The 72,089-nt window shown below is 37.6% G+C and overlaps 1 protein-coding gene across 3 annotated transcripts; it reads right to left on the reverse strand.

The window, feature by feature from the left end:
- Window positions 1–1,289: 1,289 nt before the first annotated feature.
- htr1d (5-hydroxytryptamine (serotonin) receptor 1D, G protein-coupled) lies at window positions 1,290–33,271 on the reverse strand. Of its 3 annotated transcripts, none has more exons than XM_079632931.1 (2): window positions 31,153–31,536; window positions 1,290–3,599 (listed from the first exon to the last, which is right to left on the reverse strand). In XM_079632931.1, the coding sequence occupies exon 2, from the start codon at window positions 2,960–2,962 to the stop codon at window positions 1,802–1,804; it is 1,161 nt and encodes a 386-aa protein (XP_079489057.1). In that variant the 5' UTR covers window positions 2,963–3,599; window positions 31,153–31,536; the 3' UTR covers window positions 1,290–1,801. The 3 variants fall into 3 exon arrangements, with proteins under 3 accessions (XP_079489057.1, XP_079489059.1, XP_079489058.1); XM_079632933.1 differs by lacking the exon at window positions 31,153–31,536 and adding an exon at window positions 33,186–33,271 and having other exon boundaries at window positions 1,296–3,599; XM_079632932.1 differs by lacking the exon at window positions 31,153–31,536 and adding an exon at window positions 3,764–3,910 and having other exon boundaries at window positions 1,296–3,599.
- Between the last annotated feature and the right edge of the window lie 38,818 nt (window positions 33,272–72,089).

Here is a 72,089-nt window from a genome sequence, read left to right on the forward strand (position 1 = left end):
GAATGATAATGAGCCTAAAAGATCTATTTTATGGGGTGTAACCTAATCCTTGCTGTGTGGATGAGTGAGAGGGAGCTCTATCTCTTGATATAAAGACTATGAATATACAGACAATCTATCTCAACCAAATAGCCGAGCACAGCTTTACCCCGCACTCTCAAATGCTGTTTGAGAGCCTGCAGACAGCACGTTCCAGGGATATGCCTCATTATTCCTGTCTGACTCAGGTCTAAAGTCTCTCATTGCCGTGTTTTCTTATCAAAAAAACCTTTTGAACCAACACAGCTGACCTTCATCATAAGAAAGAGTGATGGAGGGCAAAGTTTGCCAATTTCCTGGATGCCATTATTCATATACCACTGCAGTCAGAGGTGCTTCACTTTCCACAAGTTGCATTATTAGGATATTTGACAAGATAAGGACCTTCACACCAAATAAATAAATAAAATATATGATGCTGTGATAATGACAGCATGGCGAATGTAGTACGTCCACATTCAGATTCATACTATGGAACATCCTTTTTTTAGAGGCCGTGAAGTAATTACTTATTCAAATTAAGTACTTATACTTAATACGCAGCCAAATATATTGTTCATCCTTTGCTGATGTTAGCAAGGAAGGCCATTATCAAAAAAATGGGTTGGGGATAGCCCTCCATTATATAGGGATTGGCTAGCTATGATAAAGTACCTTATATCTTTAGAAAAAAAATGGATTCTATTTTATGGCCAAACACATGTTATTTAATAAAATGTGGAAAGAACCATTGAAGTCTCTTGGGATAATTGAAGATTCCAGCACGTACCCATAATGGGACAATAGTATAATTTTTTATACCCCTGTTCATTTGGTTATATATACAGTACATACATGATGCATATTGGATATTTGTGTGTTCCTTATTGTTTTCGTCCATTGTGTTATGATAAACATATTGTATCTCCTTTTTATAATCATTATTATAATTTGGTTTGAGTTTGTTTTAAGGCTTGTGTTCAACACACTGGTTCTTGTTTTTTTGATGTGGACATTGTTCAAATATCAATAAAAAAAAAGATTTGCTGCAAAAGTCGCACCTTGTGTCAAAACACATCAAGTATATCCAGAATTTGAACGTTTGATCATTATATGGTTTTCTTCTGCTGCTTCATGTCCTGAAATGAGCCATGCAGCCTGAAGCCTGTTTTTCATCTTCATGATCATCAAACCCCTCAAACTCTGACATCAAAATGGAGGGAAGGAGAGAACTGAAAACAAACTTCTTTCAGACAAAAATACAAAACCACAAAACTTAAAGCTTTTTTAATCTTATATAATGAACATTTTTATTTAGGGAGTCTATGCTAATGTTCATATACTTCTGCACGGTCCTCAGGGGACCCATATATGCGTTCCTATGGGAACAGCAACCATAATTTATTTGTATTCTTTTTAAATAGAATCTTTCATATTAATTTCACTCTGTTTCTGTTAAATAAGGCAGTTTATAGACAGTTATTGGTTACAGAGACAGTAGAACGTTGCTCTCTAGCGAAGGATTTGTAATCTTAGCATGCATTCATAAACTACGAGGAAGCATCAACAATATGGCAAGATATTTTACAAGCTATCTCATGAGAACAGTAATCTACATCGACCAGACACTGTATGCGCGTTTAGGAGCTCACAGAAAAACAAACGGCAGGGTACGCAGGGGTCCTCAACAGCATATGAACAATGAAAGCTCACAGGATTCAGATATTTTCCGCAGAAATCCTCTAATTAAGCCATGAATGTGTCAAAACAGGACAGGAGAACATCAATAGCATTTTTTGAACTTAATGAGTTTGTGGAAGGCTTGCTTGAAGTCATCATTGAAGACAGTGTAGATGACTGGATTGATGAGCGAGTTGAGGTACCCTAGCCAGGTGAACACATCAAAGAGCACAGGATCAAACCAGCAGTCTTTACAGACCCCCATCACCAGCGTAAACACGAAGAACGGGAGCCAGCACACTATAAACGCACCCAGGATAATCCCAAGAGTTTTGGTGGCCTTCTTCTCCCGAGCGGCACAAAGACGCTTTCTTTCCAGTACGCTGTCAGCCAGCTTCACTTTCACACTGTTCGTGAAAAGAGGAGACCCCCCTCCCCCTCCTCCACCACCTCCTCCTCCTCCACCTCCTCCAGGATGAAGATGTCCCTCCTGATTTGATGTGGAATTCAGCGAGCAGAGAGAGGAGCCCGCTGAGTTCTGGATGAGCTGAGCAGCGGTGAACCGCTTTCCACTGGTCGCTGGTGTTTTAAATATCCTGGAGCGAGCCGCCACGTAGATACGCCCGTAGAGTATCATCAAGAGGATCGTGGGCACGTAAAAGGCGCCAAATGTGGAATAAAGTGTGTAGGAGATCTGGTCAGTGTTGACCATGCACTCTGTGAGCTCCTCGTGTGCCTTAGCCTGCCGCCAGAATAGAGGAGGCAACGAGATCGAGACGGAGATCACCCACACTACGCCGATCATCAGCGCCGCTCGTCGCATGGTGCGCCGTTTCGAGTATTCCAGGGCGTCGGTGATGGCCCAGTATCGATCCAACGCGATCACGCACAGGTGCAAGATGGAAGCCGTGCAGAACGTTATGTCAGATGATAGCCAGATATCGCACACGATCTGACCCAGAGTCCAAGTCTTACTGACCGTGTACAAAATGCTGATCGGCATGACTAAAATGGACACCAGGAGGTCAGTCACTGCGAGAGAGCCGATCAGGAAGTTGGCAGGGGTGTGAAGCTTGCGTGTGAGGAAAATGGTTGCGATCACAAAAGCGTTGGACAGAGCAGTGGCCAAAGTGACGATTGCTAGCATGGCAGAGATGGAGATCTGAAGGCCGAGGAGCGTAGCGTCGTCCCCGGACTCCAGGGCTGTGGGACTGACCGTAGCATTGATGAGGAAGGACTCATCTGAGCTGTTGAACAGATCCATGTTGCATGGTTCACCAGCGCTTCATATCATCTATGCATGATTCTTACCATAAATGATCAATTATTCCATGAAAACCTCTTGAGGTGAAAGAGTAATTTAGTTTGCTGGTTTGAGATATTGGTGATGCTTTGCCTTTGTGAAGGTCATGGCTGATAAATGTGAGCAGTAATTCATGGTTGAAGATACTGTGACTGTTTCTAATGCTTTTTTTTGTGGAATATGTTGACACACACAGAAAGTTAAATGCCACAGAACAAACAAGAAACCGGTATTACCCTTTGTGCACAACTTTGAGTTATAAAAAATATTCCTTTAGCCCTTAAATCACTGCTCATTATTTTCTTTATTGTCCCTCATTCTGCCATAAAAACTGGAGATCCAACAATTTCGGCTCTTATGAACTGCTGGAAGACGTTTTAATTTATTCTCCTGTTGGTCTGCAAAAGCTCTGTTGTTTCAGACATACGGATCAGAATATTCCTTCATTCCCTGTATATCCAGTGATGGCTGCAAATGGTTTAGAGAGAGGTGATTTTGCAGTTTCCCAGAACACCAAAAGCTGTAAAGAGTTCTCGTTTTAAATATTGGCCACGTGAAGGTGCCAGTCCAGAAGAAAGGACGTAATCCAGGTGAAGATCTGGAATAGAGAAAAAGAAAAGAGATAATTAAGAGTGAGAACTTTAGAAAACTGTTCATGATTTTAGTCTCTACACACGCAATAGTTGAACGTTTAAGATGCACCTGTGGAACTATACTGAGAAAATTCATTTTAATAATGCAAATTAGGCTCTCATTACTTACATTAGCAGGTAAAACTTCATACAAAATGATTTGGGTAATGTTTTTTCTTGAACCCCAACATTTTCCTGGAAACATGTTTTAAAAAGTGAATTTATTGTCTTAGAGTTTCATTTATAATTAAAATAACTGTATAATTCACAGCTATTATTTGCAAAAATGTCTTTGTTAAACCGTTTTATTTATATATGTGAAAATACATAATGCATGATATTTTAAAATAATGTAAAAATAAAAATTAAATAATACATGCAAATATAATTTATTTAAAATAAGAGAACTGAGAAAGCAGAAAGAGCTCTTGTAGATTAGAGCTGTCGAACATTCATGAATCAGAAGATCAATGTTCTATTTATTGTAGTATTGTTTTTTTGTTTTTTTATTTAGTTATTTATTTAAATTAGTGCAGAGTAGTTAGCTAGCAGCTGGAAGAGCTATTTCGATTTCTAGAGCTCTTAATCTTCCTACACACTATTTTGCAGGATTACAGGATAAAGCCTAAAGTGCTTGAAAATATTAAAACGTTAGATTTTTATTCTTGCAAAGCCAAACTCACATAATAAAATCAATTGTCCGTGCACAAATCAAGATACTTGCTCTCCTGCTTAAGATGCAAATGAAATGCATTATTTTTCCAATATCATCATTAAAAAAAATGTTTTATTTAATTTATGGAGTAAATTTTTTCGCCATTAACATATTTCTTTACCCTGGGCTCTGCTTTTCAGACTCAAGCTTTGATTGATGAGTATCTAGAGTATTGTGCCTCGAGGGGAAACCTGCTGCCAGCATAGAGCTTCCAGAGTTGCTGTGTCTGACTAACAACGTGTCGTGACACCTGGAAGCATTCTGGTTTTGGCCTGGTGAAAAGAGGAAGAAGAAAAAACCCCGCAGAGCTCACACACACATCAGTCACATCACCTGCCAACATCTTCACTTAAACATTAGCGGTCCTCGATCTGCAGCAGAGCACGCTCACATTTCCTGTTCTTCATAGTTAGATGCATGCATATATATATATATATACATACATATCTGAATATTTATAGAAATCCCTCTTGCAAATCATTTCAAAACATGTCATGGCTCCGTACATGTCAAACTAGGTGGAAAAGATAATTGTGGTGCAATTTATATTCTATGTGATGCTGTTTAGGGCCAAGCACTCAGAATTGAAATTGAAATTATGCAAAGAAAACATGTCCACTGCCCCTTATGTATAAAACATGCCATTTCCATACTTTTAATTGAAGGGATAAAGGTCATACATCCCAATAGGACCCGACACTTTTTCTGGTAAAAGGTGTTGGTGTACCTAGTAGCCAGGATGAACACAAAGCATCTCAGCGATGATGCTGCAGGTTGACCCAATAAATAGCACATGTATGAATTCTGGGTTCAGTGCAAACTCAGTCAACAGCATTTGTGGCAAACCGTAAACATTACCGGTATATATACCATTGTTCAAAAGTTTGGGGTTGGTATAGTATTTTTTTTTTTTTTTCGCTTAGGCTCACCAGGGCTGCATTTATTTTATCAAGCATACAGTAAAAGCAGTAATATTGTGAAATATTATTAATTAAAAGGAAAAACTGTGATGTGTACTATGATTCGTATTCAGTGTCACATGTCAACAAAGTCATCACTGTTGAAAACATAGTCAATATTTTTGTGGAAATGCATTTTTCAGGATACTTTGAATAGAAAGGTTGAAAGAACAGAGTTTATGTGGAATAGAAATCTTTTGTAATTTTAAATGTCTTTACGTAACACAAAAGTATTACGGTAACACTTTAGAATACCGTTCCGTCATTAATCAATAACACAGGAACAAATGAGAACAAACAACTAACTAACAAAAAATGTGCTTAATTGAATGAGGTAGTTCACTATTAGCTAATCGATAACTATTTTTTGGACTACGAACTCTTTCCTCTTTTTTCATTTTTTGAAAAAAATGCCAGCCAGTGCCAGCATCATTGTAACCTCAAAGTTTACAATGACTTCAGTCATTACAAGGTAGTTATCGTGCTTTTCACTGATACAAATAATTAGTAATTCCTTTAGAAGGAAAGAGTAACACTTACATGATCTTCTTTTAGAATGAATTAAAGTAGTTCGGTCACACTTTAGTTTAGGGTCCAATCTCTCTATTAACTAACTATTAATTCTGACTTTTGCCTCAATAAACTCCTAATATCTGCTTATTAATAGTTAGCAAGGTAGTTTATGTGTTGGGTAGGATTAAGGGATGTAGAATATGGTCATGCAGTGCTTATAAGGCATTGATTATAATAAACAGCAAATATCCTAGTAATATGCATGCTAATAAGCAACTAGTTAATAGTGAGAATTAAACTCTAAACTAAAGGGTTACAAGTAGTTCTTAGAGTCCTCTGGGAGGAATGAAAAAATTGCAGGTACTGATTAGCTAATGAACTACTTCGTTCAACTAAGCGCTACTTACTAATTTGTTAATCAGAATTTCTTGTTAGTTAATAGCAGTTACTAGAATATTAATACTGCGTTACTCATTTTGTTACTATATTATTCATTAATGATGGAACAGTTTTCTAAAGTGTTACATTCATTTCTTTAAAATGAAATCTTACTGACCCCAAGCTTTTGAAATCTGAAACATGGCCCACATATTGTGAGAATTGTGCAAAGACTAAATGTGAGTTTCAGATGTTAAAGGGGATTTAATATCTACAAACTAAAGAACAGAATGTAGTGTTTTTGTTGTGGCTTGTATCTCTGTAAAACAGTGTCATCATTAGCATATACTTCATGTGAGACGGCAGAAAACAACAGCGGATTATCTCCACACCAGCAGATCCAACGGGCTGCACGCTAATGAGGCCAACCCGAGGGTATTACCATGCTCCAAATGTTGGCCCAACATTTTCTCCACTTTTGCTTGGTTCTGTGTAATTGGTGAAAGTCAGAATAACAAAATTATTTGGGTCCCAGGTCAATATATTTTAGGAAGGAGACTTTGAGACCGTCAGGTTAATTGAAAAAATGCTCAGACAACACAAAATGTGTTGCCACCTATTGTCAGACTCAGTACTGACCGAATGCTCACACAAAATCAAACGCACACAACAGTATAAAATGCCTTTGACAAATACAAGTTGACAATAACAAAATACAATTTTGACTTGACGGCAGAGAAAGGAAGTACAATTAATTACTTGAGGTCTACCTTGGACAAACTTGATAATTCAATCTTACAGTAACATAGAAATAAAACAATATATTGACTTCTTATCACACAATGTGAATTTGTGAAGTTTTTTTCTATATAAATTACAATGGAAGTCAATGGGTGGGGTCCAATGCTGTTTTAAACCACACTTTCACGGTATGAACAAATGTAGTTGAAACTGTTCAAAATATCTTTTGTTTTTGTTCTGCAATAGAACAAAAGTCGTCCTGCCTTGGAACGACATGGGGGTGAGTAAATGGTAACAGAATTTTCATTTTTGGGTGAACTGTCTTTTTAATTGCAAAAATAGGCTAACGAAAGCACACAGTTCAAGAACTATTGAACACTTTATTTCGATTGTACACTTTAGGTATTCTACTAATAACTATAAGTAACTTTGCAACTTGTCAACTAACCCTCAATAGAGTATTAGTAGACCGTCTGCTTAAAGGTATAGTTCACACAAAAATGAAAATAGTCATAATTTACTCACCCTCAAGTTATATAAGCTATATAAATGTGTTTGTTCTGCTGAACACAAAGGAGGATATTCTGGAGAATGTTTGTAACCAAACAGTTGATAAGCCCCATATTTCCCCCCCTACTTTTGAAGTCAATGGTACCCCACAACTGTTTGGTTACCGACATTCTTCAAAATATCGTACTTTGTGTTCAGCAGAACAAACAAATTTATACAGGTCTGGAACAACTTGAGCGTGAGTAAATGATTTCTGAGTAAATGATGAGTAAATTTTCATTTCTGTCAGGACCACTATCGTCAAATACGATTGACAATTAGCATACAGTTAGGATTGGCGGTGTGGTTCTGTTCTGGGCAAGAACTCCCTGCGCATCCATGCAGCCTAGCATGGACAAGAGCAGGGAGAACAGCGATAACCCCCCCTTAGGATAAACAGAACAGAAACAACTTGAATGTATTGCAGATATCATTAATTAATTTTAATGACATCATAATTAGAGAATTTTAGTCTGATTCAGGGGTAATCAGAATGCCAAAATCCTGACTGACGAGAGGAGGAGCTGGGGATGGAGGAGGGTAATGAGCCCCTGAGAAACGTGATAGCTGCTGATAATACTGAAGGAGCTTATATGTGATAGGCGTCGTATTCCTACAGGTAGACGTGGATCAGCTGATGCAAGCTTGACTAACGTGACCTGCCAGAACTGACGCTACGCTTCATTTTTTGGTGAATTATCCCTTTAATATCTGCTAACAGTTTATTTTGTGTTCCCTAACATTCAGTAACTTTGCAAAGTGTCAACTTATTCTACTAACCGAACCCTAACACCTAACCTGGCCTAACCGAACAGTCCACTAACAGTCTACTAATACTATAATGAGAGTTAGTTGACATGTAGTTGCAAAGTTACTTAGTAGAATGTCTAAAGTGGACCACCAAAATAAAGCGTAACCAAGTAAAGTATTAAAGTCTAAAGCCTCGTTTTCCACCGCAGGAACTTTCCCCAGGAACTAGGGACTTTGGGGTGGTATGTTTCCACCACAGGAACCAGGGTCTAAATGAAGTTCCAGGTAAATAGTCCCCCCTCAGAAAGTCCCTGCTTGCGAGGTAGTACTTTTTCAAAGTTTAGGAAATTTCAGAGATGGGACTTGGGCGCTGAATATGCTGATTGGTTGAGTTAATGCCACATTTTGATTGGTTGACTCAACGCAGCATTTTATTTCAACCACCATTTTTTTTAAATCTGTTGTGGTGCGTGCAGTAACAGTTTGCTATTTGAATCAACAATGGAGTTAAAAAAATACGACTGATGGACCGACGATGAGGTTCAGGCCTTATTAAGCTTAAAATTCAGAGGATGAAAAACTGTAAAGTAGCGTCCAGTCCTACGTCACCGGATTCATTTCCCTAATATTCATTGTACTTTAGACCGCAGTGAAAACGCAGCAACAGGGAAAAAAGTTCCTGGGACAAATTGTTCCAGGTAATTTCAGTGTAAACACGGCATAAACTATATGATGCTAATAAAAAGCTCAGAACAAATACAGTTATAGTGCTAGTTAATGGAATAATATAATTGTTTGTCTGTGAGTGGAAAATGTTTCACGGATGTGGGTAAAATTTTATTTCTTTTTTTACACTCAATTTGTCTGCCAGTGGTTATAAAACGAAACAGACTGCAGCCATGGTAACAGAGCAGATCTTGATATTATTGAATTACGTGTTTGTTTGTTTATTTGTGTGTGTGTGTGGCATATCCTTCTGTGTCAGTACTCATGATCCGTGTAACAAATAACTTTAACTCAAACTCCACTGACGGATAACAATCTCTCACTTAAAGTTTTCATGTCCTGAGTTTGGCTGGAGTATAAGTCTTGCTTTCAGCTCCATTTGTAATACGTCAAGTCTTCCAATAACTTTTTTTGTTGTGACAGGCTGATGGACCAGGGACCATTTAGTCAATGTGACATATTACTTCTAACAACTTTTTGTTTTGAAGGTTTAGAAGTAAAGGCCCTTGTCCACCCTTTTCAATTACAGCTGCAGATAGCAATCCAACATGACTCAAATAACAGATTGTCTCTGGAAAAAAAGAGCCAATCCATTCCACAATCTCCAGAAAAAAATGTTTAACAAAACGATCCAAGTTGGAAATTCATTTGATAAAAGAAAAATTAATCATTTTTTTAGCAGCAATTTATGTGCAGCAGAAAACCATGAATATTTAAATAATATATGTTCATTTTAACCTTTACATTTTCTTTAATCAATTACAATGTATTATAATAATAATAAAAAATCGAACTTAATGAAGTGATACATTGCTACAGTTTCTGATCCTTCATAACAGATCATGGCTCCAATTTGAATGACTTAAAAAGACCCATGACCTCAATATCAGCTTTCATAAGTGAGCAGAGCTGAGGTCTTGAAATCTCTTCAACATGCATTTATTCGGAGCATGTTTCATTGGACGCAATGCGACTCTAATGCATATACTATACATGTTTTCTGTCTTCTTAGATGTGTAGGAGGAACACTGGAGTTAACAAAAACCATTGTGCCTCTACCACTCTGGATGATTCATCAGGTAAGTACCATAAGTTCACACTTCTATTAAGAAGCACCTTTTGTGGGCATGTGATAACCGTAGGAGGTTGTGATGTACTTCTGGAAGGTACATTCAAAGTTGCTTTAAAACTTCTGAATTTGGGGACTTTTTCTGTACCCTCTGTTGAGGCAGATGTGATCTGAGGAGATTTAGGATGTACCTTACTGAGTTAAAATTCTAAGGGCCAGATTAACTAGCTTACGCCAACGCAACCGCTCTTTTGGCATTAAAAAACTACTTTCAGGATTTATTAAAGAGACGTGAGTGAAATATTAGCACTGAAAAGCCGTGGACACGCAGGGTTATTTTATCAGCTGACCTTATTACATATGCATTTGTTGGAGTTTCCCTTTCAGACGCAAAATTTATGGGAGGAGAGTATTTAAATGAATCATAGGTGATTTACTAAGGTTTGTGCAAGTCAATTTACTGGTATTTGGTACATTATATAATGGACAAAGAAATGCATGTCTTAAACCAGACACTAATTTGCGCTGCTCTTGGTAGATTGCTTTGGTCATTATGGAAATGATTCGGCTGCGTCTGTGTTCTTTAATTTGCACGTCGTCAGTAGATCACACGCAGACCTTACCACTCACATCTGTGCTTTTATGGGATTGCAGTCTCATGCTAATTTGCCCTGTTTAGTAAATCTGGCCCTAAGACACTTCCTAAACGTCAAAAACACAGTGTTTTTTCTTTTTTCTTTGTAAATCAAGCTGTTGTGGGCACGACTGTGGCCTGAGGGCAGAGGGACTGCCATTGTCAGTTCAATGAGGTGAGTTGGTTGGCAAGTAGTGCAAAGACTGCGTTAAAGGGTAACATGTCAGCAGAACCACATCTGTATGACTTCATTACATACAGTATCAACTGAGAAAACATTAAGAAAGAAAAACATTCTTTGGAGGCAGAACTCAGGCAGAGTCTGCAAGATTTTTTTGTTTTTGAAAGAAGTCTCTTATGCAAGAATTCAAAAATACAGTAAAAACTGTAATATTGTTGAATATTATTACATTTTAAAATAATTGTTTTCTATCTATTCAGCATCATTACTCCAGTTTTCAGTGTCACATGATCCTTCAGAAATCATTCTAATGCCGATTTGGTGCTCAATAAATAGTTCTTATTATTTCAGTGTTATTATATCAATGTTGAAAAAAAGTCATACTGCTTCATATTTTTGTGAATATTCATAATCCGTGAATATTTTTGTCAGGCTTATTTGATGAATAGAAAGTTCAAAAGAACAGCATTGATTTGAAATTGAATTAATTTCTTCAGTCAATTTTTACTGGCCCCAAACTTTTGAAGTGTAAATATGTTTTGTCACACAGAGATGTTCAAGGATGTCTATATAGACATTAAATGCAAAAGCAAGTGTGAGGTCTAAATGTGGCTCATGGGTAAATTGCTACCCAAGACTTTGTCCTGCATCCCCAAGGTGACTATGTCCTAAACTCGTCATTGTAAGTATTTTGTGCTATACTTTTTCATTTCTTACAAGTTATAATCAGGTCAAATCTTCACACTTCTGCAAGGACACACGTCTTTTCTTTCTTCCTTTTTTTGTGAAAAAATCTATTTTAATAGCAGTTGCTTTTGTGTTAAAGCCTTTGCCCAGGACATAATTGTAAATTTGAAATGTAAATGTCTGTCTCAAACAAGTAGGTCAAAAATTGTAATACAAATCTACCCCAACTGAGAGCTTCTCTGACCTTTCTCTTCTCCTGTCAGGTCTGATAAGTGTTACATTTGTACCAAAAAAACACTGGAAAAAAATTGGTGCGAAGTATGCCGCCAGGCTTTACATGTCTCTTTGATACCATTTGACCTCCTCCATTGCTGCCTTTCATCATCTCCTCCCACTCTTGCCCTTGCTGTTGTGTTTGGCTTTGACTTCAAGAAGTTTTGAACAGTGATGAGTGGACAAGTGGCATTATTCAGGACTTTGATGTGGGTAAAAGCCTATTGATGTAGAAAAAAGTACGACTGGAGACTTGAATTAAACAGCCAGAGCTTCTTGTAAGTTACTATAATCCTTAGAGCTGCAAGGCCAATAAAGGCCGCGATACACTCACAGTGAAGTTCTTTTTTGTTTATCTTTTTTACTTCGGAGTAAATAGAAGTTTGAAATATCTGAGCAGCGGTATATTGCTAGTAAACATCTCGAGGCCACCCACGCTGAGAGCGGTTAGAAAACAACAGTTAAGAAAGCATCTGATCATAGAGATGTGGATATGCACTTCGGCACTCCAGTCACATCATGTGTATTTATACAACGGATTGCTTTAAAGCAAGCAGCTTTACAGTAATAAACATAAAAAACTGTGTCAGTGTCACTTTCAATTAGAAGTACAACTTCATTTTTACTATAAAGCAGCTCTCCAATGTGCTCATGTTGTTACTTGCTTCTGACCTTGACAGACTAAACAGAGAAAATGAACCAGAGAAGATTTCCACATCAAAGAAGGCGGAGCCTCAGAGCACACCAACCTATTATGTAATCACCATGGACCAATGGTAGTTTGGCGATATTAAATCTCGCGATATTAAAATGTGACGAGATTTCTCATCGAAGTGAAAAGCTGTCCCGCGATATCGCTATGATGGAGCATGAGGGTGAATTACATTACATTCACCACTGTCGTTTTTGTTTTTATATATGGAAATAGAAAACATTTAATTCAGTTGGATAATGGCCGCTTCAATTGTAAATATTGTAAACGTCTGCTCATCCAGCACATGCTGCAGAGTCGCACACAGTGCAGAAGGAATCACAGTTCACTGATCACGTGACTAAAGTAAGGCGGGATGACTGAAAAGACCATGGCGGAGGAACCATTGCTTAACAGAGCCTAACTGCACCCACACACCGGACGCGAATAGCGCGTCAGGCGCGAGTGATTTCAATGTTAAGTCAATGCAAAGACGCGTTACACGCATTTACTCATCCTCATGTCTTTCCAAACCTGCATGACTTTCTGTCTTCTGTATAACACAAAAGCAGATATTTTGAAAAACGATGGGGTAAAGACAAATTTGACCCAAAAAATAAAGAAGGAAAGAAAAAAACATATTATTTTATTTTATATTTTATTTTGTGTAGACGTAGGGGTAACTAAATTATGACAGAATGTTCTCTTTAAATAAAAATGATATAAAATCACTTTTTTGCACATTATTTGTTGCTGAAAATAAAATAATTTTTACATAAAAAAAAAAAAAACATTAAAAAAATGTATTATTGAAAACATTGGCAGACAAGTGCAAATATAAACTACCAGCAGAAAAAATGACTGTTGATCCCTGTAAGGTAATGAATATGGTGAAAACACAAATCAAAACCAGATGGCAGCAATCAAATTGCGGTCTGGTATTGTAATTGACACACAAGCACAGAGACTACACTGTCAACCTCCATCTCTGCATTTGTGTATGGAGCCATTCAAATGGATTTTTCAGTTCTAGTTGTCTTCGCCGAATGATTATGATTCCAGCAAGCAAAAAGCACCAAGAACCAGTTCAATAGGCAAGGCAAGGCAAGGCAAGGCAAGTTTATTTATATAGCACATTTCATACACAGTGGTAATTCAAAGTGCTTTACATAGAAGAAATAAAAATAAAAATAATTACATAGATAATAAAAGAAATAAGAATAATTAAAACAGTTTAGAAAATAAAATACAGTGCAAACAGTCGGACGAACAGTGGCACAGTGCTCATTCAGTAAATGCAAAGCTAAACAGTGGTAATTCAAAGTGCTTTACATAGAAGAAATTAAAATAATCAAAAGAAATAAGAATAATTAAAACCGTGTCTGAGATGGAAGTGATTGAGCAGGTTTGCGGTGCCACTGGACCTACAATCCAGGGACGTCCTCTGCTGGGGTGGTGTACCACACCAGTAATGCCCCACTGGGCCCCCACAGAGCACGTTTCACTTTTGCTGTTTTAAACAAACAGCGAACCTCTATACTCTCCGTAGTATAGATAATCTTCACTCGCCTCGTCGGAGTGAAGCTCTCCCGTTCCCCTTCAAAATCTCTTCCAATCAGACAGCCCTGATAATTAATAATCACCCCTATCTGAGATGGAAGCGATTGAGCAGGTTTGCGGTGCCACTGGACCTAATCCAGGGACGTCCTCTGCTGGGGTGGTGTACCACACCAGTATTGCCCCACTGGGCCCCCACAGAGCACGTTTCACTTTTGCTGTTTTAAACAAACAGCGAACCTCTATACTCTCCATAGTATAGATAATCTTCACTCGCCTCGTCGGAGTGAAGCTCTCCCGTTCCCCTTCAAAATCTCTTCCAATCAGACAGCCCTAAAAATTAATAAAATCTTCCTGAATCACAGTTTGGAAAATAAAAAAATAAAATAAAATACAGTGCAAACAGTCGGACGTATTTTATATCGACCGGTAGCTATTATAGATCTTTCTTTTAAAAGGATCTTCTTACGACTTACATGCATCAACTTTCTTTTCTCTTTCAATCGTCTTACCATCTATCAACTTTCTATTCTCTTTCAATCTTCTTACGACTTGCCATGTATCAACTTTCTTTTCTCTTTCAATCTTCTTACCATCTATCAACTTTCTATTCTCTTTCAATCTTCTTACGACTTGCCATCTATCAACTTTCTATTCTCTTTCAATCTTCTTACGACTTGCCATCTATCAACTTCCTTTTCTCTTTCAATCTTCTTACGACTTGCCATCTATCAACTTCCTTTTCTCTTTCAATCTTCTTACGACTTCCCTGTATCAACTTTCTATTCTCTTTCAATCTTCTTTAATTCTTTAATTCTTTAATTCTATCAACTTTCTATTCTCTTTCAATCTTCTTACGACTTCCCTGTATCAACTTTCTTTTCTCTTTCATTTACTTGCACATTCTTTTCACTTTCCTTAGCCCAGCATTCACATTCTTAGCTCTTTCTCAGACTAAAACTTTAATATCGAACAGTGGCACAATGCTCATTCAGTAAATGCAAAGCTAAACAGATGTGTTTTGAGTCTGGATTTGAATGTGGCTACTGTAGGAGCACACCTGATCTCTTCTGGAAGCTGGTTCCAGCTGCGGCTGGCATAATAGCTAAAAGCGGACTCTCCTTGCTTTGAGTGAACCCTTGGTATTTCTAGTTGATGTGATCCTAATGATCTGAGTGATCTGTTGGGTTTATATTCAGTGAGCATATCTGCAATGTATTTAGGACCTAGGCCATTAAATGATTTATATACCAGTAATAATACTTTAAAATCAATCCTAAATGTGACTGGAAGCCAGTGTAAAGACCTGAGGACTGGTGTGATGTGTTCAAATTTTCTGGTTCTGCTTAGGATCCTGGCGGCAGCGTTCTGTACGAGCTGCAACTGTCTTATGGTCTTTTTGGGAAGGCCAGTAAGGAGTCCATTACAATAATCCACCCTGCTGGTGATGAAAGCATGCACAAGTTTTTCTAAGTCCTGACTGGAAACAAAGCATCTAATTCTTGCAATATTTTTCAGATGATAGTATGCTGATTTAGTTATTGCTTTGACATGACTACTGAAGCTAAGGTCTGACTCTAGAGCCACACCAAGATTCCTGACTTGATTTTTAGTTGTTTGACCTCTAGAGTGGAGGTATGCGTTCACCTTGAGAACTTCATCTTTGTTTCCAAACGCAATGACTTCAGTTTTGTCTTTGTTTAACTGAAGAAAGTTTTGGCACATCCAGCTGTTTACTTCATCAATGCATTGGAATAGGGAGTCAATGGGGCTGTAATCGTTAGGCGATAGGGCTAAGTAGATCTGTGTGTCGTCTGCATAGCTGTGGTAAGAGATTTGGTTCTTTCTCATTATTTGGCTCATTGGAAGCATGTACAGGTTGAATAGGAGTGGCGCAATAATTGAGCCTTGAGGAACTCCGCATGTCATGGATGTCCACTCAGACTTATGGTCTCCTATACTCACATAGTAACCTCTCTCTTCTAAGTATGACCTTGTGCACCAATATCGGTGCACAAGCGATGACCTTAATCTGTAGAGCACTAAGCAGTCCTACTGAGTTCTTAATGTGCTCTGGTCCAGGGTACATTTTTATTCCTTTGTAAGATGCTTTTATCTTATATGGTCAATTACATGGCAATAAATGCATGATATAATGTAGGCCTAATCAGTAATTGGATATGTTTCTCTACTCTTTAACATAGTGCGGTAGTTTAGTTTTATGCCTGGTAATGCAGGCCGCGGACCCCAGATTGCTCCAGAGGACTGTCGCTGTAATTACTGCACCATAGGTCACTTTGGGATGAAAAGAATCTCATAGATAACAACCGATTGAACTGATAGAACTCTTGCTTAAGAAAAAAACACTTTGACTCTTACTGCAGTGTTATCACGTCCCTATAGTCTCTCCGATTAAAAAAAAGCTCAGGTCTGCAAATATATTTTCATGCCCCTTTGACGTTTTCACTCTTGATGTGAATGTTTCTGTAGATGCAATTCTTTATATCTTCATTAACCCAACCATTAACGGAGGGCAAGAATGATAAGTGTGAAGATGTTTTGTTGAGGCATGACGGCTGTTTGCTTTTGTGAATTAAATATTGAAGACTAGCTGAAGTGTGTGGCTTGAGTTTGAAACCTGGGCTTCGGGCCAAACGGCACAGACTCCAGGCAACGTGCAATGCATTTGAATTATGGATTCGAGAGGCTTTATGAACACGGGTCAAATATCATCAGAGTGACATGCAGAGATCTGTGAATATCAATAAACAGAAAAGTCTAAACACACTTGTTCATTTGTGCTAATCAATGTATCTGGGAACAATCAATATAATTGAGGCTGATTTAACTCTTTAATCTTCCTCATTGAGTAGTTGTGATTAAATGTGATCCACTTGCAAAACTTGCAATTACTGTACCTTAAGAAAAAGCTAATTTGATTAGCTCAGTACTTCAATACAGAGTCAGTATTGTGTTGGAGCATTTAATAAAATACAGTTTCTTTTATAGTTAGAATGAATGTGTCAGATACAACGTAAGAACTCTGCTTTGATCTGTTCATTGGAACGTCCTCAATCACCTCAAAGCAGAAGATGCTTGTCGACTCTCATCGACTGCTCAATCAGTGTCTCTACAACTCCATTGAATCCAACCGTAGAAACAAAGAATGAAGATCCACAAGCATGCAAGGGAAAACACACAGATTTGAGTGCTGCAATGTTTTAAAATGTAGTCTGCGTCTCGTCAGTGATAAACCAGATAAGCCGCAAAAGATCCTAAGCCCCGCAGTGTTCATGTGATTTTCATCTGTTGCCTTCTTAAACCTTCACTAATCATGTAAACCTCTGACTAAATTACATTGCGGAGCTCGGAATCCGAGGCTAAACAGTTAGCACTCCTAAAATAGCTAGCAGATAAGCCTTCATCATTTCAATCAGAAAATGTCTTTAGTCGTTTGAGGGTAGTGTAGTGAAGAAGTTATGGAGTAAAGTTAAAGAACTTAAAGAAAGTTCAAGTTCTGTCATCTTTTACTCACCTGTATGTTGTTCCAAACCTGTATGATTTACTTTCTCTTATGGAACACACCAATGAACTTGTATACTTGAAAATATTTTGCAGCTCATATATGTATAAAATGTCTTCTTTACTTCATGCCAATAAACTACGCTAACAAACTTTCATATTCTGTAAAACAGGTCGCACCGCTTCTGGTTCAAGTCGTGATTTGTACGTGATACGTTAAATACGGAGCTGTTTTACTCAAGATGCCCTCAAAGGAGCTACCAAAGATGAGCATAACCGATGTTAATCACATTTGCAGTGTGACAAATGGTTAACTCTGTTATTATTTATCAGTGTTTTTAAAGACAAGCTTTGAACATTAGTCTATGGCAAAGGTAATCTGAATTTTAAAAAAATCGGTGGAAATGAGCATGAACAATTAATCATCCAATGTCTAATACATTTTTTTTTTTTTTATTGGCCAATAACTAATTTGGTAGAGATATATTGTGCAAAAGCACAGAGAAACAGCCCCTCAGTACATTCTTCAACAGTTTGAGTTCAAAGAAAAGAAAAGATAGTCAGTCTTGAAATTATATAAGGGTGAGTAAATGAAATGATTAAAAAAAGCCATATCATATTTACTATCTGCACTGTTCTTCACCCAAGCACCAAACTCTGTGTGAAATACTACACTACGGACCAATCTAAACACATCAGGCTGAATTCTGACTTGTGATGCAGCCTGAATCATAATCACATTGTGTTTGTCCATTGGCCAGAGGAGAACTGACCCCCGACTGAGCCTTGTTTCTCCCAACGTTTTTTTCTCTATTCTGTCACCTGATGGATTTTAGGTTCCTTACACTTAATATTCAACAATATTATTAATCTGACTGTACTGACGCTGTTGTATGAGAACTGAACAGAGCTGGACGATGACACTTTTGCAGAGCTGCTTTATAGATGACAGACTCATTTAATAATTTATGATCTTTACAACAGAACTAAATCAACACTGAACGTATCCTGTTCTCACTGTAATGCTGCTTTGAAACAATCTGTATTGTATAAAGCGCTATATAAATGAAGGTGACTTGACTTGATAAGGGAAAAAGATAATCTGTGCCATCTGCAGTTGGAAATTCAGAACAGGAATCATAACAAGGTAAGGCTGACTGTATGTGTCTGAGTCAACTCGTAGCATTTGTTTCTTTGAAGCATGTTTCAAAGCCACGTTTCAATCTTTAAAGTACATGTGTAAAAAACCAACAACTGACTTATCTGATTTACAACATTTAAAAAAATAATGGAAAATATTTTTTAGCCAAGGAGCTGTTACACAGAGACACCTCTGGAAGCATGATGAACATGTTGAGTTCCTCCATCTCGTCAGGCTTCACAGACCGCAAAGACTGCAGTGACATGGTGGAACCTGAGAAGTGATGAATTTTTAATAGTTCAGAAGAACAGCGTTCAATCATCTTTTCTGAGAGATTGGCCGGCACTGAACCTGAACCTGCTGAATCATAATAAGATCAATTCGGCTGGGCTTGGGCTGAGTTTACATTAAGCCACTTCTGAAGGTCAAGAGATGTTTTTAAAATTTCCAAGCCTGAACAGAATCAGGGTGGTGTATATACAGTGTTTGTGGGATTTTCTCCTTAAAACTAAAGGCCCGATCACAGCAAAAATTATAACTATATTATAGCGTCCACACCAGCTGATGATATCATTCTGTTTATTATAAGCGTGTGCTGCAGATATGTCGTCTGATGCTTTAAATGCTCAAAGTCTTTAAAGCAAGATGGATTCTGATTGGCTGTCAATGTTTTTATTGTTCATCAGCTGGAAACATTTTTTTTAAAAATGTGATTCCCAACCTTATCATGCCTCTGCTTCGTTATCGATATAGTTGTGGAGTGGACTCAGCTATTCTTTTGTATTTGGAATGATTTTTAAAACTATATCTTTATCATTTTGTTATACCTATCCTTGGTGTGAACAGGCCTTAAAGCCCAATCTCATGAAAGTGCTTATCTATACAACGAATGTTATTTCTCGTGCCATTTATACGCCAAAAATAGTTTTTGCGTGTATATGATACGCAGTTTATGGTGTGTAATACCCTAATCCTACCCAAGGGTTTTCAGTGCGTATATGCACGCAAAAAAAACATTTTTGCCGTATAAATGGTATGAGAAATAACATTCGTGGTATAGATAAGCACTTTCATGAGATCGTGTTGCTTAACTCTAACTGTAAATAACAATCTGGCCCTCAGGGAGAAAAAACTTGTAGCTGTTACTCTAAAAAATATCCTATTTTACCATGCAAGGGAGTGATAGACAGAACCTTTAATTATTTTTTGCCAAACTTTTTCTATAACACACATTCTAAGAAACTTGAAAAAAAAATCCTCAAAGATATCCAACTAATGCAAAGCATCTTCAAGTTGCATCAGATGTGTTGAAAGAGGGCTATTGAGAATTGTTTTTATATTTAATTCATGGGAGTGAACAGTAATGGGCACAATCCTTGATGCTTAACACTACAGTCGTACCATTATGTGTGCGAGCGAGCATGCCTGTGTGCGAGTGTGTAGTTCTGAGTGCTGGCTTGTACGAGTTAAAGAAAATGCAGAGATTGTTTGTAATTCCTCGAAGGGAATGACTTTTGAAAGCACACTGGAAGACTGAGATAAACCCTCAGAAGCCATTCAGCACTGCACACATTATTCACAGAATATTCTTGGTGAAGGGCTTGATCTGATATTGAATTAACTTTGTTTTATTTCACCTAGATTTGTGCACCTAGACATCACATTAATGCATGACTAAATCGTTTTCATACCTGCAACATTTGTTGGAACATCATCTACAAATTAATAGTTTAGTCCCTCGTGTCTATTAAAAAAGTTTTTTTTGGTGAACTACCTCTTTTTAGAGTAGCAAAAAAAGAGTAGCACATTTTTTTTATTGATTGTTCAGTGTTATGCTCCTTTAATTTTCTGTTAAACAAAATGTAATTCTTCATGAACTAAAAAATAACCTCATTATCAAATACATTTACTACCAGTCAAAAGTCTGGACAAACCTACTCATGATAATAAAGCCATCAAATCTATAACACAAATGATAACACAAATAGAAATCCAGCTCTGTAGGCTACACTTGGCATTCTCTCAATTAAATTCACGAGGTGCCACCTGGGCATTTGTTGGCTGCTTCAACTTCACTTTCTGGTCCAACTCATCCATTTAAAAAAAAGCACAAATAAACAGCCAATATCATTGTAATATGCATGCTAATAAGCAGTGAAACTGACATTTTTTACTTTAAGCTACACTGTGTCCTTTTTTTAAGTTGATTCTTAGCAAAAACCACTTTGTTCTTTCAAAATTATATATGCTCATTAATGTATAATTACTTCTACTAAATAATCAAGTATTCTCGTAAGCGTAGAATCTGCCATTTATAATACATATGGGTGAGCTGCTCGAATGGCGGAAGCCATGTTGCGCCTCCATCTTGAAAATACATTAGCCAAAGAAGGACATACCTGGAAATTCATGCTTCGCCTTTCGCGTTTTTACACTCAGTGGCACCGTGACGAATGCGAGGGGGAGATTACTCGCGACTGCCGGCAGATTTGAAATAATATGGCCAACGTAGGAGTTAAAACCAAGGGGGTAATCCATCAGCCGGAAACTGAAGCTTCCCTCGGGGCCGCTATTGGAGCGGACCCCCACCTGCTGTTAGCATTCCATTGACTCCCATTCATTTTGGCGTCACTTTAACAGCAAATAACTTTACATCTGAGGCGTTTAAAGACTCAATTTGTCCATTATTTATTTCTAAAGAAACACGACAATGTATAAAAGGCTCCATTACTTTGTATCTTACGTTATGGCCCCGTAGAAGCCGTTTTTGTAAAAATAGGCTAACGATTGCGCCATAATCACTCGACTCTCTGTTGCACCGTAGAGAAATTACCGCATAGACCGGCGGAGAAGCTCGCAAGCAATCAGGGGGACGTGGAGGCATAAAGTCTGATAAAGTCAAGGGAGTAGCCCATAGAGAGTCATAAAGTTGCTCCTGCTGCTAGCTCATGGACAGCTAATACTCGTGCTCTCTGTCTCTGCGAGATTCGGAAGGGAATGATTTAGATTTCTCTCGGCACAGCTACTAGAAGACCTACATCTGTCAGACAGGTTGCTCACGTCACGTATACGTCGTCAAGCTCAGTTTGAGCCTGCGCATTACGATCAGCCATCAGGAAGTGAGTGCTTCTAATTGACTTCTCTTTTCTCCGTTGAAATCTGTCCATTTCTTTTACTGTCTATGGTTAAAACGCCCTCGGAATGGGAGGGGCTAGAAAGTAATATTCAGTTGGTAGTCATATACAATTTCACCGCTAGATGGGAGTTATTTCTACACAGTGTAGCTTTAAGTAAAAGTATTGCTACTTAAGAAATAATTGACTTGAGTACAAGTAGAGTACAATTACTGAAAAATAATGACTCAAGTAAGAGTAAATAAGTAGTTTGCTGAAAAACTTCTTGAGTTATACCTTACAAAGTACTTTAGTATGTTTTTCTATTTTTATCCAAAATGAGGCGATGTTAGCAATTTGGTAATTTCTTTTTCATTCATACTGGAAGCCAGAGACCCTTATAGGAAATCCCTTATATGGACATCAGTTATCGCTACAGCTGAATAACACAAAGATAGAGACGTTTTGACTGATGATGAAACATGAAGACAATAAACACGATTGCAATGGTCTGTGTTTATCTGTTGTTCTCAAGCTATCTCAAGTATTTTCGTAAGAATGATGTATACCGTAATGCAACGCTAATCGACATTGATTGACATACTTTTTTTTTTTTTATATAGCCTCCTTTCTGTCTCACTCTGTGTTAACATGGACCACAGAAAGCAAGTTATTTCAAACACGACTGACATATAGTGATTTTGCAAAAAACATGATATGAATCTCATAAATTGTCATGTTTGTCACTAAGCTAAGCAAACATATTTGTTATCCCTGTTGCCAAAAGCGATTGTTGTATTGCTAAATTAAAAAAATTAATTCCTTAATTTAAAAAGTAAGTCCACGGTAAGATCATTTGAATGTTTTGTTTTTTAAGAAGGGCAAAAGCAAAGAGACTGAGAGGGCTAAACAAAGAAATGTAGGATTAAAATGGTATGGATGAAAAGGTGCCAGTAAAACAATAAAATAGGGTGCAGGTTAACATGTTAAAGGATAATTCCGGTATTTAACACCTTGAGTCTATATTGTAGTTTGTTTTGGATGAACAAGAGTGGTGGACAACATTTTTTTGACAATGGTTCCTCTCTCGAGTTTTTGACTATAATAGAATTGGCCATGGACCCATTTAACATTGGAGTCAATGGTCATGTCCGAAAATGTAATTAAAACAGCCAATAATGTTCGTTTACAAAACTGTTAAACTCACCGAGTGGTTAGTGGTGTTCGTTGATGATTATAAACAATATATGATTCCAATCCGTTTATATTGCTATAGTGGAACTATTTTTTCAGACACTTCACAACCGTGTAACTTCCGCTCAATATTTGAATCTGAAGCGTTAGCACACTCCCGACCACTTGATGGCGATAACTGATGTTTATGTCTCGCGGGACACTCACGGTCACAGTCGAGTTCAACTTCATATTACAAGTAACAATTAATGAAGGTTTTGTTTGTTTATTTCGCTTACTCTCCCGGAGCACAGTTGCTCTGCTCGCTAGCCTTATGAGAAACGGAAGCGAGCAAAAAGACTACATCGACCAAATGTAAACAGCCCCCTTTCCGTTACCGGTAGCGCATTTATATTAACGAGCACTCAGTCCTTCAACAGAATTCAATGGGATTTTACAAAATGACGAATAAAACACGACAGAAACTGTATTTCGCAACACTTTTTGTTTCTGGAACATCAACTAACATCACTAATCACTCGGTGAGAGGAACCATTGTCAAAAAAAATGTTGACCACCACTCTTGTTCATCCAAAACAAACTACAATATAGACTCAAGGTGTTAAATACCGGAATTATCCTTTAAATAAAATGCAATTTTTCTGGGAGCCCACAGTTGCAATAGCAACGAGCTACACGTTTACGTGCATCTGATTGAACGATAATGCGTGTAATGCAACCCGATCTCACGGCAATTCGTACATATTTTACGAGGTGGCTAATTCGTACCAATTCATACGACCTCACTCGTACGAATTTGTACGTTTTTTGCTAAATCGTACATATTTTACGATTTGCCAAAATCGTATGAATTCATACGAATGACCTACCCCTGACCCTGCCCCTAAACCTACCCATCACGTGGGTTTAGACAAATCGTACAAATTCGTACGAGTGAGGTCGTACAAATTCGTACGAATTAGCCACCTTTTAATCACTCATACAAATTCGTACGAATTGGTCGTGAGATAGCGTTGTGTAATCTTATTTCACTGTTGTTGCTACATATATGTTGAGGTTATTTCAGCTTCTTACAAAATTTGCTTCGTACATTTAGTTTAACTGCATTAAAGAGGGCAAGCTTTGCCATTCATCTGAACTGTGTGCATGCATTAGGCCTACATTGTTCTTGCTTCGTCCATGCAATAACTGCGATGTATGAACAGTTTTTTATTTACTTCAAATGCTCAGTGCTCTGATACAGATTCAAAACACGAGCGCCAGTGATCGACTGGTTTGAACGCCCCGCCCACCAGCTGAACTGGAAGTTTTGATTGGTTTTGCAGCCGAGTCAGACCTGTCTGTTATTGGCTGAAAAGTTTGAAAAGTGTCTATCAAATGCCAGATTGCCAGCTCGCCCTGTTGCTCCGTCGGCAACTTTGTCAAAATAATTTGTAGCCTACTTTTGGTGGAAAATAAATGTAGCGAAGTTAAATACTTTATTTTTATTCAACTCAAGTAAAGGTACCACAATTTATAGAAAAAAAAAAATCTACTCAAGTACTGTAACGAAAGTATTTGTAATTAATTAGTTACTTTCCACCTCTGCAATAAGCAACTAGTTAATAGTAAGAATTGGACCCTAAACTAAAGTGTTACTTTTGTAGTGAAACACCGAAGCTTGTTTTACGCCACAGAATAAAAAAGGTAATTGCTCATTTTTATCTCAAAATTCTGACTTTTTTTTTATCATCACAATTACGAGTTTACATCTCACAATTCTGACTTTTTTTCTCAGAATTGCGTAATGTAGGGTATCAATTGTGTGTTATAAAGTCATAATTGCGTGATATAAACTCGCAATTGTGAGACAAAAAGTCAGAATTGCGAAGTCAGAAATCTTGCAATTCTGACTTTATAACACGCAATTGTGACTTTATAACACGCAATTCTGAGAAATAAAGTCAGAATTGCAAGATGTAAACTCGCAATTGTGAGATTAAAATGGCGCAATTATATTTTAAAATGTTTTATTCTGTGGCGGAAACAAGCTTCCATAGGACACAGATTTAATGTGTCTGCAATAAGGATTTATAATTAATAATAACATCATTCATAATGCACTCAAAACTAATATCAAGTTATTTTCATAACCCATAACCCCAAAATGTAGATTTTTTATTTTTTATTTTATTAGAAAAAGGTTTTTTTAATCGTCAGTAACATAAATTTAGTTAAAGTCGGCATGAAATCAAAATTGACCCTATTTACTTTGTTAGCGGATATTACTAGTCTTGTGGTGAACAATTAATCCGTGCAAGTTAATATACAGAAAAAAATAGTTTGCCGTAGTTATCTTTTAGTCTGAAAAGTTACTTCCGGTCTGCAATGGTTATTTTTCTGATGACGTAGGTTTGACGACTTGGGTTGCTTAAATGCTACCACTCCCCTCAACCCGTTACTCTGCTATGGGCGAGAGATGGAGAGGAGGAGCACTTAAGTAAAACCCTGCCCTCTGTTCAATATTCCGTTTCACTCGGAAATGCGTCACAACACTTGAGAAAAGTCGTTTGCAACTTCCGGTTCACGCGGACTTTAAGCATGTTCAAACTTGGTAGTAGGCTATACATCATATAGCAAGATGTACTGCAGAAAGATATAACTTGCAAAACACATAAGCAGAATTGTGAAGGTGGACTTTAAAAAAACATTTTTATGCCTTGTCTGGTAGAAATTGACTGTAATGATTGACCAGAAATAGAACAGAGAGGCAGTAAATGCTAATGATCTGGAGGTACTTCTAGATATTATGTAATCATCCATTACAGAGTAATGAACTCACACACTGGGGAAAAACAATTATAAAATATGGTTCACAGAGAGAGAACAAATCATATCTGCAAATATTAGTACATTTTTAAATTGTGAAATAATTTAGAGGTTATAGTTTACATAATAATTTCAGTAGTAAGGCAAATGAGAAACAGAAACTTTCAGAGGTTTTGGGTAAAGATTTTCTCTAACGAGAAAAAAGATTGGTGAATAATGAGAGGGGAATATTACGAATGCCTCGTCAGTACGTTTTTCCTCTAGAAAATCCCAGATTAAGATTATCTCAATGGGATTACTTCTTTCTTCTTTTTTTTTGGAAGTGGGTTTAATATGTAGGGCACCAGAATTACCTGAGCTAAGACAAAGACTTCGACTTAAACTGTTGATGAATTACAAAAATGTAATAAATAAATAAAATAAAAAAGATTAGTTTGATTTTGTTTTGTTTTGTTGCTTTAGATACAAAAAAAAAACCACAGTGGCATAAATTAGTCTGGTTGTGCCCTGTGCTGTATGTCTATTATATATCTAGTCTATTACAGTGTATGTATTTGATATGGATATATGCAAATATAATTCACCAAACACACAGACAATTTAGTCAGAGCAAAATCAAAAGCAAATATATTATTTTTATTTGCATGCAAGATGTATACATTTGCTACAAAATTTCTGACTAAACTGGCCATCCCTGCTAAACTGACCAAATCAGTTTAACTGCTGCTAAATACATATACAGTAGTATTGTCATACAAGCATCCACTGAATCTGTCTTGCTAACAATTTAGTTTATTTACAGGGTGAACACAAAAGCTCAACCCATCTTTAATATATGTCCAGAATGAAATGTGTTCTGTGCAGGACTGAAAAGCAAATGTCTGAATAACTTCTTCATGCCCAAGTCAATTTCACAGTCATACATACTGTATGCCTGCATAATGGTTTCAGACGGTCCATACATAAATATGTTTTGAAAGAAAATTACATACAGTGTAACACTGACACCTAACAGTATTCTGAAGTTAACACATTCCTTTATTCTTAATGCATTAATACATCCACTCAGACATTCTTATCTTAGCAAAAGAAAAACGGTGTATAGTCAGAACAAAATCACTAGAATTGACTTTTATGATTCCCCAAAGCAAATTATAAAAAATATGATCACTTAAAAATGCCTAAAAAGAAACTCTAACTATAAACCATAACGATTATGAAATAAACCATTGTATATATGACAATTCACCATGACGTCACAACAGTAATAGACGTTCTTCCGGGTGGCAAAAGCCGAAGCGTTCCTATGGCAACGCTAGTAAATTGCTTGGAAGGGAGACCCACCGTCGGCAGTAAAAATTTAATAAATAAATAAAAAATATTCAATATAATGCGTTTTTTATCATAATAACAACTGTATTTAATGATATAAGTAAAAAATATAATAAATATGTAATATAGTAGGCCTACATTAGCAAAATACTCTCTATAGCTCTTTAGCCAAAATAACGTGCTATATATCATGGTCATTTAATGGCTTTCCTAAGGTAAATGTTATGTGACATACCGGTAATTGTTCTCCAGCTGTTATATTGACCTTGCGCGGTTGAAAAACAGTGATTGGTCGATATTATGTATGAGGAATATACATTTCGGTAAGTTGCGTGAGAAAATGGATGTGTGGCGTGTGAGTCTCACGGTCAATGCGTGAGAGTTGGCAGTCCTCTTTTACTTCAGGCAGTGACTGGCAATGAGTCAAATCTTCAAAAGAGACAAGCTTAATAATGTTAGTCTCAAATTTCCCCGGCTGAAGATAAATGCTCTGCTATGATTTTGTAGATGGACTGTTTTAAGAATACACAAAGCACAGTTGAAGGGCAAGCAGGTTGGCAGCAGAAAGGTAAACGTTGGATGAATCATATAATTTAGGGGATCATTAAGATATCCTACTTTTAGCACTACTTTTGACGACACGACTTCCACTCACTATAACCTCCTCACCCACAGGAAATCGATAAAACCCTACACCCTTTGCTGTATATCTGGCAGCGCAACCCCAAACACAACACGTTTTCCTCATCGTTTCAACTTTGTTCAACAACAATTTTTAACTATGTAACTGTAACAGTAGCCGGCTGGATCTCTTTAGTTAGTCAGTAGAAGCCGCTCGCGTTCTGCCACCCGGAAGTATCTTTGTGCCTATTGTTTACAAACATTCTGAAATGCCGTATAAAATCCCCATCTACCTGACATGACTCTTTATCTGCTAAAGTGAAGACCTGAATACGGGTTATGCGCAACATTCTTCCGGGTTCTACAAAACGGGTATAACTACTTCCGGCTGTCAGCTACTGAGGTAAACACAGCGTAGTAATAGCGACCTTTTATAGCCTGTGTTTACAGGAGCTACTATCATTATCATACTATTTCCGATGTACACCGTATTGCCAAACGGACGTCCAGAGCCCCGAGTACTCTAGACAAAGGATTTAAGTTTTACGGCTTTTTTTTTTTTTTTTTAGTTTTACTCTAAAGTTTGATCAGAAATAAGAATGTTATTATAATAAGCAAAAATTAACAGAAAATTAACAGTTACCTCAGAGATCACCGCACCTCAGAGATAAAATACCGCTGCGGAAGTGAAAAGCGGAAATGCTTAGACCTGTTTTCCGGTTCGAACGCTGGGCGCTCAGCATAACCCCTATTGATTTGATTCTCCAGAGATGTTGCTACGGTTACACAAACGCAACATTCAATTCACTTGTGAGCAGATACAGAGAGACAGATACTCGTGCGTGAGCAAAAAAGGGCCATGTGCTCTCCTCCCTTCCCCAATCCTCTGCTTTCTACCTTCACAAGTATCTTTTCTCTCTTTCATTGATTTCATATAACTTGAGATTGACAGCTCAGATGTGTTAGTGGTGTAAGAGGTTAGTCAGAAATTAAACGGAGCACACTTTGTACGTGTTTATGCCAACTTTTAGCCTACTTTAGATAACAAAATGTTTACGATATTGACATCAAAATGTAATATTTGTAATAGACAACATGTTATGCTGGACTAATTTAAACACTGCCAGCATCATAAAGTGATTATAATACAGTACATCACCATAACGCGTTATTTATGCATGGAAACGCAGTTACCATAGGTATTTTTTTTTTCATTAGCATTCACAACGTATGCTTTGGGGGAAAAAATGAGTGAAATCATAAGTTAACAACTCTTAATGGCAGACATTGATGTTTGTGTACAATTCTGAAATAGTTTTTTTCGAACCTCTTTACTGGCAACACGAAAACTGTGGGCCGTTTTTGCTTGTTTTAAGCTGCAAGTAAAGTGCTTTTACTTGTCCTAAGTGTCGTCTTTTAAAAGAAACCATGGCTAGGACTGGAGTTTAAAGCATTCATGAATTGCAATCATTTAAGTTTAAATATTTAATTTTCAGTGTAGCTATGCTTAAAAATAGGGATGACAGGTAAGAGTCCACTTTATTGCTCTTTTTTGTTGATTTTTAGTTTGATTAATTCTTGTGTGATTCTTTTTATAGCTGTTGTTTATTATCACCATTTATTTACTTCATATTTAACGTTGAGCACTATTCGTGTTATAAGCATTAGCAGTTTGGTTGGGACGATTGTTGGCTTGTGAGGGGAGCTTTCTAAAATCTTCACATAGGGGAAATCTTTGCATATATAGGGCCCCAGAAGAGACTGGGCCGGCCCGAATGTAACTATGTAAAATATTTGTCTGGTTAGACAATGCTTTAATCCAAAAACAATTTGTAAATTGTTTGTAAAAAGCCGTGAGTTGAAATTAATTTCAGAAACAAACAAACTTCATGGTAAATCTTAAAAGAAAAGAGGAGAATATACTCCTCCCACATGCAAAACATGTGCGACCTAAATTGATCTTGACTCAGATTTGTGGTAATTAAAAAGGTTAAAAAAAAGTACTTTAAATGAGTCATCACTGCAAAATAACGTGTCTGTGTATTTCCCACTGGATCAGGCTTACAAATAATCATGTTTCAGAATGCCTATATGCATATGTTAATTTTATACATCAGGTCAACCGTATGCTGGTCATTTGGGCAGAGGATTTACTCGGGAAGGTCATGCAATCTGCTGACGATTCACGCTGAGCATCCAAAGAGCCAGCACATATGCTTCCCTTTCACACCAGCTATCTGTCCATCTCGCACACTGCAGTTGTGTTGTGTGTTTGCAAGAGAGAGACGGATAAGGGAGGGTGACAAAGCAGGTAAAAGGAAGAGAAAGGCAAGAAAAGTGAGAGAGGAGAAAAGAGCAATTATGCAAATGTGATTGAACGGTGTTGCCGTTCTGCCGCACACTGAGCTACAGTGACCGGTAGTGCTCTGCCCTTCATACATTATCACACAGTTTAATCTTGACTGTAAAACTCAAACACACATTCACACTGATCATGGGCATGACATTTAACTACGGTCACCCATGTCAGGCACTATGCTATGCAGACATAACAGTCAAAAACTCTGCCTGACGCATTGAACCTAAAACCGCTATGCTAATTAAGCTTGTTAATTAAACACCACACCTTTTAAAAACTGTGGTGGGGTTGTTTCGAAAGAAAACAGAGGAAAAGAAACAAGGTCAGACCCCTGTGCTATGAGATTTAACTTTTCAAGGCATCTTAAACTAGCTTTAAATTTAATCTGCAAAGATCATCTTTAACCAGCAAACGAATTTATGCTGTGTTTTTTAGAAGGTAATGCATATATAAAGAATCTTATTGATGGTGCATTATCAGTTTCTAGTTATGATGTTTCCAGTATGCCTTTTGTCTCAGGTTTGTATTAACTTGGAGTAGCTATAAATCACTCTACTAACTAGTACATGTTCTGTTACCGGAGCTTTCTGTTGGACAATCAAGCTTAAGCTGATACCTGTGTTTTGGAACATGGTTCCCCTTTGGTCATAAGAGCAAGCTGACAATCTTGGAGCAGCAACAAACCAGCATGGTACTTTTACACCAGCTAGAAATCAGCTAACATGTTCCAAATCACAGCTATTTTTCAACAGGGTAAGGAAGGAGAGAAAACAGACATCATATACTGTTTCAACGTACACATTCAGCTACCCCAAAACAAGATTTATATCATGTGATATTTTTGGTTAACCAAAGTTGATAAACACGAACGTTTTAGTTGATCTACTGACACGCGTAAATGTTGACAGATTCATTTTCTGGACGTTAAAATCTCAAGAGTATAGGCTACACATCGCATCTGATGCAGACTGAGCAGGATATATCGTCAGGTGTTTCAAAAACTTACCAAGCTGAAGTTTTTCATCATTTCATCAGGCGCGAGACTTCAAATCAAAGTCACCAGTCCGTTTCAAGTCGAGTATCCAAAATAACTGTTACTTTTAAGCCGTGACGGTCACTTACGTTTTCATAATGTGCATTGCGCCTTATCCAGCACAGTGGTTTAAAGAGCATGCATAGTTACTACGAGACTGCAAAGCCAGATGAGAAGACGTATATGGTATAATTTCGAAAAGCGCAAAAGCTTTGAATAGCCTAAAGTGCTCATCACATAAGAATAAAATATCTAGGCTATTTTTTGTAGTTAGTGCAAAGCGACGAGTGCGCAAGAGTACACTGTCCCGTTTCATGCTGCTGTCTTCTTTGCTCTCTCTTTCATCCCCCCTCTCTCTCTCTCTCTCTCTCCCTCTCTCTCTCTCTCTCTCTCTCTCTCTCTCTCTCTCTCTCTCTCTCTCTCTCTCTCTCTCTCTCTCTCTCTCTTTCTCTCAGAAGTCCTGCCGCACCGCTGCTTCTACGATCTCTGAGGTTCGTCAGTAAATGTCAACAAGTAGGCTATTTTTGAATTTCCTTGAAAGCGATTCTTTCTAACTATCTAATTGACAAATATAATATTAAACGTTACTTTCGCGCTCTTTTCTCGGAGCCAGTAGAGCGGTCCCGCAGTTCACTTCTCCCTACACACTGAGCAGTGGACATCTTAATTAGTTTACATGATTTAAATTATTTCATTTAACATGCATCGTCATGAAAATCTCCGCGGGGTCCCTATAGGGCGGGGCTTTGTTGGTCTATATATGTCTTAACGAAACCTATACAAATTAATGAAAGAAATAATAACACTCATATGATATCATATGATATAGACCTTATTCAGAGCAGCGCCATGACAGGTATAAAAGTGAGGCTGTGAGGGATACTTTTTAATGGTATCTGCTGTTTTCCCTCTGCAGAACAATCTAAAAACACATAAAATAACAGTACTACAACCCACTGAAGAGATGTATCTATCCCTCACAGCCAGGGCAGGACTTAGGGGGCTGGGGGCCCCTGGGCTTGAGTTTATGTTTGGGCCCTATACGCTACAAACATCATTATGGAGTTGCACAAATTACACAAAAATTAAAATATGCTTTGAGGTTCCTAGAACAATTAATATGCAACATGCCTATAGTCAAAGTTTAGTGGTAAGGTTTAGTTCTGTGAGTCACAGCCTTACTGAAAACTTCTGCTGCAGCCCTTATCAATGGCTGTGCCCATAGCACAGGATTGTTGTGATGTATTTACGTAAAATTCAGCACAGATAGACCAGTTAAGCACCAACCTCAGTTTACAATCATTGAGTATTGTGAAACAAAGATAAAAAGGTGTCATAATATTTAGAGCGAATATATTTCGTGATTTAAAGGCCCACTGAAGTGCCTTGAAACGCAAAGCATTATTCAATGTGTTGACTTAATTTCCACTGAAACAGGAAGACATATAGGCTGGACATATTGATCAGCTTTATTTAAATTTTCATTTATATCACAGCTCAGCTAGAGCCGTTGAGCTCGGTAAAGCCACAGTTTCCTCCCAATGTCCTCCATATTGCTTTAAAATATAGCACTTGGTGCAAAATTCAAATATTTTTTTCCGGCTATGTGATCCGCTTACTTTTTCAACGGAGTAATATGTCCGAATACATAGTATTCGAAAAACAGTAGGCGAAGAGTAAGCGGATCACATACCAGAAAAAAATTTCAACAGTGTTGGCGTACTATGTTGTTCGCATACTATAGCGAAGATTTCGGACACAGTGATGGTATTCGAAAAACAGTGGGCGAAAAGTACCCGGATGACCTAGTCTGCGAGATTCTGAAGTGCGCGTTCGATGGACACTTTTTCCCATGAGGCCACGGAAGATGAATGAAGGTGAAGAGACACAACTGACACTGGTACTGTAGGTCATAATGATAATGACAACATGGCGGATGTAATATGTCCAGATTACATTCTTACTACACACATTCATACCATATAGAACATACTTTTTTAACTTACTTAGGTACGCGATTTCGGGCGCACCGTTGGTCATGGACGCCCGTAATAGCTGCCCAGAGGCATTGCAAATACTTTGGACAAAAGGCTGTTTTTTTTAATGGATATCAATGGAGGAGGCTTCACACTGAATAAACAGCTTTTGTGAGGAAATAGCTTATCATTTAATGAATCGACAGGCTGCTCACTAATCTGCAACATGTTTTTCACTAAACAAACAATACATTCATTGGAAACTGAATACAGGTAGATTTTACTATGCAAAAAGTTTTATTTTTAGACAGGTAGGACTCATTACCAGCAAATGTGTACTAGTAGTATTTAATAGTAGGCGTTAAAAATTATAGGCTATATTGTCTGAAGAAAATAAACAATATCGATGTTTTCTTTCTTGCTTTCAGGTTTTACCAAATATAATAATACTATGACTGCCATCCACTCTAATACTGATATAATGTATTTTAATGAATGAACAGAAAATTTATAATTTAATTATAAATATTACATTATGCCTCACATGATCCAAGTTAGCCGTTACCCTTTTTCCAATGGTAAGAGCTACAGACCCTCTCATCTCCCAATAATAAGACAAAAGTAAAAAAAAAAAGTAAGACCAGTTCAAACCATGAGCAGGTCATTTAATTAAGTTCTCTTATGCAATCATCAGTCAGTTCTATGAATCAGCAACATGAATCAGAATTTGATCAGCTCAGAGAAAAAAAAGAGACTGAACTCTGACAGGCCGTTTTGCTAAAGAATGATGAGCCACCTAAGAGTGGAAACCCACAAATTGGTTTGGGAAGGTGTCATACTGCCAGGAATAATTATCATTCCAACGATAACATTAACCACCCTGCATGATCTTATTTTCATTGTGAGGAAAGGAAAGCTCTATGTGGTTGAACGTGTAACACCAGTCTATAAATCAAACAGAAATGTGTGACAAAAACCCAGAACCGCTGTGTATAATGCCCAGCCTTGAGCAATTTAACACAACTCATTCTGAGGATAAATTGCCATTTAGGTTACTATTGGGTTGTTCATGTGCAGAATACTGCATAGCAAAATCAGCTGAACATCAACAGAGTTAATTTGCGATTTTTGAAGAGGAAAAGAGTAATGTAGCCTATACTCTTCCTGTTGCACATCATAATAATCATATACAGATCCCATTCTGACTTTAATCACATATGCTTTGTGTGCATGTGAAAATGTGAATGAATGGGTGCTTGTATTAAGCTGTTTTGATTGAATTGGACGGAAGATTTGGAATCGTTCCACTCAATCTTTGCTGGCTGTCAGGATCAGATAGATATGTCTATGTCATTCAATCACCACACGATGACTTATTTGCCAATTTTATGGTGGGCCATGATTTAGTCATCTATGGGGTGTAGATTTGGGTATGGAAGTCTACCTGAGTTAAAAGACTACTCAATAATCCCTACCAATAATTCTACAGTACTCTACAGTAGAGCGATTAATTGTAGAATATGTGCTGAATGTTGCTGTGCCATGTTTCATTTAATTTCCCTTTATAAAAACACTTATCCAGACTCAAGTCGCAAGTAAACTGATAGTGGGTTGTTCAGTTAGGTAACGCAGTCCCACTCACACCATGATCCAGGTCTTTTGTGTTGTTTCAAAACAAATACTTTATATAAGTGAGGAATGGTTGCTGCAAGTACTAAAATGGAGATTGTTCATATTCTGGCAGTAGTGGTCTGATGTGACAGCAATTAACAAGAAAAATGAAAAAGTGATGAAGTTAGATGAATCAATCTAAACAAAATAAGTTGTTAGTGAATGTAAATGGTCTAAGCAAAAAAAAAAAAATTTTGACAATGCATACATGCAGCCTAAAATATCTGTATTAACAGAGACAGCTTTAAAGGGATGGTTCGGAGTAATTTCAACATAGGGTCCTTTGCACCATGACCTCGAGCCAAACACCCCACCAGAATCTTTATTTCCCTTGGTCGAACACTATTAAAGTTAGAGCTTATTTAGAGATATCAGCCAAATGGCTTAGTGCAGGCGCTAATGGATCCGAAGGTTGTATCTCGTAAATTACCCCACTAATAATGGCCGGAATGGTACCAAACTTCTACAGTAGTACAAATACAGTAGGTTCTGTACTCATAAAACGAGGCATTGGAAAGATTGTAAGTACATCAGGAGTTTATTTAAATAACATTCCCTGAAGGCTTATGCTACCGCTAACCCGGACGTCGAGGTCACTTCCGTGATTTAGGAAAAGCCCGTACAGAACCTATTTGTGTAAAAGGAGTACAGAACCTATTTGTACTACTGTAGAAATTTGGTACCATTCCGGGCATTATTAGTGGGGTAATTTACGAAATACAACCTTCGGATCCATTAGCGCCTGCACTAAGCCATTTGGCTGATATCTCTAAATAAGCTCTAACTTTAATAGTGTTCGACCAAGGGAAATAAAGATTCTGGTGGGGTGTTTGGCTTGAGGTCATGGTGCAAACGACCCTATGTTGAAATTACTCTGAACCATCCCTTTAATTGTTTTGGGCATATTTTTAATGTGTAATGAGAAAATGCTGTTGGAGTTCTTCTTGTTTTTCATTGTTCTCTGTCTCATGACGCCAAGAAGAAAGCAAGATCATAAAAGCTTTTTTGATTTACGTGTATGTGTATATGTTATCAGTGTATCTATAGTTTGGTTGATTTTAAAATGGATGCAGTTAAATGGAACATTTAATAGGGATGCAGTGATACCAATAAGTTGATGTTATGGAAGATAACCAGAGTGATGGCTCGTGGTACCACCACAGAGAGGCACAAAATCACTCTCCAGAACATTTTCATTCACGGTTCCTTGCTGGTGGAATGATCTTCCGACCTTCAGTCGGAATGCAGAATCCCTGACCACATTCAAAAGACAGTTGAAAACCCACTTCATCCGTGAGCACTTAACCTCTTAATTTTAATTCAATTTTAATTATTTCCCTTTATTCCAATGAATTAATTATACATTTCTAAATAATTCAATATAAATTATATATATTTATAAATATGCTCTGAAGCACAGGTTCCACATTCAAATGAAGCTTTTATTTAGGGTAATCCACAGTCGTAATCCATAAACAGGCACAGGCTCAAAAACAAGGGCAAACAATCCAAACCTAAAACAAGGTCCAAAAAACACAGGTAAACTGGGCAATCAAAAGAACAGGCAAAAGATCACTCAGAATTGCAGTTGTAACACAAATAAGACTTTGCAGCGAATGAGTGGAAACACAGGTCCTACAAAAAACGTTCCTACAATAGACACTAGAATCCGGGAAGGAGGTGGAGCTGAGGAGGAACAGGGGGAGGGATGGAGGGACAGGCTCATGTGGTGGAACAATGACTGGAGACTGAGGCAGATCAGGGAGCCAGGTGGAGCAATCAGAGCATGTGGCCAAGGTGGAGCAGACAGAGCAGTTAGTCAGGGTGGAGCTTACGGAACTGTAAACCATCTCAGTAAAGCTGGAGAAAACCAAGGAGCCGATGACCATCACAGCCGAACAGATGGGACTGAAGACCCCTACAGTGAAGCAGAAGAAACCACGGGAGATCTGACAGTGCTGAAGATCCCCACGGCAGAGCAGAAGACCACCACAGCAGAGTAGACAAAGATCCCCACAGCGAAGCAGAAAACCACCATAGCAGAGCAGACGGGACTGAAGATACCCACAGCAAAGCAGAAGACCACCACATCAGAGCAGACGGGACTGAAGATACCCACAGCAAAGCAGAAGACCACCACATCAGAGCATACGGGACTGAAGATCCGGCGGAATCAGGCGGAACTGGAACAAAGCACACAGAGGTTAAATATGGCCCCTTAAGCCATAACAGGACTGGCACAGAGTTCAGGGATGGCCTTTATGGCTGTGACGTGACAGGCTGAGAGTTCAGAGACAGCCCCCGTGGCCGTGACACGACAGGCAGAGAGCTTGAAGACAACAGGACAGGCTGGACATTCAGGGATGGTTTCCTTGGCCGTAATAGGACAGACAGTAAGTTCAGGAATGACGCCATGATCGTATCTTAGCAGACATAGTTCATGAGCAGATGTCACCGCCTCGGGCAAAACTATATCAGATGCAGTCATCTTGGGAGAAACTGACAAACCCCAGACACACAGAATGGCCATCGTCGTTACAAGGAGTGCAATCGATGGTGGGAGAACCACTGATACCCTCAGACTTGATACCAACGGATTCGGATGCCCTGGTTTTAAAGGCGATGTCTGGACCACTGAGATGCAGCTGCTCGCACCGACATCTGTGGTAGGTCCGCCAAACTGGAAGCCATTCTCAAACGTCAAGCAACTTCCTCAGTAGCTTCAGGTGCAGCGTCCATGACGTCTGAAGACTCTGGCATGATGGCCATGTCGTGCATGGTGGCTGGAGACTCTGGTGAGGTGGCCATATCGTGCATGGCGGCTGGAGGCTCTGGCGTAGTGGTTATGGTGGCTGGAGACTCTGGCATGGCAGCTATGACTGTTGAGGACTGTGGCATGACGGCTGGAGGTTCTGGCGTGTGTGGCGGTCATGGCGGTTGGAGACTCTGGCGTGGCGGCCATGCCGTGAAGAGGCTCTGGACTTGGGACCACAGGGACTTGGAAGTGCTAGAATCTATCGGAGCTTGATGCACAATGTCTTGAGCTTGATGCCGGAGCTTGATGCTCCTCCCCCACAGTGAAGGGAGAACTGCTTAACTGGAGGGCGTAGTCCAGGAACTTATCCAGGGATCCTCGAAGACCATCACGGATCATCGTTGAGTGTAATGGATAGTTGAGTCCATAGCCAAAGATATCAGTAAGAGCAAAGTCTGGTAGATCAGTGAAATTAGCAATGTCCAGAAAGTCCTTGTTGTGGTCCGCGAGCGAGTTCCTTGGCGAAGGCGGGCTAGGGTGATTGCTGGGTCCATACTGGCGAAGTCTTCTGTTACAAAACTGCTCTGAAGCACAGGCTGAAGATCCAAATGCAGCTTTTGTTTAGGGTAATCCACAGTCATAATCCATAAACAGGCACAGGCTCAAAAACAGGCAAACAATCAAAACATAAAACAAGGTCCAAGGTACACAGGCAAACAAGGTAATCCAAAGAACAGGCAAAAGATCAAAACCACAAAACCAGGAAAAAACGCTCAGAATTGCAGTTTTAACACAAACAAAACTTTGCAACAAATGAGCGGAAACCCAGTGAGTCATCGTTAGGGTGGTTTAGGGGTGAGGTCCGGTGAAGGGCATAATTTTCATTGAATGGTTTACAGTATAAACACACACCATTTTGAAAACACCCACAAATTTAGAAACACCCACCTTTGTTTCGCAGTGACCCCACACTCAGAAAGAGTGCCCTCTGGTGGTGATCATGGGCCCTCCAAATGGCATATATATATATATATATATATATATTTAAAAATTAAACTCAGAAAACTAAAATCAATTGTTTTAAATGTTACAAGTGAATTTGGGCGTCACAACAATAAAGTATTCAGTGTGAAATAATAAATATTGATTTTAAGATTTGTTAAAAATGACTTAAAATGATTTAAACTTATTTATGTTATTAAATTCTTAGTGCTTTTAAAGCTTAACTTTCAGGGAGTATTAGTTTATGGCAAATGTAAAAATAGGGGAAACGGGCAGGCACAATTAAGTACCTTTGCGGCCGATAAACACTGACCTTGAATCCTTTGTCTAATCAAATAAGTCACCTTTTTGATGAGTTCTGACTCATAGATAATTGCAGTCTGAACTATTGATTGGATTGGATGTTGAAATAGAATTACTTTTGTTGCAGCACGCAGACACCCCCCCCCCCCACACACACACACACACACACAAACACACACACACACACACACACACACACACACACACACACATACATTAAAGCGGGTTAACAGGACAAGGCTGGACTTGTCTTGAACATTACTGAATGAATATAAGCATGTCCATGTAATGTTCCTAGTGATGTCCCAAAGGCACTGAAGGAAATATCCTCTGTTTATGCTCTGGATGAGTACATCAGCAAAATCACCAAACAGCTCAGCTCGCCCTGTCTCACATTCTCTTGCATCTTACACACACACACACACACACACACACACACACACACACACACACACACACACACACACACACACACACACACACACACACACACACACACACACACACACACACACACACACACACACACACACACACACACCACACACACACACCACACACACACACACACACACACACACACACATCTTCATGCCATGAGTGTATCTCTCAGGAGTTTCAGTATCTACTCAAAGAAAACAAGTCTCAAAGAGGATTCTCACCAGCAGGACTGCAGTGCTGTTAGAAACATTGTATGCATGGAGGTGGGTGGCTGGGTATTGTGAGGTTGCTATAGTGCTACATAATTATTTTGGTCTCAAGTTTGTCTTTCCTGTCCAATATTGCTCGGTTCTACACCCAAAAATTTTCTCGAAAGGTGTAACAGAAAATTATCTCATCAAAGTTATTGAGATGACAAACCATGTTGCTCTTGTCTTTTTAATTACAGCTGTTTTACTGCCTAACAAAAGCCAAATCAACACCTTCTTAGAGCTGAGTGGCCGTTTATCAAGGCATCATTCGCAATGATCCACAAAAGAGAATGTGCTTGCAAGTTAATTATATATCCACCAAGGAACCATCCCAAATCATGTCAGCTTTAATCCAAGGTGTCAGATTTTCTTCAAAAAACCCAACTGGCACAGAACTGAATGGAAATCTCGAAGGTTTTCTAAATGTCTTTGTACAGTGAATCTTATTTAACTCACTAAATCTCACGAGGCGCAGATACAAGGCATCAACGCCCGACCGCATCAGATTATATCCGATTTCAATACCATGGAGTGTTTAACATTCATTTAATGTTAGGCAGTCACTGAGTCACTTACTCTATTTTTGCTCTTTCAAAGGAACCGAAGAACACTGAGAGATTAATGATAGCATCTAAAAGGACAATGGACATCAAGCCTAAACATGACAGGCAGTCCACAGGGTAATCGGACCATCTCTGAGAATATGAAGCCTCATTGATTTCCGTGTGATGTCTGGCTGCTTTATCCACTCATTCATTCCTCTTTCTATTCTCCCATGAGGCACTATTGTGTGGATCTCGCTGACAGAGCTGAAGTATAAGCCCAGTATAAGCTCAGAGTCCCTGCAGTCCACCGCCTTAAGGAACAGCAGCAGAGGTCCACAGGGGTTTGTGTTTACAGTTGTTTCTTGTTGTTTTTTGCTCCACATCACTAAGATAATCATCAGTGGTTTATTTCATTTTGACCTTTAAAGGGCATCTATGAATATGAGTTAAAACACAAGCAGGAAGGAGAAAGTCTGAATTCCTCAGCATACAAAGTGTCATGTATACTGCTGACGTGAAGAAAGAAAGTGAAAGTGAAGGACTAAAGCCAGGGTTATTTTAGTTTTGAATTTCTAATTTAGTTTATATGACAGCCGTGGGGAGCATATAAGAGCACACTTTCAATAGCTCTACCTAATACCTTCATGTGGTTTGCCGTGTCCTTGGGTAATCAACATGTCATCAGTTGTTTTATTGTCCTTTAGTGTGGTTCATAAAATGAAATTGAGTCAATCAATTCAAGTTCAATCAACTGTTGTTTACCGTAGATTAAACAGCGTTTTAGTCTTCAGCAAGGCAGAGAGCTAAATTAGAGATTCTCTGATATTAATTTGAACTTGAAAAATAAATGAATCTGAGTTGTCATCACAAACCTCGTTGCATTTCAAAATGTCCCCAAAACAAAAAAACAAACAGAACTGCCACATCTGTTTATCATCATTTAACTCACAGGCTTAAAATATACAAATATCTGCTGCAAGATGCCTTCTTTTCTTGTAAGATTGCCTTTCGGCTGACACCTTTGGCTTCTTAAACAATGGCTGGCATTTACATCGGGGAAACAAATAGAACCAGTTTATTTTACGAAAGCTTTTATAGATTTTACATTCATGGTAATGGTGCTAGTGGAACATGTTCACGTCTCAGATGAAATTGCCTCTGACCGATATACAGATGAATTGTGGCTCTGATGCCGTAGCTAAGTAAATACTTAGCAAAAAAAACGAAAATGGAAAAAAATGGGTGCAACTCTGACAGTTCATAACCAGTTGCCATGGTTATGCTTGTGGTAATCAGCTGCTTAAATGAAGGGCTCACAAAGCCTGAAATGTTACAGTGGCACGTTATACGAGGACAAAACAAGTACACTCGCTTAAACAAGTACACTCGCATAAACATATGCACGTATACGGAGAGAAATCTCATAGTTTATTTTACTAATCTGTCTTCGGCCTGGTTTGCTTTTATCAGGTTCTGCTTTTTCTAATAATAAGCCCCTTATGATCTGAATGTAAGTACACTGCTGCAGAATCTGATATGGGAGTAAGATGCCACTCACCAAGCTTTTATGCCAAGAACGAGAGCACAAGTGTGTTGTTGATTTGCAACACTTGTGAGGGACAATTTTCTGAAAATTCCCTCACAAATATAATTTAACCTCTTCTTGCGAGTATGGTACCTGGTAGTAAAAAGTTTTATTAATTAACAGAATAACGTATTTTTTTGCTTCCTTTTATATCAAAGGTTTACAATTAGGGCAAGGATATCATGCATTCTGATGTGCGTGTATTTATTAAAACATTTTTAAAGAGTGACAGTCCTGACTAACTTGTCCTAGGCAAGAAAAGACATGACCAACGGAGAAAAAAACAACAACTTTTTTTCTTAGTTATTAAAGATTTGTTGGTATAGTTTCTGTTTAATGTGCATCTTTGTTCAAATCTTAGACTAATAAATATAATAAAACATGTAAAATTTCAACTGAACAGTAATCATCATTTTGTTGTATGTAAAAACGAGAGCAGCTGTGACAATTTAAAAAACTCTTTTTGTGTTACCCTTGAAAATAAAATCATATTTGAGCATTTCGAAAACAACGATGGGACAATAATCTTTCCTCTTCAGCAATCTGTCTCTCATGTGATATTGCATTAGGAAACGACAACCATCCAACGATCCAATCAATTCCCGATGGCCAAAATCAAGTACCACCCTATTTTATCCCGTTCAAGAAGCCGTTTCATTTAGATATGTCACAAAAAACAAAGAAAAGACAATCACAATTTCTGTGTTTTGCAGAATTATACTTGGCCATGGCCATGTTGCCTCTATCTCCAAACATCAACATAAACGGATCAGATTTCTGCTCAGTTTTCTAATAATAAGCCTTGCATGATCTGAGCATAAGTACATTTCTGCAGAATCTGATAAGGTCAGAAAGTCGTCACTCACAGAGCTTTTGTGCCAAGAATGGGAGCACAAGCGTGTACTTGATTTGCAACCCTTGTTAGGGCCAATTTCCTGAAAATATTGTGCGTACGTACTACATTAAAAAGTATTTTTTCAGATAGTTTAGGGAAAGGAGTCGGGTCTGAAGCAATTACGCCTATAAGCCTATACGTTTTGTCAGGTGTGTGTGCTGAAGTTTTAAAGGACGCACTGTCACTCTCCCCATGGAGTCTTTAAACAGATTCAAGCTGTCACCCCAGATAATCACTGCTGACTACAGGTCCTTAGACAAGCTGGTGAACAGACTCTGCCTGTCAAAACACCCAGTGATACACACAAATATACGCTTATTGTATACAGGCATAGCAACCTCTTTGAGAAGCCTCTGTCAACCAATACTGTGTCCATGAAATATTTGTCAATTCAAACCACTTTGCAGCTCCTAATGTAGAGCTAATTCTGTCAGGAGGGTCTTTTTAAGGTGAAGCGCTCAAATTACAACTCTGAATGAAATGGAAATGATGGTGGGCTTGTGAAAGCTTCTAGGGCAGCTCTTATGATGGATACAGCGCTGATGACAGAAGCGGCCGGAGAGTTATCTGGAGAATACTAATGACAAGGGCCTGTGGCGGCAGACATCTCAACAGGGCTCATTTTCACGGGGAATAAGAGGAAGGTTACAGATTACTGTTTGTTTGGTGAATGGAGATGGGCAGTGTAATCTGTAAAGGAAGGAAGACATGTCAGGTTCACTGATCTATTCATGTTTTTATCCTAATGTAATAGCCTGTAAAGTTACAGAACAATTCCAAATTCGATCGTATCGGTTTTTGGGATCATATATGGAAGCCAACTGCCTATTCGGTCAAATTAAGAAAGTTATTTCCCATCAGGTTATAAAGCAATCTGGGCAGAATCTCCCAAAAGCTTCAGCTTCATTAGACATTATCAGATTTCTCTGGAGAAAAGAGCATATAGAACTGATTCCAGCCGGCCATTAAATAGTCATTGTCAGAAATCAATGTGGAAAATCAGTACATTGTGATATGGAAGAGACATTGTCCAGTAAATAAGGCCTGATGAAACATTCAATCTGGCTATAATTCATAAGTGAAATTTCTTGCAAAGGGTATAATTGAACTTACCATTCAATTGTACCATTCATATTGAAAGCCCACAGCATTTAAATTCAAATACTGGCCTGTGATTTGAATTTAAATGTGCTGAAGCTAATGAACCTTGTGCGGGACTCGAGGGAAAGACACTTCATTGTGCATTTTGGGACATGGAATCAGTGACCAAACTTCAAGACTTGTGGACATTTGATTGGCAGTTTTCAGGTTTATGTGCTTCAATTAATTCACTCAATAGTTCCTTTAGTTTTTGCACTCATGGGACCTACTCTTCTGGTGTGCTAACTTTGATTAACTTTATGTGATTTGAAATTAATTAAAATCTGTGATAAAGAAATCTAAGCTAAATTACTCCCTTATAATCACATCAAGTCACCAAAGAACGTGTCACATCAAACTCTTTGAATTTGTGTAACTCCATTTGTTCTCATTAAATTGCAGTTTGCTGTCTGGTCTTTCTCCAAGAGTTTCATATAATATTCTCAGTGATTTTTACAGCGTTTTAGTGCGCCTTGCACATCCAGAATCTCGTTCCAGCTTTCTACTCTGCAGGAATCTTTCCAGCTAGCTTTCTGGCTTTAATTCACGTCCAAGTTCCAAATATTTAATATCTTATAAACAATATAATTGATTTGAACACCTAAACTATAACCACAGTCACACATTTTAGGTTTATAAAGGTTTAGTCTTTATACACAATAATGTTCAAAAAGTGTTTTTAAAGAAATTAAATCTTTCCAACCTGGATGCATAAAACTCATCAAAAATCACAGTAAATACATTTTACAAAATATTTAGATTTCAAATAAATGGTGTTCTTTTAAACTTTCTATTTATAAACAATGTATAACAAAAATATGAATATTAAAATATTTTCAACACTGATAATAATAATAATAAATATATCAGTATATTTTAGAATGATTTAGAGGATCATGTGGCACTGAAGACTGGAGCAAAGGCTGCTGAAAATAATAAGTAAATAATAAATAAATTATTTTTAAAAACATTAAAACAGAAAAAAGTTATTTAAAACTGCAAATACTGCACCATTTTTTATCAAATAGATGGATTCTTTGTGAGCATAAGAGACTTCTGTCAAAAACATTAAAAAATATAATTTTTTATATAATTTTTTTAAATGAGTACATTTGATTTAAAGATTTTAAAGCTGTCTATATGCTATAGTGTACTTATAATGTATTTTTTATATATATTTTGAGAGAGCTATCCATCTTTCCTTTTGCAGTGGAAGATAATATTAAATAATGCACTGGTGGATTTGTCAGCCATGTTGAATTTATGTTGCCATAAATAAAACGACTATAAAAAGGACAGTCGTATAGAATTATGGTTAAGGGTCAAAGGTCACCACACACGGTGAATGGATGTAACACACACTGAGTGGTTAAAATGATTTATCCAATGTATTGGACACCAACATCAGTGGCTTAAAATGTACAATCTCGCTCAAAAATATTTCTGATTCATCCTACACGACGTATTCAGATTGTCCAGTCAATCCTTTCTATAGATGAAACCGCCCCCTCATGCTAATACTTCTGACTAACAATAGCAAGCAAAGTAGTACATGGATGTAATATTATACAACATCTCTAAAGTTCTGTGACTCTCTTATTCCTTATCGCCCCTCTCTCTTTGGCCTTAGAGGGGCTGAGTGTCATTGTGTGAGAGCAACACATGATAAATGTGGTATTTAGACTCAGTGAGGCAGAATTAGGAATGCTAGCAGCCTCAGGAATACACAGCATACAAAGAGGATGGAATAGTTTTAACAGTGATATTTGATCACACTGTCAGAGAGGGATTAATGAGGTTTGATCTCAAACTTGAGGCATTGGTAGACTGTGTGTGTGTGTGTGTGTGTGTGTGTGTGAGGTGGCTACGTAAGTGTGTCTTTAATCCTCTTCAGAATCAAGAATCTGCCCCATGGTGGTTTTCCTTCCACATGTCTGATGATATTTATACAGTGTGTTCACTCTTTTATTTATTTCTATTTTTCCTCATTTCCTCTGTTCTTCCTTCTTTATTTTCTATGCTCTACCTCTCTCTTACACACACACACACACACACACACACACACACACACACACACACACACACCTCTGTACTGTCAATGATGGAGTCATCTTCAGTTCTGCTGACAGGAAGTCTGATGAAGAGGATCAGGGTGCTGTCCACCACCTCAGGGTTGTCAACTCCAATCCTGTATCTCAAACACACATACAGATGTGCGCACACACACAAGTACGGGTTGATTCGAATTTATACAAACAAACTCACACTCTTGGAATTAATCCCAATGAGACCGTCAAAAAACTAAAGAGCGTAAAAGGTTTCTTTTTACAACATGTTTTGCATCATTGAGCAATGTAGCCAATCACTAACCTATCTGTTGATTTCTTCAACACAATGGCCAATCAGAGGCGTTTAAATTGGCACTGAACAAACACACTGTTGTTTTGAGCTGTGTGTGGATTCTGAGTTCTACACGATTGTAAATCCTCTGGTTATAAAAAAGTGTAGACATTATGTACATAAGACATTCATTGTGCAGACAGCTTCATTTATTATAACAGAACATTCCAAGGTCGCGATGAACTAAGAGTGATTATAAAGGGGGAGCTCTTTCTGTCATGCCAAATCCCACATATAGTATGCTTGCTTTTTCTGTTAAAATTAACAGTGGTTTGTAAACATACATTCTTTAATAACAAATCATTTATCGGGAGCGTTTATGCTGGGATAAGTTGGTCTGCGACACATAAATTGTAACTTACCAATCAAACTAAAACACACATTCTTTCCGTGAGTGTTGCTAAGTCGCTCTCTCGCTGATATACCTGATGAGAGCTAATTGGAGTTAATTACTTAAATTGCCATTTATAATTGTGCAAATAAACAGAAATCACAAGCTTTTTTGACAGGTTGTTATGTTGTGGCTAATGCTAAATATAACGGTAGAATTGTGTGTATATACGACCTGAAGTGAGATCACCGAATCGAACAGGTTCCCCAATCTCATTAGTTTTTTTGATTAGATAAAATGATTGGAGAATATCTTGTGTTTTTCCGTGGGTGCTTGGCCATTTCCGTTGGTGCTTGAACCCCCACGACCGGCGCCAGTGCTAGAGTTTTCTAGCTCCACAGAAACACACCGATGGATTAACGAGTCAGTGAGTTGAGCTTGAAAACTAATGTGTCTGATTCGTGAATTAATTAATTCTGGGACTGAACTGCATAAATGATTCACTGAAAAGAACACTTCATGAACATATGACACATTTTGTGTTCTTGTTGACCATCCAGTGTCCGTTAATTGTAATTGCAAAGTTTCACACTGTAAAAAACAAAACAAAACTTTGAATGTAATAATTTAATAATTTTGTGAAAAATGTTGGAAACTTAAATGAATGGCATCAAAAATGTTATTGCAACATATTAAAAAATGATACAGTGCATGGAAGACAAAAAGTCATTCAAGTTTAAGGAATGAGGGTGAGTAAATGATGCAGGATTTTCCTTTCTGGGTAAACTATAATAGATCAACACCATACTGTATACTATACAATGTGTTCTTGACTGCGACAGATAGTCTATGTTTCCAGGTCATTTATACAGAACACATAATTAGAACCTATTGATGAACAAGTGCCTAAAATCAGCACATGCTAATTAAAACAATTTTAGTGTACTGGTGGGAAATGAGACAGCTTGCGGTAATTACTGTCACATGTAAATTTCTCAATGTTCATGGCTAAGAGAGAAGGTTTCCTCATCTGACATGATATTGATTTGCATACTTGAACAATCCATTATAAAAATGCATTATTCATAAGGTGGAACGCTGAATGCATTTCATTTCGTAAGAACATTATGTGAAACCCACTTGACTGGGACTTTGTGATGTTCTACAGTGTATGCGACTATTGATAGTCCTTTTGGAATAATTATTGCAGGGAAATAAATAGCCTATGTTATACAATTATTATCATTGGGGTTATTACCATATTACTCAACAGAGCTTCTCGATGAAAGCAAAGTACCTCTAAATGACCTTCCCGTGCCTGATCTTCTTCTGAAAGCACAAAATCACAACGACGTTTTTGGCTCAGCTGGCTGACTTTGACGGCAGTCTTGACGCACCTGAACGCTTCAATCCTTCCCACACATGGACACACCTGTTCGCTAATCCATTAGACGCAGCGGGGCTGTGGGCATGCTGTGTAGGTTTAGTAAACAAAGAGCTGAGAAGGGCAAGAAACTTGAGTTATCCATATGAAGAGTTCCACCGAACCCTCATTTGCATCTGTTTCTGTGCTATCATCGTGACAAGATGTTAAATAGATGTTAACCTTTTAAAATGTATTTTTGTTTATTGAAATTTAGCTTAAAGAAAATAAAATATAAATATTAGATGAAAAACTTAAACTTAAAAGAAAATTAGAAATGTTGCCTTGCCAGCTTACTGAAATGGTCATGGTCACACTCACATTAGCAAAATTTTGCAGGCAAAAATCTTCATTGTCCATTGGTGTTAGTGTAGTGATGTATAAAGCATATAGCTCACTCAGTCACTTTCAAACCAAGCAGCTTTCTGTTGCTCAACACAGCAAATTCTGTGATAAACATGAGCACAAGCAAAATATGCGCTGGTAACTTTCCTTTTGGATTCATATTGAAATTAATGTATTTCACCAGCGAAATTTTGCAGAGCAACGATAATGTAACCTTGAGTTGAAATTCATTTCAGAAGTAATAAAACTAAGATAATAATAATAATAAATAAAAGCTAAATAGATCTAACTATTGAAAAAAAGCTAAATGATCAAACTACATTTCATAACTGTCAAGTTTATAATATCTATTGCCAATAGATTAAGATGGATTTTTAAAATAAAAAAATAAAAAAAGATTAGCCAAGAATAGAAAATATTAAAAGCAGGTATGTCAGAATCAGAATCCGTAGTTTGTGCATTAAAAAAATGTCCATCAAAACTAACAAGTTGAAGGATATTCACTAACCCGACAAAGCATTGGATTGCTTGTTTATTGTCTTTAGAATGCAGTTACTTATTTCACTCAGTGCCCTGATCATTCAGATTCAATTTCAGTAAGTGAAGAGCAAATTTATGCATGTTATCGTCTCTAACATGTTGAGGCCACTCAGGCTGTTATTTTCTCCCTTTTCTTGGAAAGCAATAATGCATTCAAAACATATGGTAGTGTAAGTTTTCCAGGAACTTGCTGGACCACTGCTTCTCGTAAATACTACCGTCTGTATTGTGCATGTTATTTTTTTAACAGATATCGATGTTGTGATATACAAATGATGTGGATTTGAAAACAGATGGATCGTAAGGTAATAATTATTTATATCTTAGCCAGTAGTTTTCAGTGAAGAGATTGATGCCCATGATTGCGTTATGTCAATGTTTTTAGTTGTAATATTCCAACCGACAGCCAGCCTAAGTTTTGAATGTTTGATTTTTGGGTAATTGTTAAACGTGCCGGAGACATGCTTTTTGCATAGACCATTATAGCCTACATATTTTAAGGAATGAAGTAGAATTTCGTGGCTTAAAGGTGCTGTATGTAACATTTTTACTCGACTAAAGCATACAAATACCATAATATGTGTGCAGGTATTTAGGAAACATTCTAAGTTTACATACAAATTTATCTGAAAAACACTTCTACAGCCAATTATTTTACTTATTATTTTACACGTTCCGTGTTGTCAGTCAGTTTTTGTTGTGGTCTGTGTGATCTCGCCCACAGCCAGTTCACCCAATAGTATTTCGACAACCCGGGATGCCAGTTGGCAAGAAACACAGCGTATTGCAGGCTTGGAAACGAGCAAACAAACTGGGTCAGAGATTGGAGATTCCACACAACCTAAAAAGCCTCGATATCCATCTAAAAATGGGAAAAAAAGAGAGCATAATAAAGCGTGGATAAATCAACTCATTAACTTACGAGTCAGTAAGTCTCCTCGGCTTTCGTTGTCAATTGGGCTCGTTCCAACATGTTGCGTGTCCTCAAATTGGCAACTGGTGTGAACGTCGAGTCTGAGGAGGAGGGGGCGGGCAAAACAACGGTCTCTGATATTTTTAATTTGGACTCCAGTACAAATTTCGACCACTAGTCATTCTTACAGACATTGACATATTTGGCGTGTTAAATGTTACTGTGTCAAGAAGGATGGGGCCGAAACCTGTGCACTCTAAAAAAAAATGCTGGGTTGTTTTAACCCAAATCTGGGTCAAATGTGGACGAACCCAACCGTTGGGTTAACATTTTTAATTAAAACATTTTTTTAGTGTTTGAGTCCCACGGAGGAGCTACGGAAGGATAAAAGGATGAGTGATGACAGTGACAAGAGAGGACCTGGGGCCTTTACCATGATGGTAGTTGAATAAACTCAGGGTCACATGATTAGTTTAAAGCTGACAAAACCAAACCAATTAAATCAGGCTTGGTTGGTACCATTACGCTGATCATCAACTTTCTGGGCCCTATTTTAACGATCTGAAACGCAAGTGTCAAAGTGCAAAGCGCAAGTAACTTTGTGGGCGGATCCTGGCGCTGTTGCTATTTTCCCAGCGGGATAAATGACTCTTGCGCCCGACGCAAATCTAAAAGGGGTTGGTCTGAAGTAGCTTCATTATTCATAGGTGTGGTTTGGGCGTAACGTGAAATAAACCAATCAGAGCGTCCTCTCACATTCCCTTTAAGAGCAGGCGTGCTTGTTCCATGGCGGATTGCTATTATAACGGCGGATTTGCCAGCGCACGCCAGGAGCGGTTCACAGCCGAGGAAACCGACGTTCTCGTCAGGGCCGTAAAACACAGAGAAGTGACATTGGGGATGATGGGAGAAACCCACCCAAATTAGGTTCGGTTAAATAGGCGTATAATTTGGGTAGTATGTGTAGCCTAATCTAGATTTTTTTTTTTTTAAATCTATTCTAGATAGATCTTTTTAACATCTTCACGGACACAACAATGATTTCCCTCGTGTGTTAATATTTTTCCTTGTAATAATGTATGATTTGCAAAAATGAAAACTGCTGCATCTGTTTATAGCCTAGGCTATTAGAGAATCAAAGTGGATGCGCGTTAACATTATGGCCAAGCACGCGCCCTTAAAATACCATATCACTAACACGCAACGCGCCACTGTCTTTAGACTGTTTTTTTCCTGGTCAATGGCGCAATTGCTTTCTAAAACTGGAAAATACCACCATGGAAGTTTTGCGCAGGAACACGCCTTCTCTTTGCGCTGAACCGCCCCCGCGAGCGCAAGTTCATTTCCTAATTTACCGACGTGCGTCTGTGGAGGGAAAAGTCCGCTGTGCGCGGGTGCAAAATAGGAATGATACATGCGTCGGTGTTCAAAGTCAATTGCGCTGGGTGCAAGATAGGGCCCTCTATGTCAACTCAGGCTTTGATCCTGAGTTCATGGAGTGCATGCACATGAAAGTGTGACATCAGTAGCGAGCAGCCGATCACATGCCTTGCAATTCATCAGCAAAAAAAAGTTCTATCCTGCTGAAGATTACGAGATTGAAGAATATACATAAATGCATTTACATACAAGAAGAAAATATCTTATATCAGTGAAAAGTTGTGAAGTTACCGTAGTTTATATAGTTGATAATATATATATAGGTATATGATTCCAAATGTTACATATTATCTCTATATATTTGTTAATTTAAACTAAATGTTTAATAATAATTGTTAAACTAAAATTGCTCATGTGTAATGGATTATGGGTATAATAATTATATAAATAATAAATAATATAAAATAATTATAATGAATAATCATTGCTAAAATCCAGACAATTTTGTATTTAAAGGGCACCTATTATGACATTTAAAATGTTCCTAATGTTGTTTTGGGAGTCCCCAACAACAGTTTTACATGCATGCAATGACAAAAAAACACTTTTGTTGTCGCATAATATGCATTTATTTTTACCTGATTTGCTCACCGACTCCCAAATGATTCGTTCAACGACTCATTTTTCCAAACCCCTCCTTTGCGCGACGCTAATCTGCGTTGATTGGTCAGACGACCCAGCAGTGTTTACAGAGATAATACTTATTGTTTAACACGGAGTACAATGATGCTTTTATCAATTAAATCGTGTTATAATAATGATTATAGTCCACTGCTTTGTAGTTTGTAGTAAAAAACTAAAAATAAGATAAAGAATTTAATGTTATGTTAGCGAGCATAGCCCAGAGTTCATATTGTAAAAGCACAATCAGTCTTTGTTTGCATTAGCCCGATGCATAAACATAACGCTTTTACAAAAAAAAAAATGCAGTTACGTTACTACGAGGTATTACTCTATTCTTTAAGACATCTCCGAAAACAACGACAAACACTTCACATATCTCAATACAATTGTCATTGAAGACCTAGAAGCTAAACGGTGCTTACTCAACAAACAAAATAATTATTAAGCATGCTACATAAAACATAAAAGCAACAATTATTAATAACACTTACAGGTTGTGATACGGAGGAGGAAGCTGATGCAAATACACTTGGAACTGAACATTCCTTCAATATCAGCGGGCTCGCGAATCCAAGTTTGAGTGCATTTAAAGCAATCGTCTTCAAAATGGCGCGAACAAAGCACAAGGCTTGGACTATACTTCTGTGGTATAGTTGTATATATTAATTGTAGCCACTTAGTCTTCAAATGCTCCTCCTTGGGCAGATGAAAAAAGTTGGCTTTTGAGCCGCACTTCAGAACACAGCGTCTCGTCGCCATGATGTTTTCCCTGGCCTTGGTGCGCAATAAGTGGGCGTATCGTATTCAAATAACTTGACAAGTTGACGTCATCTAGTCAGAGAAAAAGCTTCGGTCTTCTAACGATTCATAAATATGACTCAGAGTCGACTCTTACTTTTGAAAGACAATAACTTTATATACGGTGCACTTTCATATTTCAAACTTTGCAGGATGTTTTTGTTCACTTAGATCTATGGTACATACTACATGAAAGGTAGAAACTACATTCATACTACATGAAACTACATTTCAAAATTCCATAATAGGTGCCCTTTAAGAACTTTTTACTACGTAATGACCTTTAATTTAGAGCAAGAGAAACTGGGGGAGCGACTTTATTTCATCAGGCATGTTTCACTTTTGCTCACAGCTGGTTGATCCAATTTCGTTTTGAGATTTCTTACACATGGTGCCTAAAACCCAGGGTTGGTACACAGTAAGGGGTACTTAGAGGATTTTGACTTAAATAAATGATACTAGAGTTTTTCTGAAATGCTAAAACACTAAACCCCATTCTCTGAACCAAATTCTTAATAGCCTAAAACAATTGGTCGAATAAATCACTATTTCTGTTAAACATTAAACAAGTTAATGTACAGTAGTTAAAACACTGTCTGCAAATCTCATGCACTCTTTTTTCAAAACTCAAAACACATTTTCACTCACTAAAACACATTTCGCACTGTGATACACTTAAGTTTCAAACCGCTAAACACAAAACTCAATCTAACTGTACATAATACAAGTCAGTTTAGAGTCCCAAAATTGACTCAAAATGTTCTGAATGTTGATACCAACAATGGATGGAAACAATATAAGAGGGAGAGGAGGAAAAGTATATGTGTAAGAGGTGGTGAACAAGGAGAAGGAGGACGAGAAAGAGCAAGGTGTGGAGAATGTTGCCAAGGCTGGATCTGGCTTTAGGGGTTTTCTCTTTGTCTGCAGAGACAACATTGTCTGTGATGTGGAGAAACTCCTCCGGCCGGACCCGACATGAAGACGTGATACTGAAGCAGAATCAATCTCTCTCACTGACCTTGATTCTGCAGTTGCACAACTCTTCTGAGTGACTGTAACATGCATTACAGTATTTTACTGTAACCTTTTTGGCTTTTGCAGTTGGGTCACTGTATTTTCACAGTATGCAAGTGCAAGTATACAGACATTCAATACTATACAATATCCAGTACAATACTATACTTGCAGTGCATACAGTATACAATTTATTCACCTTTCTACTTGTCATTACTATACTTTTTTACCCAATTGCAAAATTTGTTTACTTTGTTACAATATACTTTTTTTCTGTAACTGCATGTTTTGGATTCTGTGTTCACTGTGTTTTGATGTAGTGTCAAATGAATGATCTGTAGTGTCTAAAATATTGTCTCGCTGTGTGTATGATCTGAAAGCATTGTTTGATTTTAAGCATAAAATGGTTTTGAGGCAATTGTCTGATTTTGCCAGAAGAGTCAGAGGTGGTTTGAAAATTTGGTTTTGTGTTTAAGGTTTTGAGAAAGTGAGTGATGGTTTCAAGAAATGTGTTTTAGCAATTCAGAAAAACTGCAATTGTCATGGCTTCTAGGTATGTTCCCATTTGTTTCCATGGTTACTCATTTGTTAATTTACTAACCGCACCTGTTCCTTGTTTTCTCCTTTCACTGAGTCTGTGTATTTACAGTATAGCCCTCATTTTCAGTTGCTTCTTTGTCCGTTCTCGTCTATGTTATGTTGGTTGTGTTACTCTTTTATGAGTACTGTGAATTTCGGTCACACTTCTTTTGTCACATACTATTTTTCGCCTACTATATAATAGATAAGTAAAAAGAGTCTCTAAAAACCCTGAGTTATTTTACAGTAATATATAACAAAATACGATTTGCAAACGCACAACCAAATTTCTGAAACTTTCTGTACAACTTGACTGCTGCATTTGCAAATCCTCAAAGTTATGTAAAGTTATGCTTCTTGAAAACTCACATCTGCAATCCACACACACAATGATTTGCAAATACAAATGCATCGATCAATTTGTGCACGTAGAAACAATCAGAAATGTGCAAATATAGTTGTACATTTATGAATTGAATCTTATTTTTTTTATGGAAATTTGATGTGCATGATCAATTTGTATTTTGTGAATAATAATTAGGTTATATAAAAGTAAAAAAAAAAATTGTGTATATGAAATAGTTTTTGCATTTGTGAATCAGATTTTGTAAATTAATTAATTTTGAGACTATGGAACACTTGGTGCAGGGAAGGGAAACAAACTACCGTCCTCATTATATGGAGTCTAAGGGTGCTTTCACACCTGCCTCGTTTATTTCGGTTGAATCGCACTAGAGTTCATTGTCCCCCTTGGTGCGGTTCGTTTGGGCAGGTGTGAATGCAGCAATCGGGATACAATCAGCCCACGCAGTCATCTCTCCATAGTAAAAAATCGTTGTTGTCTGCTGGATTTTCCTCCTCTTTGTTTACTTCCGGGAATTCTTTTGGAATTTCCCACATGTTAATTCTGACCAATTAAAGTGCAGTTATGGAAATACGTTCAAGACACCTGGCCAACGAGAAATGTAGATGTGGTCACGTGACTGCATTTCGGTTCGTTTCATCAACTCATCAAATGATTTGGACCAGAGCAATCAATGTGGTGTGAAAAGGAACCAAAACGCCTGAAAAATGCTACAAAGTACCATTTTTCGCCATTGGTCCGGACCAAATGAACCGAACTACAGATGTGAAAGCACCCTAATTCTTTTCTCGGTAGCCGAAAGTGTGGATATGTTCCATCTTTATGTGCCAGACTGAAAAAAACTGTTGAGAAAACGAGGGCTGATTTGCTGTTGAAGCTGTAAAAATGTGTTTTAGTGCTGTCCGAGGAGGCCTTCATGATCTCATACAGAATTTATGTCCACAGAGTCTGAACTTCAGAATACCTGATATTTAGCAAGAAAGGAGACTTTCTGAATGTCTCACAGTCATAAGTCCCATGGGTGAGTCATAGGCCACAATCTTCTGTGCCTCACACCAAATTCTGATATCTCCTTAAACTTTACCGTACTATATTTAAACTTTTGGGAATTTATTTAATACTGCAACTATAAATCTAAACGCAGAGCTCCAAGTAATGCTACTTGTGCTGATAGTCAGAAAAGCTTTTTCTTGGCCCGCATGCCAAACTACACTGAATGAAGAATCTCCTTGTAAAGCGTGTGTGTGTGTGTGTGTGTGTGTGTGTGTGTGTGTGTGTGTGTGTGTGTGAGCTGTGCCAGCAAAAATCGATTATGGCGTGTCAGACTGTCAGTTAACTGACTAAGACTGTGAGGAGCTTCAAGCCATCTGCTTCATCTGTTTTTCACACAACGTCTTCCACCGTTAATTTATTTCCGCAAATTCAGTGACTTTTGCAGCACTTTGCATAACTGATTCCATGACATGACTGACACCTTCACACAAATGACTGTGTACCAGCGTCTCAAAAGCTGCTTTCTGTACAATCTCGATTCTAATAAGCTAAATGTTGCATAATAATTCTGGATGTAAGCAGACATTGTCAAACTACCAAAAAAATGCTTCTCTAAGCGTCTCCGGCACTGACATACACTGGGATTTAGCAAGGTTAACGAGTAATTTATTCCGTGGGCAGAGCAATTAACATTTAACGCCATTACCATGCCTAGATATACGAACCCAACGTTTCGCTGGTCTGTTTGACATGAGACACTAATTATACTCTAATAATTAATTTGTATTAGCATGTGCCTTTTCTACTGTAGTCCTGCAGTGTGTAGACAATATATGTCATTCTGACAAGTGTCCTCTTTAATAAAGAAAACCAAAGCTAACCTCGATTTGATGGCTTGTTGATTATCCAGTGGTTTATATCCAAGTGTATTGGATATGGTAGTACATTAATTGCATCTCTCCCTAGAGTCTATTGATTAGTCTATTGATTTTTTATTTTTTTGTATAAGGGTGTGCTGTCCCAAGCAATATGTTGACATACTGTACTTGTACTGTACAGGGCAGAAAGGAACGATTTTTCAGCTGTTAGATCTGTAAACTTTGTCCTACAATATCTGTAACAGGGTCTTATAAGTGGGAATCATTGGGAACACTGAGCAGTGACAAAAAGAGAGGTGAGAAGGTTAATCTAAGGATTTTTTTTTCAATGTTCAATAAAATGAAGGTGTGAATTATTGAACCTTCATCCCTCTCTTACATGCACCAAGGAATGACTATTTAATGATTTCATTTTGTTCTATTCCTCACAGAAAGCAATCGACTGACTGTGGAAGACTTACGATACCGTTACAGAGCTGTTTCGTATGAAGTAATATGAATTTTTATGGTTGAGGGGGTCTTTAAATGTGCATATACTGGAAAGCAATTCAAAATATTAATATTAATTTCTATTGGAATAGTTTAAATTAAAGTTGTTAGTGTGAAGAAAATAAAATTAAAATTGTTTTATACAAACCCACAGCAGGAATAACTGATGCATCTCTGAGCAACACTGTATGTGTTTAGTTCCTGGATAAATCAGTGTGTTTGAATGAACCAGACTGAATGATTCAGTGACTCACTTACTCAATCTATCTTTATGAGTGTGTCAATGAATCGTTCAGTCTGATTGTATAGTATATATTGTACTGGAAATAACTGTATAGTGTAGAATATAAGAGTACATAGAGATTTTGTACATACATACTGAGATACTTTATCGCAAAAATACTGCATTTTTAATTAAAAAAAATTTAAGATAAAGACATGTTTCCTGAAGTTAAAGTTATAAAATCTTCTATAGGAATAAAAGCAATTCATGTTTCTTATGCCAGTGAAACAGCCTCCCTTTAAAGCGCCGTTTGATCCATGAGAATATAGAGCTCAGTTTAATAATGAATATAGTAATATGAAGTGATCTTTATATCTAAATACCAGAGGCCTTCTTTTACACTCAGCCAGCATTGAAAATACCATGAGCAAGAAAAAAAGACAAGAGAAAAGAGAAAGTACATGAATCCTTATTAGATGATGAAGAAACTTTTCTGAAGGTTGAAAATGAAAGAGAGAGAGGGAGAGAGAAAGAAGGAGGGAGACATAATGACATTGGACTCCTTTGCAGCCATTAACAGCACGCTGGGCATGGTTAAGTAAATCACAGCTTCATTGTGAAAGTGAAGGTGTGCTGGGCTACTCCACAGCAACACTTCATCAAGTACCACGGCCATTTCCTCATCAAACTCTTCTCTGTGAATGTGAGAAGAAAAAAAAAAATCTAATTACCAGCGTGTGCATGTGTGTTTGTGTCCATAAAATATGGCGAGTAACTCTCCAAGGGCAAGGTTCATTATCTTGCATCCTATATAAACATCTATACATTTACTGTACTATATTTCAGTTCAACTGACTGTCTGACCGTAATATATCCTCTGCAAATAGCTTTCCTCTTGTCCTCTTGTAATAGCTTTGCAGTAGAGCGATGACACTGCTCATGAAGTTCAATGATGTGGTGAATCTGAAATTCATCATGAAAACCAGCTTTTAACCAGCCTGAATAAATACCTCCCAAAAATTGCATTTAATTACGCAACACTTCATTTTTGATAATGTTTGTTAATTAAATAGGTAGAATGACGCTGTTTGTTTTTACGGAGAGTGAATGCATTAGTGAAATGGGAAACACTTTGATGTTTATGCATAAACATTTCCCATATTTTCCATATAAATTCCAATGTTACAAACAGAGGTGCCCCCCAATCCCACCTCCATAAAGATTACTTCATTCAGCTTCATCGAAATTTTAAACAAAATTGAAACGAGTAAATCTTAAAAACTGATTGATTTGTTTTGTTTTTTGTAAAGCTTAAATTGCATAATATAAACTGTTTCAGTTCTAAACTTAGTCAACTTTAGATATCAGACAGTCAGCTTTTATATCACATAGGCAGACAAAAAGACAGACAGACACACACATTCTTCATGCTGTGTGCACTTAAGACCGGAAATATCTGATCCGATTCACATTTCAGTTCACTGCAGCCCTTTTAGGGGTTTGTGTTCAGAAGAGCAGAGGCGTTCAGCTACATCATTGTTCTTACTCGGAGAAAGATCTAAATCCTTTGTGCCTAACAGTAACACACTCCTCTGCTTACGCTCAGACAGATGGTTTCTCTGTACTGTAGACAAGCTGCCGTTATAGCAGGAAATTGCATTTGGGTGATTACAAGAATCATCTGTGTAATATTAGAACAGGTATTTGATGTATGCCATTGTTTGACATGATAGTGCGCTGTTTAGCTAGAAAGCTGGTGTGAGAGATTGAGTGGTTGAGTGCTGACAGGTGTTTAAATATGAATGGAATCTAAATGAACTGGATGTAGCACATGTGTGCAACATGAGCACTATTATGTTTGTTTCAACAACTGCAGGCACATTTATTTGCATTTTTCTTTCTTTCAGATGCATAATTTCAACTGTTTCTTTTTGCTATCTGAAAGTCACATTATTATTAATATTATTTATTTATTTATGTATTTATTTATTGTGGGGGGGGGGGTGCTCTTATTGCACAGATATGCACTTATCTGAAAATATTACAAAATACTACATAATCAAAATAAAGAGTAAACTAAATACTAACAAAATTTTGAGGGTGATGTGGTGGAAATGACATTTGCGAAAGTTTAGGAAGACAGAAATAATAGAGATGTCCTGTGATGAATGTATATCTGGTGGATGTTGGATGTGATAGTGGATAGTAATGTTAGTTTGGATGTTAGTTGGTTATTAGTGGACAAATTAATTAAAGGACAATTCCGGCGCAAAATGAACCTAGGGGTAATTAACACATGGTTACCGAGTCGATCGTTCTCTGGGTGTGTTTTCATGATAATCGAATGTAAAGAGTTTTACCTCTAAAAACTGATTAGCTTATAACGCTAGTATAGGGGCATCGAATATAAGTAAACAGAAATCGCTAGTTAATACCACTAACAAGGCTTAAAATAGCCTCACACTAACACGGTAGCATAATGAGGGTCCCTACTTAGCACGGCGTTCGTGGCTCGACTGGTTTCCAAAGATGGCTCCTGCCTGTATACGTGTAATGTACTGTCTTGATAAAGTATCTTCTTATTAAACTGTCTGTACACTTACAAAGTTCTCAATGCTTCGTTTTGCATGTAGGGACCCTCATTATGCTACCGTGTTAGTGTGAGGATATTTTGAGCCTTGTTAGTGGTATTAACTAGCGATTTCTTTTTACTTATATTCGATGCCCCATATACTAGCGTTATAAGCTAATCAGTTTTTAGAGATAAAACTCTTTAAATTCGATTATAATGAAAACACATCCCAGAGATCGATCGACTCGGTAACCATGTGTTAATTACCCCTAGGTTCAGTTTGCGCCAGAATTGTCCTTTAACCTAAACTAAAGAAAGTGTATTCATTTGTTTTTGATATTTCAAACCCACAGGGCCGAAAGTGCCCAAAGTTGAAAAAACACCCTTTTTGCCGCATTTTACACAGCCGGCACCCCTGCATCTGTTTCTTAGTTTCCTCTGAGGGCTTGTGTAATTGGTCTATGAATACACTTATACTCCATGTTCTCTAAGAAAGAGAGTAAGTGGTCGAATTTTGATGAACGGCGGACTCCGATTTCTATATTAAACCCAGGAGATTGCACTATCATTCCTATCCATCTCATTAAACTGTGCATGTTTTTCATAAAACTGAAAGGCAGAATTTTGCATTTCAGCAGCAGCATGCAGCGAATTCTAAGAGAGTCGATTCACTTATAATGTCAACTGGGACATCATTTAATAATCAATTAATTATAGTTGTAGAGATTGATTAAGTGGAGTTTTTGTCTTCATACTGATGCTAGAATAAGGTCAAACAGAACCTATGAACAGTTATGTGTGAAATCAGAATGAAGGTAAGCACTGAAAAAAATAACTTATAAGAGCAAAAGAGTATCATATGACATACTTTTATAGTATGGAATACGGACAGTTATTTTCAGTTAAATGTCAAAGTATGTTCGACTTTCTTTGACAGCTTCTACATTTAATTGTATTTATATTTCACAGTAAACAACTAATATTTTCTTATTAAAATAAATTGAATGCTCAAGCTGTGCAAAATAAATAAATTTTCTCATTGTCTTCAACAATACTGGACCATACTGACATATTTTGAAAAATATATTCTTTTGTGTTCCACAGAAGAAAGAAAGACAAACAAACAGGGTTGGAACAACATGAAGATGTACATTTTTGGTTGAATAAAACTACGGTTCTCTTATGCTCACCAAGGCTGCGTTTATTCAATAAAAAATGCATTTATTTGATGCATTTATTTGATTAAAGCAGTAATATCGTAAATATTGTTACAATTTTAATTGACGATTATATGTAATATGTAATTTATTCCTGTGTGTCACTGTCTGGTGGCTGTAATGAATTAAGCGCACAACAATAGAGATTCTAGGAGTAAACAGTCTTTAATAAATAAATGCAACAGGAAAACTCAGGAAACATTAGCACTTTACATTGAGAAGAACAAACAAAGGAACAGACTGAGGGTACGTGTACACGACAATGATATGCTTAAAACGGATACGTTTTTCTTTTGAGTTTCCCGCGTACAGACATTGTCAAAACGATCCAAGGTCCTTTCACAAAGGACGTGATTTTGACGCACGAATAATTCGTGCGATGGTTTTATTTTTTGATCAGCTGTTTGTGAAAGGAGTGCTTCCACACCGAACGCGAGTTTGAACGCTTCGATGTCCATTTTTTAAAAACTTTTTTCGGCGTCGGAAAAGGCTTCAGCCAATCACATACAAGGCTTTTCAGTCCGATTGAGCCTTCAATGGATTGTTTGATCGCATGTAAATGTAGCCCCGTGATTTTAAGAGGACAGCTCACCTTAAGCAGACTACCAGACGCTGCTCCGGATCGATTGGTTCCCTGAAGTTTGTGGTTGGTGCCACTGTCTGAAGGAGCTCCTCAAATTGTCCCACAGACATCCGAAAGTAAGTGCGGAACTGGCCATGATAAAGTTTTAGCTCCTGTACAAGATTAGCATAGGCTACTCCCCTTCAGACTCTCTGTTCTTTAGAATTGGGTGCACCCAGAACCTTCTTTTCTGTCTAAGAAAATGAAAAGTTTGTCTTCACTGGATGATGATGATGAAGTGTCCATGTTTTCTCAGCTGTTGGCGCGAAAGTTTTGGAATGTTGAAGCTCTGAAAGTCACAGACATTGCAAATTCACGTCGCGCATGTGAATGGATCTGCTAAAACGTCTTGCCAGGCCATTAGATGGCGATGAAAAACTATAGTTTGAACACGTAATACGCATGTGCATGACGTCATCTTCTTCAGAGTTTCGTGTTTTTGTTGTTTACACGGAGACTGTTTTCAAAAACGTGCTCTTTGAAACCCGGTTTTAAAAGTTTGCATTCAGACATCCAAAGCCCGTTCAGACCGTTGTCGTGCAGACGAACGGCCAAAATGCATAGAAAGTTTTACGTTTTTAGTTGAAAACGGTGTCATGTAAACAGCCCCTGAAACTCAAGGTATAAATACAAAAGGGAAACAAAGGACACAGCTGAACAGAATAACTAATCAGTAACTAATGAGAACGCAAACGGAAAATAACCAACTATATTTTACTTGAAATATGGTATAATGGCAATTTTTTAAATTTGTGTCAGTAGTTATGAAAATTAAAAACTGAATAAAAAAATGAGTCTTAACCACATCCATTGAGAAAAAAAAACGAATTTTAGTTCAAAAGTGTACATATTTGGACTAGAGAAATATTGCTGGATTCTCATGTTTACTTTAAAAATTCTATAGAAAGGAGTAATATTTATAAAAAATGTACCCAAAATCAAAAATGTTTAAAAATTAAAAAGGAAATGTGAACATTATGGAGCGCTGAAGACTCCCACAGCGTTGGTCTGGTTTCACACTCAACTTGATTCTATCGGACTCTGGTGCATTTGCGTGCATATTACGTCATCACAAACGTTTACGCCGCATGATAGAAAACAGAACGCGGGTCAATATATTGTTTTTTATTAATTCGGTGCTATTATACGCAGCTGAGTGAACAAAGGTTTACTGTGTGTGTGTGTCGCATAAGGTGGTCTTCTGCTGCTTGCAAACGGACTCTTTTGAGGAGATAGTGGATTTCCAAATTTGTTTCCCTGATTCCACGCGCTATGCGCATTGCAGGCTCACTCTCGCTCGTCTTATCCAAGGTAAATCATCAACACTACCATCCCTTACATGCGTTTTATTTAACTAAATACATAATAATCCACTAAAACGCATGCGCAGGTCACTTTACTTCCTGAACAAGCGTGCACCCGAGTCCGTGTTGCTTTTACATTCACGTGAACCGCGGCAATGTTCGGGAGCAACCGAACTCAGACTACCTCCTCCAGGTATTCTCGGGTTCTGTACCCCAGTGCGCACCCCGCTCCGCATGACAGCGTTCACATTAGCGATTTTTCATGCGAACCGTGCACCGTTCCGAGCCTAACTACCAGTGTGAAAGCCCCCTTACTGGAAGCTGGAGGGCATGCCTGTTACGAATCATTGGAGGCAAGCTGGCTGAGAACGCAAATGCAACTTTAATTCAGAACATAATCAAACATAAAACAAAGGCTGGTAGCTGGTAGCTGGTAGCTGGTAGCTGGTAGCTGGTAGCTGGTAGCTGGTAGCTGGTAGCTGGTAGCTGGTAGCTGGTAGCTGGTAGCTCAAAACAAGGACAAGTAACATTAAATACTAGACAAAGACACAGGGCAAACATGAGGGCTTAAATACACAGACTAATTACAAGACAAGGAACACCTGTGATCAATGATCAGACAATTAACAAGAGACAAGAAATGTCAGGATCACATGACAAACTGGAAATCACATGACAAGACACAGAAACATGACAATGACAAGAACAAGAAACAAAAACCCAAACCGTGACATACATGAACTGTATCTATTTAAGTTTGGGTATGCCATTTCTTGTTTTGTTTTTTTCAAAACAAGGTGAGGGTTGGAAGAGTGCAGGCTAACAAGGTAATATTTTTGTGGAAACTGTGATTCATTGTTTTCAGGATTCTTTGAGAAATAGAAAGTTTAAAAGAAAAACATTTATTTGAAATAAAATGTATTTACTGTCACTTTTGTTCAATTTAATACATTCTTGCTGAATAAAAGCATTAATTTCTTTAAAAAAAAGGGGTCTTACTGACCCCAAATGTGAGAATGGTATATAAGTCAAGTATTTTGCACCCCTGGTTCCAACCGTGTCATTTTGCAGATGGAAACTCATGCTGAAGGTTATGGATTTGTAACAGAACTCATCCCAGAGCGGTATACAGACATGCTGTGGGAAATTACTGAGGAGTTTCTACGGTTAACCCTGCGTTGAGAGATGCCTGTCTGTTTGGATTGATGAGAGAAGCAATTTGTCCCTTTTTTATATTGTGATTTCCCTGTTCCAGAGTAAATCACTTTGCTGATGTACTCTTTTATATGCTAGGAGAAGATATACAGGAGTTTGAAAAAGCCAGAGGTAATGATGGTATCTTGACTGTAAGTAACTGAGCGCAATTTATCTTTTGCAAATCGCTCAGAGTATTGCTTGTCGAGTGTTGCTTCTTTCAATCGTCCGTTTGTAAATGTAATGTACCTGGCTTTGTAATGCAGTTAAGTGTGACATAAAGAGCTGATAAAGCACTTTCTCTGGATCTGTTAATACTTCTGAGAACAGAGGAGATGCTCAAACTATCACCTTAATGACAAGAGACAGCTATCAAGTCTATGTGTATCAGAGAGTGTCTACCTCTGATACCATCCACTCTCCCTTTGGAGGCACATTTCAAAGCGCTGAATGCTTTGGTGAGTCTGATCCGTTGTGTATACTGCAGATACTCATTTGCATCCTTCCACCATAGAGCCCAGATGTTGGGAAAGCACCTAAAGAAAACAGCAATCAATGCTAAGTGCATATGCCCACAATCTCAACATAGAATCGCGTTTGCATTGCAGAACAACTAATCCTGCGTAATAATAACAACACAAACTGGAGCTGATAAAGCAGATTTACAGTACCATCTGCAGTCTTGCTTAATATTGAAGTCCAATATTGAAGAGTCTATACTGAATATACTGTGATATGATGGATCAGGAATCAAAAATTGTGGTTGCATTGATACATTTGGCTTTATGATACTAGCCTCCGGTACCTTGGTATTGATATTAAATTAATACATTAGGCAACAGACAGTCTTAGCAACTGATGCAATTAAACTAAAGTTGTCAATAAAATACAAATTGTTTTGTTGGGTTTTTATGTTTCTCAAACTGCATTAATTAACACACACATATTGTTTAATCAAATGTATTTTTAATTTATCAAAATTGTATTTTCTTTACTTAAATAGTATTACAATTCTAAATAATAAAACAATTATTATTAAATATATATATATAAAACACTTGATTGTGTGATGCTGTTGTCTGATTTAAAAAAATAAATAATAATTTTGCCATACAAAGTGTGCAAATGGCTTCTTGATTAAATAAAACAAAATGAATCAAACTGTTCTAAGTATCATATCGGCAAATCCATTAAAAACATTTTTCATTGATCTCATGCATCAGTGCATTAATGTTCATGCTTCACAACACACTGCCTGAACTGCTGAAAAGTGCTGAACAGCACAGTCATTGTCATCAGTTACAAACATTAGCATGAAAAACCTTTTATACTATGGTACTTTTTAGTACCAGTATACCATACAACTCCAGCTTATATTGATTTTGCTGAGCTAATGTTACAAATATGGAAAGCGATGCCCCTTTAAGGCTGTCTGAAAGAAACACAAAAACAGTGGTTTTGCCCAAGTTTCAGACTTCTAGGAAATTCTTTTGAGCTCTAAATCATCTTCTTTTTTATCTGTGCCTCCTAGCTAAAAGAGGCAGACTCAAAGTAAAAACAGTCGGCTTCTACCCATCTATATCCCTGCTGTGGCAGAGAGAGGCAGAGAAAATACCGCAGTAGAACATCAGCAGACTCTCACTGAATAACATTTCATTGTAACATGAAGGCAATGGAGGGAAATCACAGCAGTTGTCTAAAGGGTACAACTCACATGACTTTAATACAGAACTGTCTCCCTCTAATTTCAATGAATGTAAAATGCACCAAGATGATGATGAGGAATGGTTTGCATTGCTGGTTGACAGATTCCTTTCAAACGAGGTCAAGTTTTTCAGGATGTTCATTACTTTGACATTGCCATGATTCATGTCTGTGTTCCCCTGTCTTGTCCTATGTTCCCCGTTATGTTGATTAGTTCCCAGGTGTTTCTTATTAGCCACGCCCCCTTGTTATCTTGTTAATCTTGTTTGCCTGTGTATTTATAGCCCTTGTGTTTCACTTGTTACCTTGTCAGTTGTTGTACGTATAATGGTTGCCTCTGTCTCTGCGATGCCCCCTGGTTTTGTTACTTTGTTCTTCGAGTTCTGTGTTCTCTGTGTTATGTGTTACTTTATTAAATAAACCCTGCGTTTAGATCCTCGTCTTCGCCTGCTTTCTTCAACCCGTTACAGACATTAAGGATTGTGAGGAAGAATTTGACAATTATCTGAGCATTAATGATTTGAATCACAAAGGTGTGACACATAAAGCTTGATTTAGCACTCAGACATGTGATGCTGCCATTCTTTGGTCCCAAACTAGCCAGCCGCTGCTGAGTAACTGCTTAATTTAGGCTAGACTAAGCTCATATAAAATTTAGTTTGAACCCTAAAGTCGGCCATCAACAGAACATTTTCTTAAGGTTAAAGCTACAGTATGTAATTTTTTTTTCACTGCTAGGGGTCGCTAACATCTTACAATAACAAAGGTGTAGGTTGATGATGCATAAGCGGAATTATGGAACTTGTTGTCATGCTGATGGATCTAATAATGTTTATGGATGTGACTGTTAACATGACTGTGGTATGAAGCAGGGCGTGATTACTAATTAGAGAGATATCAGCGCCACACGCGATTCCCGTGGATATAAGGGAATAAGGACATTTCATTCTACCGAACGCAAGTGCTGAATTAATACTCACAGACACAGGTCAGTTTATTTGACGAATTAAACTTGAGAGGTAACCCAGCGCTGTTTCACTTGGATTACCGTTACACTATCACACTAAACTGCATTTGAGTGTGTTGAAAGTTATAATGTTATTCTGTGTTAGTTTGTCTGTATGAGACTAGCAGTAAGCTAGATCAACATTAGATTAACATACTGATCATATTCTAACATTTCATAATGTTGTTGAGCTATATAACATTGATTTGTTTTATGTAGGCTACATTTGCGTACCTGTCTAATAAAGTACATGCAAGAGCTGTCTCTGTCTTTGAAAATGCCACACCGATATTGATCCTCGTTTTAGTTCTCCTTTATTCCCAAAGTCTGCTTGCCATGGTCCATAATGTTTGAACGAAACATCTGTCGCCCTGGTTATGGCAGTACGAGCGGAAACCAGGGATAACGTTGATATTACGTAATTGACAGGTGACACTGACCAGGGACAAGCTAGTATTTCAAATTGGAATTTCTCTGAAATTAAAAATCTTTAAGAACTTTTGGGATATTGTAAGTACACAACTGTAGGAAATATATCAAACTGTGCAAGTGATTTTTGGATATTTTATTACAAAAATCTTACATATTGTACCTTTAAGCTGTCTCCTCATATCACTGACCATTTCTTGAAAAATAAAATGATTTTTTGGCCCCATTCTGTTGTTACTCCAGAACTAGTGTATTGAAAAATAATGGGAAGGACGAATCACTATATGTAGGTGCTCTGCAGTTATCTGCAAGTTAGAGGATTTCTGTGGATGGCATTGCATTGTGTCACATACTCTGAGGTTCTCTGTCACGTGTGCACACATTCAGACAAAGAGAGAATGAATCTGCCACAGGTGACCTCCATTTGTCTGCAATGACAACATGAAGAAGGGACCGTCCCTGTTCACTGCCCAGGTCAATCCCCACAAAACCATCAAATGTCCTACAGAAATATGAGAATGGGGAAAGCTCCACACAGTATGAAATAATGACCACAGTGACCCAAGTCATGACTTTCTGCTTACACTGAACATGTAAGTGAGAGAGAATATTTTATTATAGTCAGTGGTGTAAAGTATTTGAGTAAATGTAATTAGTTACTGTTCTTAAGTATCTTTTTGGCTCCTTTGTAGTTTTACTGAATATCAAAGATATTAGCAACTTTTACTCTGTACTTGACTATATATTTTTAATAAGTATACATACTTTTTACTCCTATACATTTGTGATGAGTCATGCAATTAGAAGTGATATCGCCATCTACAGGGCATATATCTTCTGCGTTTTGACCTTACTCACGCAAACTTGTCATTAGCATTAGCAGATATTTGCTGAATCGCAGGTATTTGACTGAGATGAGGTTATTACTGTAGCTGGCAATGAGGCCAGCCTGTTCTCACGTAAATACGTCTTTATAGCACGCAGTGTGTTTATCGTGCAATTTATATGCGAAAATTAGTTTTTATGTGCATATGATACACAGTTTTCGCGTGCATTTGATACGCACTTCATTGCGTGTAATACACATGCACCCCACACCACTAATTCTACCCAAATGTATAATACACATGCACCCCACATGTGATTACACGATAAACACACTGCGTGCCATAGAGACGCATTTAGTGTGATCGGGTTCAAACCAACACGTCCAGTGTATGTACAGTAGACTTTGACTAGTTAATTTTAATAAACATTATGATATTTTTCCGTTATATTGCATATACCTTTTAGAACGATTTTGGTTTTCTTATGGCCTTTTTGAGCATTTGAGCTTAACTGAGCCTTGAGTGTTTGTTGTCATTAAAGAGGCAGTTTTGAGGTGTTCAGTTTTATATTGAGTTTAGAAAATAAACGTGATTTCTCTCCTTACAAATCAACTGTTTCTTATTTTCACAGGCATGTCTCTTAGATGTTGAGCACTAGTCAATTTTGAGCCTACATTCAGTACAAGTAAAATACTTCAGTACTTTTAAAATCAGATACCAAGACTTTTACTCAAGTGGTATTGGAATTGGTGACATGTAACTTTTAATTGAGTCTTTAGGTATCTTTTACTCAAGCATGTTTTTTTAGGTACTCGTTATACCTCTGATTATAATTAATATTCTGCAGAATATTCTCTCAAAGGAATTTTTCCACCTAAAAATAGATGAACAGGCAGTTAGAGAGAGTACCGGTAGTCCCTTAGCACAAAAATATGACACAGTTGTATGGACATTTTCTGTGATTTGTGGCACAAACTTGTAACGAGTCATCAAACCTTATGTTGGTCTATTTCCAACACCTCCGTTATGCCACCAATCTTTATGACGGTGAGATGAAAAATTGTCTCGGTGCAGAGGCGGATCATGTCTCCAGGTTGCTGTAGGAATGAGTTATGGGTGATTGACAAACCAAGCAGTCCAACATGACTCAACCTCTCTGATAATCTTAAGTCTCGCCGAGCACCGAGGCATTTGTACAATTACACAGACCTGAGGCTGGGTGAAGACCATTCGCAATGGTACAATGATAGTCTCAGCCTTCAAACAGCATGCCCAAAAACCACCCACAACATGTTCACTGACCATCTGATGCATAAGGCACACAGAAATGGCATAATTCTGTTCCCGTCTGGTTTTCTGGCTTCTGGAAGTTATATCAAAAAAGTTTATTTTAAAGGGATAGTTCACAAAAGTATAGTACAAAAAAGATATATTGAAGATTTTTTTACAGTGAAAGTTAGTGGGGTCCTCAGAGACATTTTTAAATGTATATTCTATTATTTTAATTTTTTAATTTTGTTTTCATTCAATTTTCATTTTCTTTATCTTATTCGATGAGATCACATCAGTTTCATTTGACTTATGTGAATTTCTCCTGAAAGTAATTAACTCATTGATTCCATTAATCGTATAACAAAAAATAGCCAGTGTAGCCCAGATTCACATGCTAAATATTATTGTATTTTTTACTTAATGTAAGGGAGAAGAGAAATAAAACAAAAACATGGTCACTCATTGGTTACAGCTCAATGTGCCCACAACCAAAACACAAGCTCTACTCTTCAGTACAATGCTAACAAGAACTCCAACACAACAACAAAAACACTTCTAAATATCTTCCAAAAATCACGATTAAAAAATAACAAGTCTCCTTAAAAAAAAAAAGTCACTTAATTCTGACATTTACTCTCCCATTAAAAGCATACTGGGATCTAGAAATGTATTGTCAAGTTTCAGTTGCCAACACAAATAATTCAAGTACCAGTCAAAAAATGATTTAGTCAACTAGTTTCATTGGATTGAACGTAATGGAATTTAAGTTGTGACAAAATGAATTGTCTTGCTTTGAATCATTTTAATTAGTTAACCAAGCAGCAGGATGAGGTCTGTGTTTCCTCGGAAATGCTTTTTCACTTCCTGTCAAAACTTCTTGGCTAAAATAAGCCGTGAAATGTGTTACTTTCCAGAATTAATTTAATGGTAATGCTATAAACCCAAGTTTTTAGGTTTTTGCTTGAGAAATATTATTTAATGAGTAAACACATAACCCAATGCCAAAGTATTAATTCATAACTGATGCAACAGTAACATATTAATGGTGACTCTGGTCAGACTTGTTAGTTTCTATATTCAGCAAGACGAAGGTTACCTTTCTCATTATTTTTGTCTTGGAATAGCTTAGCCAGGCAGTTTTTTTCCATATAGATTTCAGTTTCCATTAGTTTCAAACTCACCCTGTACCATCAAGATCTTACAAATTGTTCTCATTTTCCCCATTAAATCAAATTGTGTGCCAGCAAAACCTCTTAACAATTATCCATAATTGTATTATTTGTCCAGTCAATGTTTCTAGAAGATAAATGCTATAAACATCAGTCAGGGTAACAAGCTAGATTGTGGTTGGAAACCATTTACTAGATTTGGTGAAATTGCCTTTTCATCAATACTGCTGTCATTTGCTTTTAAAATGTATTATGTGATCGGTTATATACATTTCTGTGGTGCTTTTTCTTTTGAAAAAAAAAAAAAAAAACTAGTTTAACAAACCGCAATGAACCCGGTTTCTTTTAAACACTGCATAAGTCAAGGTCGAGACCCTGTGACATTCCAGAGGCCCAGATCTCGAATGTGAATCAGTTTGGCAGCTAATAATATCGTCTGTGTCTCTCCTAGATGAAAAACTGTGCATTACTTTTCACATGGAACCTTACAGGTCTGAACTGAACCCAACATATCTAATATCTCTCATGTTGATGGACTATCTGAATTCCAGAGGATGGAGAATATGGAGATCAAACTGGCTTCCTCTCTGCATGGTATGGACATTTTCTCCACCTCATGCCGAGTCCTGGATGCTTAGAATCAGTTGAGATATTAGCAGCACAGCGGGGTAACAGAAACATGTTTAGATCTACTGGATACACACAAACAAACACATACACACTGGCCAGACTTGTTTTAGCATAGCCTGGCAGGGTGTGAAGAGCCAGCAAGGCACATATTGGTACTAAAGTGTAACAATGGTTAGAGGGTCAATGAAAAATGTTAATGTCAGAGATGCTGAAAGGGAGAACTTGTTTAACACCTAGTTCTTAAAAAATTTACTCTTTATATCATGTTGGTTTCATTCATTTTTAGGAGAAAAAAAACAACAACAACAACAAAAATCTCAAAAAAATTCTGATTAACAATTAAAGGGATAGTTCACCCAAAAATGAAAATTATGAAATTTACTCACAGTGGATGTGGGCACCATTGACTTCCATATTTTTTTCTCCTTACTAGTCATCAACTGTTTGTTTCAAACCTTCTATGGATGAACATGCATATCTCCAAGACATTGTGTGTATTACCATCTTGTATAGTGTCTTTTGTATTTTACCATTTTATGCATGCTTTATTATAGAACCACTAGTTAATGTAACCTCACCTATACCATTTTTGGTATCTACGAATTTGTATTTTGATGATCGTTTTTCGAATCGAATCTTTGGTAAGTCTGCATCAAAACCCAATCCAGTTGCATATGCAAAAGACACCATGCTCGAAGACAAAGGATCGTAAACTTTTCCTCCGAAAGCTTAAGTCACCATTGGCTCACTGACCCCTGGGAGGAGTGACCATCAACAGAAGTTAAACTGCACCCACACTCTCTTCCTGTCTCTTCTGTGCATCTTCAGGTTGCTGTTCATGTAGCAAGGACTGGGAACACCAAGTCTGACCACGAGGTTGTGGGCCAGCTATGTTTTAACCTTCCACTTGGGAGAGAGAACTCTCAGTAACAGTCAAACTAATAACGCAAGTTCATCATCATGTCTTCATTCAGTGCGGAATAAAAACACCATCAACTCACAGCAGAACCATACTTTCTCTTGGGACTACATCCGGATGCTCGTTC

Source organism: Phoxinus phoxinus (genome assembly GCF_949152265.1).
Source record: "Phoxinus phoxinus genome assembly, chromosome: 13".
Classification (NCBI taxonomy): domain Eukaryota; kingdom Metazoa; phylum Chordata; class Actinopteri; order Cypriniformes; family Leuciscidae; genus Phoxinus; species Phoxinus phoxinus.

Coding starts and splice junctions, on each gene's coding strand:
- htr1d (XM_079632931.1), bottom strand. CDS start 2,962: ATGGATCTGTTCAACAGCTCAGATGAGTCCTTCCTCATCAATGCTACG.